The sequence below is a fragment of the Haematobia irritans genome, chromosome 5 (genome assembly GCF_050003625.1).
Source record: "Haematobia irritans isolate KBUSLIRL chromosome 5, ASM5000362v1, whole genome shotgun sequence".
Taxonomy (NCBI): domain Eukaryota; kingdom Metazoa; phylum Arthropoda; class Insecta; order Diptera; family Muscidae; genus Haematobia; species Haematobia irritans.
In genome coordinates, this window is record NC_134401.1 from 105,018,136 (window position 1) to 105,090,224 (window position 72,089).

General features: G+C 35.9%; 1 protein-coding gene across 1 annotated transcript; it reads right to left on the minus strand.

Moving 5' to 3' along the window:
• Positions 1-28,039: 28,039 nt before the first annotated feature.
• On the minus strand, positions 28,040-59,007 carry LOC142240014 (uncharacterized). Its single transcript, XM_075311733.1, has 7 exons — positions 58,672-59,007; positions 54,113-54,234; positions 50,621-50,950; positions 50,340-50,552; positions 37,403-37,927; positions 29,424-29,586; positions 28,040-29,298 (listed from the first exon to the last, which is right to left on the minus strand). The coding sequence occupies exons 1-7, from the start codon at positions 58,907-58,909 to the stop codon at positions 28,832-28,834; spliced, it is 2,058 nt and encodes a 685-aa protein (XP_075167848.1). The 5' UTR covers positions 58,910-59,007; the 3' UTR covers positions 28,040-28,831.
• Positions 59,008-72,089: the final 13,082 nt, after the last annotated feature.

Below are 72,089 nucleotides of genomic sequence, written 5' to 3' on the forward strand. Positions count from 1 at the left end.
GGATCGGGTGATACATATACACTGAAAAAACAGTGAACCCACCAGTAAGAAAACTTTCGGTTAATTTTAGAAATTTTTGAATATTTGTATAAAATTTTAACTAAACAGTATTACAAACGTTGGCATCACGCCGATGCCATAAGAATAAGTAAATATTTTTCGACAAATTTAAGAAAATTTATTAGACATAACTAAGTTTTTTCACTTGTTAAAGAAAATTTTGTAGTTTGAAAGGAAGATTTGGAGTTCAAAATTGCAAGAATGTCTTTAGTGACATACGAAGTTCATGATGGGCGCATTTTTGGTAAAATTTACAAATTTAAAGAAATTTTGAACTATTTTGTGGAAGACATGAATTTAGTTAATCTTTATGCTTCACTTGAGTATATTTTGTTCCTCGGTTTTAGTTAATTTAACTAACGTACACAAAAAATTATTACAGTAAAGGAAACATACTCCAAACATAATAATTCCGTGAACTAAAATAAAGTTAAATTGGCTTAAGTGAAATAAAGAGTTCACTTTTTTTGAGTGTATATGGGAGCTATATCTAAATCTGAACCGATTACGATGATGTTTTGCACATACAGTTAGTACTATAGAAAATTAGAGTAGGCCAACTTTAAGTACGATCGGTTGATAAATAAGGGTTTTTTGGCCAAATTTAGTAAAATCGGGCGATACATATATATGAGGCCTATATCTAAATCTGAACCGATTTTGATGAAATGTTTCAGACTTGAAGGGTGATAAAAAAAGATTACTTTCTGTAAAATTTAACGACCATCGGTTAGTAAAAGCAAGTATATACGGCCGTAAGTTCGGCCAGGCCGAATCTTATGTACCCTCCACCATGGATTGCATAGAAACTTGTACTAAAGACTGTCATCCAAAATCGAATTACTTGGGTTGTGGCATCTTAAAGGATGATACGGTCAAAATTTGGTCAATATAAACTTTCTTTCAATTTTGCATTGAAAAAACACCCCTCATTTTGAAGGTGTTTGTGTGTAGAATGTTGCTCCTATTTTAATTTTGGAATTCACTCTTCAGTTGTCAAAATGCCGTCCAAGCAAGAAGAGCAGCGTATCAAAATTTTGCTCGCGCATCGCGAAAATCCGAGCTACTCGCACGCAAAGCTGGCAAAATCGCTAAAAGTTGCCAAATCAACCATTACAAATGTAATTAAAGTCTTTGGGGAACGTTTGTCGACAGCCAGGAAGTCTGGATCGGGGGGAAATCGAAAACCGGAAGCCGCTGAGACGACAAAGAGAGTTGCCGGTAGTTTCAAGCGAAACCCTAACCTCTCTCTCCGAAATGCCGCACATAAGCTGAGTGTATCGTCTACAACCGTGCATCGAGCCAAAAACGAGCCGGACTATCGACTTACTAGAAGGTAGTGACTCCAAATCGCGATGATAAACAAAATACGACGGCCAAAGCGCGATCCCGGAGGCTGTACACGACGATGCTGACGAAGTTTGACTGCGTGGTAATGGACGACGAAACCTACGTCAAAGCCGACTACAAGCAGCTTCCGGGACAGGAGTTTTATACGGCAAAAGGAAGGGGAAAGGTAGCAGATATTTTCAAGCACATAAAACTGTCAAAGTTCACAAAGAAATATCTGGTTTGGCAAGCCATCTGTACCTGTGGCTTGAAAAGCAGCATTTTCATAGCTTCCGGGACTGTCAACCAAGAAATTTACGTAAAAGATGGCAGGTGTCAAGCGTGAGGCCCGGCAATTCGGATTTGGAAAATCGAAAGCCTAACTGAATATTTTTCCTGAATTTTATACTAATTGAACTTGAAAAAGAAATTTAGTTTGATTTTTTAAATAAACGATTTCACCGATTTACACGCGTTTTCCCTTGACCAAATTTTGACCGTATCATCCTTGAAAACTTCTTAACATCGTTTTCTAAATTGTGAGTTAGTCCATACGTGGTAGAGAGCCAGAATTGAAATACGGGGGTCGCTTATATGGGGGCTATATACAATTATGAACATGATATGGACCAATTTTTGTCTGATTGGGGATCGATTTATCTGAGAGCTATATATAAGTGTAGACCGATATGGACCACTTTTGGCATGACTGTTAAATATCATTTACTACCATCATGTACCAAATTTCAACCAGATCGGATGAATTTAGCTTCTCCAAAAGGCACCGGAGGTCAAATCTGGGGATCGGTTTATATGGGGGCTATATATAATTATGGACTGATATGAACCAATTCCTGCATGGTTGTTGGATACCATATACTAACATCACGTACCAAATTTCAACCGAATCGGATGAATTTTGCTCTTCCAAGGGGGTCCGGAGGTCAAATCTGGGAATCGGTTTATATGGGGGCTATATATAATTATGGACCGATTTCGACCAATTTTTGCCAAAATTTGAGCCCGATTAAACGACATTAACACGTGCCCGCAAACCTTTTGGTCACAACATTCGTTTTTTCAAATTTTGAGCGACGAGCGGCACGTGTTAATGTCGTTTAATCGGGCTTAAATTTTGGCTATCCCAATATCTGGAAAGGGGAAAGACTCAGGAGGTGATTCTGAGTTGATCGCCATATATTTTATGGGGTCATATATCATTATTTCTGGAGGGAATATTTTTTGACAGATCAAAGTTATTATACCCTGACCACTATGTTGTTTAGGGTATAGAAGTTCTAGTAGTCAAATCTAGGAATCGGTACATATGGCGGCTATATACAATTATGGATCGATATATTCCACTTTGTGTATATTTGTTAGAGAGCATATACAACCGGGTCGGATGAAAGTCAAATTTGAAGTCCGCTTATATGAGGGCTATATTTAAATATGGTCCGATAGGGTCTATTTGCAATATCTTTCGTTTCATAGCTTAAATCGTTCGGAAATGTGCGCCTGCCTAAATCCACTCAGAATTTCACCACGACCAAGAATAGATATATACTTAATGGAATCGGAGACCGATATTTACAATGTTAGTTTAAACCCCATAGTAAATAATGTCTACTAAATGCTCTAAATATCCCAGTATGAAATTGACGAACTTTAATCTTGGAATTATCTAACGAAGCTAGAAATAAATTATCCAGTTGCTTTCTCACTTTTGGACAATTCAGAGCATCCAACATCCAGACACCGAGACATGTTTACATTCGCTTATTTCTTATTGCTTGAATACCGGAAAGTGTCTGAAGTTTCAGCGACGTGGTGAAGGTGTATTGCCTACATAAGGATGATTTCCATAAAAGCCTTTTAAGTCCATACAGCTGAATGTACCCATAGACGATAGCATCTCACAAGCTGCATTAAAGAAATCTTTTAAATGGAACAACAATTGTAAGTATGGAATAATGAAGTTTACATTCATCCTTTTGGTACGAATGAACAGGATGCTTCGCCTGTTTCACAATGCTTTTGAATGTACAAACAATTGCCCCGGCAGCTAATAGCTAATACAGATGCATTAGACGTCATTTGATCTGAACCAAGATTATGAAGGTTAAATACAGTTATCATCGCGCGGTTGAAATGGAGAAGAGTTTTTTCTATTTCTCAGAATTTTTCTTTCTACATGGAGGAGGAAATTCTTGGGATTTATTTTGTTTTGGTTAGAATTTCTATTAAATCTAATGGTGGTTTGAGTGATCCATTGGCATAGAAAGTGTTTGTTTTAAATTATAAAAGAAATATTCCACAACATTTGAATCCTATAATATCCGTCCTCCCTCCCGTTTCATAGGACTTAAACCCATTTTTGATGGATCAACTTTTCTTGTGTGTGTGAACAACAACGAAAATAAACTAAGGAATTTCAAGTAATGTAAAAACAGAAAGTGAACTTTTTCCCATTTTAAAAGGACAACAACATAAAATCTATGTTATGAAGCTAACAGCTTAGAAACTTGGTGCGTTGGTTTTGATGAAGATTGCCTAACACCATTAACTAAAGATTGTTTTAAAACTTGTTGTCTATACAGCTGTTTATTACATGAGTCTCTATAAAGAAATAGTTTATCCTGTAGTAAATAGAATGAACTCAACACTTCATCAATGTTAAAGGAATGGCAAAGCATGCTGAATTTTGGAACCAAAGCATACTGAAAACATTGACATCCTAATCAGAGATGGTCTGTATCAAGCTAATTTAGGTTTGCCACTGTCGCAAAGTTGTAAACATCGTAAATGTAGAAAAAGTTGCAAACGTCGCAAACTCAAAATACTTCAGTCCCTTCAGCTAGGCAGCGAATGCTATCCAATATAATGATAAGTGCGAAGAAATTTCAATTCTCAGAAATGTTCATAAAGTTATTAACGGGTTTAAAAACGTTGCACCCAGAAAAAAGTGTCTTCGAAACTAAAGGACAAAATGTTCATAAATATAGTTTAGCCATTTTATTTCCATTAAGTTAACTTTTTATGTGAAATAATAAAAATTTCTTTTTTCAGTAAAAACAAGTATATACGGCCGTAAGTTCGGCCAGGCCGAATCTTATGTACCCTCCACCATGGATTGCGTAGGAACTTCTACTAAAGGCTGTCATCCACAATCGAATTACTTGGGTTGCGATAACACTTGCCGATGGCAAGGTATCTTAAAACCTCCTAACACCATCTTCTATATTGTATGTAAGTCCATACGTGGTATATACTAAATCAAAAAAGATCGATCCAATACGTATATAATTCAGTTTGACAAAGTAGACATAAAATTTTGACAAAATTTTCTACAGAAATAAAATTTTAACATAATTTTCTATAGAAATAATATTTTCACAAAATTTTCTATAGAAATAAAAATTTCGACAAAATTTTCAATAGAAATAAAATTTTGACAAAATTTTCTATAGAAATAAAATTTTGACAATGATGAAAATTTTATTATGAACCGAATAAAATTTTAACAAAATTTTCTCTAGAAATAAAATTTTGACAAAATTTTCTATAGAAATAAAATTTTGACAAAGTTTTGTATAGAAATAAAATGTTGACAAAATTTTCTACAGAAATAAATTTTTTACAAAATTTTCTATAGAAATAAAATTTTGACAAACATTTCTATAGAAATAAACTTTTGACAAAACTTTCTATAGAAATGAAATTTTAACAAATCTTTCTATAGTAATAAAATTTGACAAAATTTTCTATGGAAATAAAGTTTTGGTAGATTACAAACTTTTCTATAGAAATAAAATTTTGACAAAATTTTCTATGGAAATAAAATTTTGACAAACATTTGTATAGAAATAAACTTTTGACAAAACTTTCTATAGAAATGAAATTTTGACAAAACTTTCTAATTTGACAAAATTTTCTATGGAAATAAAGTTTTAGTAGATTATTTTTGGCGATATGGACCAATTTTTGTGTAATAAGTCATCGGCTATATATAACTAAAGACCGATATGGACCAATTTTTACATGGCTGTTAGAGGCCATATATTGACAAAATGTACCAAATTTCAACCGTATCGGATGACTTTTGCTCTTCCAAGAGGCTCCGGAGGTCAAATCTGGGGATCGGTTTATATGGGGGCTATATATAATTATGGACCGATATGGACCAATTTTTGCATGGTTATTAGAGACCGTAAACTAACATCAGGTACCAAATTTCAACCGGATCGGATGAATTTTGCCCCTCCAAGAGGCTCCGGAGGTCAAATCTGGGGATCGGTTTATATGGGGGCTATCTATAATTATGGACCGATATGGACCAATTTTTGCATGGTTGTTAAAAACCGTATACTAAGACCACGTACTAAATTTCAACCGGATCGGATGAATTTTGCTCCTCCAAGAGGCTCCGGTGGTCAAATCTGGGGATCGGTTTATATGGGAGCTATATATAATTATGGACCGATATGGACCAATTTTTGCATGGTTGTTAGAGGCCGTATACTAACATCAGGTACCAAATTTCAACCGGATCGGATGAATTTTGCCCCTCCAAAAGTCTCCGGAGGTCAAATCTGGGGATCGGTTTATATGGGGGCTATATATAATCATGGACCGATATGGACCAATTTTTGCATGGTTGTTAGAGACCATATACTAACATCAGGTACCAAATTTCAATCGGATCGGATGAATTTTGCCCCTCCAAGAGGCTCCGGAGGTCAAATCTGGGGATCGGTTTATATGGGGGCTATATATAATTATGGACCGATATGGACCAATTTGTGCATGGTTGTTAGAGACCGTATACTAAGACCACGTACCAAATTTCAACCGGATCGGATGAATTTTGCTGCTCCGGGAGGCTCCCCAAGCCAAATTTGGGGATCGGTTTATATGGGGGCTATACGTAAACGTGGTCCGATATGGCCCATTTTCAATACCATCCGACCTACATCAATAACAACTACTTGTGCCAAGTTTCAAGTCGATAGCTTGTTTCGTTCGGAAGTTAGCGTGATTTCCACAGACGGACGGACAGCCGGACAGACGGACAGACGGACGGACGGACAGACGGACAGACGGACGGACGGACGGACATGCTTAGATCGACTCAGAATTTCACCACGACCCAGAATATATATACTTTATGGGGTCTTAGAGCAATATTTCGATGTGTTACAAACGGAATGACAAAGTTAATATACCCCCATCCTATGGTGGAGGGTATAAAAACTCCTAAACTGAAAGCAGTTAGGAATAGTTCATTAACTAGAATAAGGCATGGAATTTTACTAATACTGTTTTCTTCGCTGGGTATAGGAATTTACTACTGAACAAGAAAATTTTATTCACTGATAACAAAGCATTCGTAAAAATAAACAAGTATATACGGCAGTAAGTTCGGCCAGGCCGAGCTTATGTACCCTCCACCATGTCATCCATCCATGTCATCCATCCATTTCTGTCATCCACAATCGAATTACTTGGGTTGCGGTAACACTTGCCGATGGCAAGGTATTTTAAAACTTCCTAACACCGTCTTCTAAATTACAAGGAAGTCCATACGTAGTATATATTAAACTAAAAAAGGCCGATTAAATACGTATATAATTAAGTTTAAAGTTTCTATAGAAACAAAATTTTGACAAAATAAAATTTTGACAAAATAAAATTTTGACAACATTTTCTATTGAAGTAAAATTTGGAAAAAAATTTCTATAGAAATAAAATTTGGAAAAAATTGTCTATAGAAATAAAATTTTGACAAAATTTTCTATAGAAATAACATTTTGACAATGTTTTCCATAAAAATAAAATTTTGACAAAATTTTCTATAGAAATAAAATTTTGACAAAATTTTCTATAGATATAACATTTTGACAATGTTTTCCATAAAAATAAAATTTTGGTAGATTATTTTTGGCTCGAGTGGCAACCATGAATATGAAGCGATATGGACCAATTTTTGTGTGATTGGGGATCGGCTATATATAACTATAGACCGATATGGACCAATTTTGGCATGGATATTAGCGGCCTTATACTAACACCACTTTGCAAATTTCAACCGGATCGGATGAAGTTTGCTCCTCCAAGAGGCTCCGGAGATCAAATCTGGGGAACGGTTTATATGAGGGCTATATATAATTATGGACCGATATGAACCAATTCTTGCGCGTTTGTTAGAGACTACATTCTAACACCATGTTCCAAATTTCAACCGGATCGGACGAATTTTGGTCCTCCAAGAGGATCCGGAGGACAAATCTTGGAATCGATTTATATGGGGGCTATATATAATTATGGACCGATATGGACCAATTTTTGCATGGTCATTAGAGAACATATACCAACACCATGTACCAAATTTCAGCCGGATCGGATGAAATTTTCGTTTCTTAGAGACTCCGCAAGCCAAATCGGGGGATCGGTTTATATGGGGGCTATATATAATTATGGACCGATATGGACCAATTCTTGCGTGTTTGTTAGAGACCACATTCTAACACCATGTTCCAAATTTCAACCGGATCGGATGAATTTTGCTCCTCCAACAGGCTCCGGAGGACAAATCTGGGAATCGATTTATATGGGGGCTATATAGAATTATGGACCGATATGGACCAATTTTTGCATGGTCATTAGAGAAAATATACCAACACCATGTACCAAATTTCAGCCGGATCGGATGAAATTTTCGTTTCTTAGAGACCTCGCAAGCCAAATCGGGGGATCGGTTTATATGGGGGCTATATATAATTATGGACCGATGTCGACCAATTTTTGCATGGTCATTAGAGAACATATACCAATACCATGTACCAAATTTCAGCCGGGTCGGATGAAATTTACTCTCTTAGAGGCTCCGCCAGCCAAATCGGGGGATCGGTTTATATGGGGGCTATATATAATTAAGGACCGATATGGACCAATTTTTGCATGGTTGTTAGAGACCACATACCAACATCATGTACCAAATTTCAGCCGGATCGGATGAAATTTTCTTCTCTTTGAGGCTCCGCAAGCTAAATCTGGGGATCGGTTTATATGGGGGCTATATATAATTATAGACCGATGTGGACCAATTTTTGCGTGGTTGTTAGAGACCATATACTAACACCATGTACCAAATTTCAGTCGGATCGGATGAAATTTGCTTCTCTTTTAGGCTCCGCAAGCCAAATCTGGGGATCGGTTTATATGGGGGCTATATATAATTATGGACCGATGTGGACCAATTTTTGCGTGGTTGTTAGAGACCATATACTAACACCATGTACCAAATTTCAGCCGGATCGGATGAAATATGCTTCTGTTAGAAGCTCCACAAGCCAAATCTGAGGGTCCCTATATATGGGGGCTATACGTAAAAGTGGACCGATATGGCCCATTTTCAATACCATGCGACCTACATCGATAACAACTACTTGTGCCAAGCTTCAAGTCGATAGCTTGTGTCGTTCGGAAGTTAGCGTGATTTCAACAGATGGACGGACATGCTCAGATCGACTCAGAATTTCACCACGACCCAGAATATATATACTTTATGGGGTCCTAGAGCAATATTTCGATGTGTTACAAACGGAATGACAAAGTTAATAGACCCCCATCCTAAGGTGGAGGGTATAACAAGAACCGTACTAAAACCAAATTTCCTCAAATTTAGTAAAATTTCTTATAAAATGATAATTCTGACTTCCTTTATTATAGAAAGCTTATCATACATACGAATAACACTTGGTACAGAAACATATTTTAGTTCATTCGTACTAAGAAGTATTCAATCCTTTCAAAACTTAAGGAAACATACTTGTTAGAAAATAGAAAATTTTCTTATATCTCTTTTGTCTACCTGTCATCGGTGTAATCGATATTTTTGCGCGTGGGTTGTTTTTTAGTTGGAATAGCGTTGTTATGGTATACGGAGAGATTGTTAAAAAAATAATATAATAAATAACAAATAAAATATATAAAATATTTGTTATTTTAAATAAGTGAGAACAATTTTCATTTTTTGAAAATTATTAAACGTAAATAACAAACAATAAGTCTATCAATGTTCGTGATGGTATACAAAGAAAGAAAACACCAATAGAATAACAACCCCTTCATTCATTCAGGAAGCTAACCTTTTGTGAAAAAATTGGTTTATGATTTTTTTATATTTATAGGCATTGAAATTGTAAAATGATGACAAAATCGTTAGGCAGCAACTTATTAAAAGTGAAAGGTACAAGAAGAAGAAAATTATTTTTTACAGTTGATAACATTACATTGAAATTGAAAATAGTGGAATAATAAACTAATATTTCGATGCTGTTGATTCTTAATAAATATATTTAATATTTATTAAACATGTCTTTTATTGAAGAACAAATTGCCTATATAAATAAATAAAGTTGTATTTAAAAACGAAGATAAGCAGTTCTAATTTTGAAGTAAAAGGTTTATAACAAATATGTAAGATTTGTCAAAATTAATGAAAAAGTTCAATAAATCATTCCATATATGAATTCAATTCAGTTAAATTTTTTCATTCTGTAGTATAGTGGTACATAAATATAGGAAAATGTTAACTAATATATGGAATGCATTCTACCTAATTTCTATGAAAATCTCAGCGTTCAAACAAATAAAAATGTCTTTGGCGCTATTTGAAGTTCAACTTTCTTCACAATGAGTTCATTTTAACTTAAAGAAGGGGTCACTTTTATCTGGGTGTGAGAATAGAATTATTTCAAAGCCAAAATTACTATGAACTACTTGATGGTGCAGCAAACGTGACGATCGGTATTCGCTCATCCTTTTTTTTCAAAATTTATACAGAAACTGGAAGGAAGGAAAACTACATAAGTCTTGCATAAGTGAGTTTTTGTTTAGAGAGTATTTTATAAAAATCACTCTTTTGCTTATTAGAGCCAATTTCCATACTACATAAATGTTTTCAAAATTGTTTCTATTCATTTGCTGATGCAACTAAGGCTTGGGTGGACATTATGAACCACGCAAACCAAGAATAGTTTGAAGTCGCGAATGAGAGATGTAAAACTAGTAGAGTTTTGAATAAATATAACATAAAGCATTTTTTCGTCCCTTTTATCGGGGAGCCTAACTAAATTAACTTAAATATTTTTCACATTTTTTTTTAATTAGGATTTTTACATTAGGTTTACGACTTTTGAGACATACGTCGTAAAAGTGCGTCGCAACAGTAACAGTTTACGACAGGTCAACCCTGATCCTAATCAGAGAATCGCAATAAAATGTTTCCCTAAAATAACAAAACCACTGTAAAACTTTATATCATCACCATTATGCACTTGTGAACAATTGTCGTGATGCCAAAGATTTCTTGTCCTTAAGATACGAAAGCGAATTTGACTTAGCATAGTCATTCCGTTTGTAACGCATCGAAATATTGATCTTACACCACATAAAGTAACAGGTTGGCTGATAAGTCCGCGGTCTAACAAAGAAAAACACATTGTTTTGTCACAATTCGTTTTTATTATTGAACATAGTTCCCTTCAAGAGCGATACAACGATTATAACGACCTTCCAATTTTTTGATACCATTTTGGTAGTACTCCTTCGGTTTTGCCTCAAAATAGGCTTCAGTTTCGGCGATCACCTCTTCATTGCAGCCAAATTTTTTCCCTGCGAGCATCCTTTTGAGGTCTGAGAACAAGAAAAAGTCGCTGGGGGCCAGATCTGGAGAATACGGTGGGTGGGGCAGCAATTCGAAGCCCAATTCAAGAATTTTTGCCATCGTTCTCAATGACTTGTGGCACGGTGCGTTGTCTTGGTGGAACAACACTTTTTTCTTCTTCATATGGGGCCGTTTTGCCGCGATTTCGACCTTCAAACACTCCAATAATGCCATATAATAGTCACTGTTGGTGGTTTTTCCCTTCTCAAGATAATTGATAAAAATTATTCCATGCGCACCCAAAAAAACAGAGGCCATTACTTTGCCAGCGGACTTTTGCGTCTTTCCACGCTTCGGAGACGGTTCACCGGTCGCTGTCCACTCAGCCGACTGTCGATTGGACTCAGGAGTGTAGTGATGGGGCCATGTTTCATCCATTGTCACATATCGACGGAAAAACTCGGGTGTATTACGAATTAACAGCTGCAAACACCGCTCAGAATCATCAACACGTTGGTGTTTTTGGTCAAATGTGAGCTCGCGCGGCACCCATTTTGCACAGAGCTGCCGCATATCCAAATATTGATGAATGATATGACCAATACGTTCCTTTGATATCTTTAAGGGCTCTGCTATCTCGATCAACTTCATTTTACGGTCATTCAAAATCATTTTGTGGATTTTTTTGATGTTTTCGTCGGTAACCACCTCTTTCGGGCATCCAATACGTTCACCGTCCTCCGTGCTCGTTTTACCACGCTTGAATTTTGCATACCAATCAATTATTGTTGATTTCCCTGGGGCAGAGTCCGGAAACTCATTATCAAGCCAAGTTTTTGCTTCCACCGTATTTTTTCCCTTCAGAAAACAGTATTTTATCAAAACACGAAATTCCTTTTTTTCCATTTTTTTTCACAATATCAAAAGTTGCTTCACAAAAGACGCTCTATCTCACAAATTAATTGACTTACAGACGTCAAATTTTGACACGAATCATTTGAAGGTTGGTACTATATAAAAATAATATGCATTTAATACTAGCGACGCTATGTGTCAGACCGGGGACTTATCAGCCAGCCTGTTATATGACCACTAAACTGTATGCAAAATTTTATTTCTATAAAAAATGTTGTTAAAAATTTTATTTCTATAGAAAATTTTGTTAAAATTTAAATTCTATAGAAAATATTGTCAACATTTTATTTCTATAGAAAATTTTGTCAAAATTTTATTTCTATAGAAAATTTTGTTAAAATTTTATTCCTATAGAAAATTTTGTTACAATGTTATTTCTATAGAAAATTTTGTTAAAATGTTATTTCTATAGAAAATTTTGTTAAACTGAATTATATACGTATTTAATCGGTCTTTTTTTATTTAATACATACCACGTATGGACTTACTTAAAATTTAGAAGACAGTGTTAGGAGGTTTTAAAATACCTTGCCATCGGCAAGCGTTACCGCAACCAATCACATGGGTTTACGATTGTGGATGGCAGTGTTTAGAAGAAATTTCTACGCAATCCATGGTGGAGGGTACATAAGCTTCGGCCTGGCCGTATATATTTATTATGTCTAATATATAGCCCGCATGGACTAACTTACAATTTAGAAGACGATGTTAAGAAGTTTTAAGATACCTTGCTATCGGCAAGTATTACCACAACCCAAGTAATTAGATTGTAGACGACAGTCTTTAGTAGAAGTGGTGGGTTCATAAAATTCGGCCTGACGGATCTTACGGCTGTATTATTTTGTTTTTTTCTAACATTGTGTCCATAGTAGTTTCTGATTTAAATATATGAATATGACAATAAAAACCATCTAACGTTAAGGTGTTAGAAGTATTTGAGATGGTGCCAACATTTTTTGTCTACTCAGTGGTGAAGGATATACTATAGTCGCCCTCGCCCGAATTTAAACTTTTCTTACTTGTTTAATAAATCGTTAAAAGACGGAAGAAAATTCGGTCAAAAATATCTGCATATATGAAATGCATTCAGTGCTTTGTTGTACAAAATACATTTCGCGTACTACACATAATAATATAATGAAGTTTTATGGAGTTATAGAAAAATAAATTATTGTTCAAAATGCAGGAGAAAACATTTCCTCATCCTCATCACTTCCCTTTATTGGATGACCTTCAATATATCCTATTTTCGTTTTCTTTATAAAACAAAATAGTAAAGTTACACCAAAATTTGTGAACAAATTAAATCAGGCTATTTCCTAATAAGAAAAGTCGATCCTTTGGCAAAATAACCTTCAACTACTAGGATTTACTACTAACACCAATTGCACTTGTGCAATTGAACTTATAATGAAAAAAATTCATAAACCATGGCAAAGAATAAATTGCAAAAGAAAGAATGAATGAAAGTAGACACAATAACAGAGCACAAATAATTTATATGAGCCTTATATTAAATGCCATCTACAAAACCTTAACTTATTTTTATTGAAAAAGTTCTTGTCATCTTAAGTAGGTTTCCGTTTGTATACCTAGGAAAATTTTTTGTCAAGGGGATATGGGGAAGATGCCTTAACGCTATTTATAAGCTTTCATGCTTTATAAAGTGACATATCTTTTATAGAATATAAAATAAGGGAAAATAAGATTCGCCCAGTCCGAATCTTATGTACGCTCCAAAAGGTTCTACTAAAGACTGTCATTCGAACTACTTGGGTTGTGTGTAATACTTGCCTATAACAAGGTATCTTCAAACATACTCCAGAACTCAAATTAGGGGGCGGTTTATATGGGGGCCATATATAATTATGGCCCGATATGTGTGGTTGTTAGAAGGCAATATAAACATCAAACAGGCTCCGGAGGTCAAATGTGGGGTTCGGTTTATATGGGGACTCTATATAATTATGGAACTATATAGATCAATTTTTTTAGAGCGCTTATACTAACATCACGTACCAAATTTCAACCACATCGGATGAAATTTACTCTTCCAAATGGCTACAGAGTTCAATTTTTGGAAATCGGTTTATATGGGGGCTATATAAAATTATGGACCTACACAGTCTCACATAAGTTTACATACCCTTGAGGTTTTTACCATATAACTAAACATGTTTCTTGTTGTTGTTTATAATCCAGACTAAAAAAATCTTCTTGAAAATTGACAGATACTTTGTTTTTCAAATTAATTTACAAAATCTAAAGCATATATATGCATATTTTATTATATTTTATTAATTAAAGAAAATACGATTTCTTAAAACGTATGTAAATTTGTGTAAGACTTTGTATATGGACAAATTTTTGGATAATTGTTAGAGGGCATATACTAACATCAGGTACCAAAATTTCAACCGAAACCGAGATGAAATATTCTCTTGCAAGATATTCCGGAGGTCAAATATGGGGATCGGTTTATATGGGGACTATATATAATTATCGGCCTATATGGACTTTTTAGAGGGCTTATACTAACATCATGTGCCAAATTTCAACCGTATCGGATGAGATTTGCTCTTCTAGGAAGCTCGGTAAGGCAAATGTGGTAATCGGTTTATATGGACTTATATGGACAAATGTATGCGTAATTGTTAGAGGGCATATACAAATATCACGTACCAAATTTCAAACAGATCGGATGAGATTTGCTGTACCAGGAGGCTCGGCAAGGCAAATCTTAGGATCGGTTCGTAAGGAGGCTATATATAATTATTGACCGATATAGACCAATTTTTGCATGGTTATTGGAGAGCATGTACTAACGTCGCGTACCAAATTGGAACAGGCTCGGATGAAATTTCCTCCTTCAGGGGGCTCCGCAAGCCAAATCCGGTGGAAGGTTTATATGGTGGCTATACCTAAACTTGGTCCGATATGGCGCATTTACAATACTATTCGACCTAGGTTAGGTTAGGTGGCAGCCCGATATATCAGGCTCACTTAGACTATTCAGTCCATTGTGATACCACATTGGTGAACTTCTCTCTTATCACTGAGTACTGCCCGATTCCATGTTAGGCTCAATGACAAGGGACCTCCTTTTTATACTCGAGTCCGAACGGCGTTCCACATTGCAGTGAAACCACTTAGAGAAGCTTTGAAACCCTCAGAAATGTAACCAGCATTACTGAGGTGGGATAATCCACTGCTGAAAAACTTTTTGGTGTTCGGTCGAAGCAGGAATCGAACCCACGACTTTGTGTATGCAAGGCGGGCATGCTAACCATTGCACCACCACGGTGGCTCCCTACATAAATAACAACTACTTGCGCGAAGTTTCAAGTGGATAGTTTGTTTCATTCGGAAGTCAAGAAACGGGCGGACAGCCGTCTGTTGAAATCACGTCCGTCCATACGAGCAGACATCGCTGTATCGACTCAAAATTTCACCACTATCCAGATTTGGATAGTGAGAGACTTATATCTCGACGAGAGGTTTTCAAGGTTAGGTTAGGTTGGAAAGAAGATTCAGGTTGCCCTGCCTCATCTAAGCCAATATTCGGCTTGTTGTGCCCTCTGACTTCTTCTTTTCACCGTACCATTCTTTTATTAAATACTTTCCTATATTGTTTTCAGTACTTGTATCAAATCTAAAACAGGTTCCGAATCACATCTTCACCGATATAGTTAACTCTTCACCTAGTAAAGGCAGAGTAGTGACACAGGTAGTGTTCCAACACCAATAGAAAAAAATACGTTCCAAAATAGTGAACGGACGGCAACAAAAGGAAGCGGAAATGTTTACGAAAATCAAAACGAAATGTTCACGGTTTCGTCTACGGCTTCGTTTTTATTTGGCCATGGAAAGTCTTAAGATATTCGTTAGACGTTCTTATGGCAACTCTGTCGGTGGTGCAATGTGCTAAGGCGACTGCTAACACGTGTGGAGCACAAAATTCAGGCTCAAGTCGCGGTAGTGGGTTACTTTTTATAAATTCGTAACCATTACATTTTCAGATCATGACTGCTGGTTGCTGTTTTGACAACGCATGGTGTCATTTTATCGTTGTCAGTTTGATACCATCTGTTCTCCGTTTGGAACCACATGTGTGTTGATTCACTTTCATGAACGGATTGTTTTAAAACGTACACACCGTTCATGATTTGTTCTATGGGAGAAGGTCTCATAATTGTCAAAACCCGCCGTACATGCATCATCCTCTGCTGCTCTTATTCGCCACAGATGTGTTCTCAATTTTGGGTACTCGGTCATTATTCCCACTGTTTCCCGACTATCGTCCCACTCTCCTTGAGTACGTCTCCACACTTTTTTGTGTCCGAGTGGCCCCATAGTATTTTCGTCGTCCTTACAACCGTCGCATTGATCCTCTTCGCTTTATGTGCCCATTCATCGAACTCGGCCCGCGCTGCCTCTTTGGATTATACGTTCTCTAAGTTCACTACCCTATATCCTAGCTTTTATCGCCAGTTCATTTGCCTTCAAGTTTCCTCTTATTCCGACATGACCCAGCAACCATAAGATAAAGATCCTCTCGTATTCCGAATTTTCGTTGATCATTCTTTTGCATTCTATTACGGTTCGCGATCGAGCTGTAATGTATGTTATAGCCTTCATTGCCCTCCAATAATCTGTAAAAACTAACGCATTCCGTTATGTCACACATTTCTGACTGCAGGATTATGCTGTGCTTCGGTAATCGGAAAGGGATCACGGTGTCTGGATGCTCCACATATACGCCCAGTCCCGTCGCCTCACTTATTTACGATCCATCGATCGATCAATCTCAACCGGTGTTTTCAAAATCGAAAAATCCCGACTTTAAAAACCCCAGTTTTTTAATCACTGTAGTGGAGGACTCGGACACTGAGATCCTATTCCAATTACCCCACCACAGCACAATCCTTCAAATAGGTTAAATGACTCTGAAACATTACGAGATTACAAATCGTGAATATGAAGGCAATAGCAGACATTACAGTTCGATGGCGAACCTGGGTCCTCGTAAACCTGGACACTCCTTTCAACCTAACCTAACTATGAGAAAGGGCAGCTAAAGGGTGATTTGTTAAGAGCTTGATAACTTTTTTAAAAAAAAAAACGCATACAATTTGCAAAATCTCATCGGTTCTTTATTTGAAACGTTAGATTGGTCCATGACATTTACTTTTTGAAGATAATTTCATTTAAATGTTGACCGCGGCTGCGTCTTAGGTGGTCCATTCGGAAAGTCCAATTTTGGGCAACTTTTTCGAGCATTTCGGCCGGAATAGCCCGAATTTCTTCGGAAATGCTGTCTTCCAAAGCTGGAATAGTTGCTGGCTTATTTCTGTAGACTTTAGACTTGACGTAGCCCCACAAAAAATAGTCTAAAGGCGTCAAATCGCATGATCTTGGTGGCCAACTTACCGGTCCATTTCTTGAGATGAATTGTTCTCCGAAGTTTTCCCTCAAAATGGCCATAGAATCGCGAGCTGTGTGGCATGTAGCGCCATCTTGTTGAAACCACATGTCAACCAAGTTCAGTTCTTCCATTTTTGGCAACAAAAAGTTTGTTAGCATCGAACGATAGCGATCGCCATTCACCGTAACGTTGCGTCCAACAGCATCTTTGAAAAAATACGGTCCAATGATTCCACCAGCGTACAAACCACACCAAACAGTGCATTTTTCGGGATGCATGGGCAGTTCTTGAACGGCTTCTGGTTGCTCTTCACTCCAAATGCGGCAATTTTGCTTATTTACGTAGCCATTCAACCAGAAATGAGCCTCATCGCTGAACAAAATTTGTCGATAAAAAAGCGGATTTTCTGCCAACTTTTCTAGGGCCCATTCACTGAAAATTCGACGTTGTGGCTCGTTAGTAAGTCTATTCATGATGAAATGTCAAAGCATACTGAGCATCTTTCTCTTTGACACCATGTCTGAAATCCCACGTGATCTGTCAAATACTAATGCATGAAAATCCTAACCTCAAAAGAATCACCCTTTATAAAGGCCCTGGGTAGTACGAACATAAGGTCGAAGGTAGTCAGCCGCTGTCGTAGAGAGCTTACGATTCTCACTGAACAGCATAATGTACCTCTGTTCTGGGTACCTGGACATTATGGCATAACTGGGAATGAAGAGGCAGATGTACTGGCTAAGGAAGGCGTAGGTGGCACGGATAACGTCATTTCGGACGTTTTTCCTCCGCTTTCTTTGTTTATTTACAGGATCAATAGCAAATATGAAGATTTATGGAAGAGACGATGGGCTTCTTCTATAGGCTGTGAACAAACGAAACTGATATGGGATATGGGAGCATAATATTAGGAACTCTGAAATCCTGATGTCATTGCAAAGAGAGGATGTGAGGGCGATAACAGGCATCATAACAGGACACGACACTCTGGGAAAACACATGGTAAGGATCGGTCTAGCGAATGATGATATGTGTAGGTGGTGTCTGGACCCCGAGGCTACGGAAGATTCATTTCACTTCCTGTGCCAGTGTCCAGCACTATATTTCAGAAGAAACAAGATACTGGCCTCTTATTTCTTTCAGACTCTGACCGACTTGCGAGAATGCAGCCTGAGGAGTATTCTCGTCTTCATCAAGGCATCGGGGTGAAGGACCTAGGCGTATCCGAAGGACACATTATCATACAATGGACTCATTCGGGCCGGAGCGAGACAGACACGAAGAGGAAGATGGAAAGAAGTTTGAGGAACCGCAATGGACCAACTATGGTCTAAGTGGACACAAATCCGCTAATTCGGATTCGTGTCATCCTCCATAACCTAACCTAACTATGAGAAAAAGCATTTCACATTCTCGTGCACTTGAAACATGGCTATGGTTTCTTCTTCATAAATAACATCCAGTGCCTCTTGGGTTTACATCCCCTCCATTAAAGGATTATCCATCTTAGAGCAAACTCCCACCACAATCTTGCCAGATGTCTTCAGACGTGGAGTAAAGAGAAACAACAAGTTAAACAAAAACTTGGTGGACCACCAACAACTACATCTGCAACAAAATGAAGAAATTGTCTGCACTTGTGGTTTGACTATAATACCGTTATTGCCACTCTACTTAAGACTTCTATTCATTTTGCTTCAAGTCCTTAATTTTTTCTATATTTTTGTTTTTCTTCTCCTAACTTTTTCTTACCTTTTTAACCTCAAGTTTCATTAGGTTTTTACTTCTTGATGTTGAAAATTGCTAGCACTCTTTCTCTTTTATTGTTTTGCAGAACACTGCGGTTCAATGTCGCCCCACTGCTATGGATGACATCAGGTGTTTGGAATTAAAGTTTTAGAAAATCGTATAGGAATAGGTTTCTATAGCTACTCATGATGGAAAGAGACAAGAGAGTTTTATGAATTGAAACCACTTAGAATTAGCGTTGAATTCAACTGGGCCAAATTGTGTATACACTCCACATTGGATTTGAATCATTCTGCTCTACTAATGAAGAAATTCTTTATTCATTTGGAGCTAGGGAGAAAAATGTAAGAAATTGTTAAAGTGGGCCAGAGGCAATTATATGATGCACCAAATCATACCTACTGAATTATCATCAAATTTAAGGGGTGTCGGTACCCGATGGTTATGCTATTCGTATATGAGAATATTGTGATTTTGCCTATACAAACACGCAAAAAAATAATTATTTCCTCCCAAACGAAATTTTAGACAAAAAAAGTTTGTTTTCTCATTTGCTTTTCGTTGAAAGGAAGTGTATTTGGAAGAAAAGTATATACTTTTTGTGATAAACGTTTATTCTTTTCCAGGATGTAAAAACAATTTCATAAAGACAAACTTAAAAAAAAAGAAAAAACATTGTTTTCTTGATAATTGCATTTTCCCTCACATCTTTCTCACATCCACGAGGTTTTTTATACCCACCACCATAGAATGGTGACGGGGGTATAACAAGTTTGTCATTCCGTTTGTAACACATCGAAATATCGATTTCCGACTATATAAAGTATATATATTCTTGATCAGGGAGAAATTCTAAGACGATATAACGATGTCCGTCTGTCCGTCTGTCTGTCTGTTGTAATCACGCTACAGTCTTCAATAATGAAGCAATCGTGCTGAAATTTTGCACAAACTCGTCTTTTGTCTGCAGGCAGGTCAAGTTCGAAGATGGGCTATATCGGTCCAGGTTTTGATATAGTCCCCATATAAACCGACCTCCCGATTTGGGGTCTTGGCCTTATAGAAATCGTAGTTTTTATCCAATTTGCCTGAAATTTTAAATCTAGAGGTATTTTATGACCATAAAGAGGTGTGCCAAAAATGGTGAGTATCGGTTCATGTTTTGGTATAGCCCCCATATAGACCGATCTCCCGATTTTACTTCTTGGGCTTATAGAGACCGCAGTTTTTACTCAATTTACCTGAAATTGGAAATCTAGAGGTATTGTAGGACCACAAATACGTGTGCCAAAAATTGTGAGTATCGGTCCATATTTTGGTATAGCCCCCATATAGACCGATCTCCCGATTTTACTTCTTGGGCTTATAGAAATCGTAGTTTTTATCCAATTTGCCTGAAATTTGAAATCTAGAGGTATTTTATGACCATAAAGAGGTGTGCCAAAAATGGTGAGTATCGGTCCATATTTTGGTATAGCCCCCATATAGACCGATCTCCCGATTTTACTTCTTGGGCTTATAGAAACCGCAGTTTTTATCCAATTTGCCTGAAATTTGAAATCTAGAGGTATTTTATGACCATAAAGAGGTGTGCCAAAAATGGTGAGTATCGGTCCATATTTTGGTATAGCCCCCATATAGACCGATCTCCCGATTTTACTTCTTGGGCTTATAGAAACCGCAGTTTTTATCCAATTTGCCTGAAATTTGAAATCTAGAGGTATTTTATGACCATAAAGAGGTGTGCCAAAAATGGTGAGTATCTGTCCATGTTTTGGTATAGCCCCCATATAGACCGATCTCCCGATTTTACTTCTTGGGCTTATAGAAACCGCAGTTTTTATCCAATTTGCCTGAAATTTGAAATCTAGAGGTATTTTATGACCATAAAGAGGTGTGCCAAAAATGGTGAGTATCTGTCCATGTTTTGGTATAGCCCCCATATAGACCGATCTCCCGATTTTACTTCTTGGGCTTATAGAAACCGCAGTTTTTATTCAATTTATCTGAAATTGGAAATCTAGAGGTATTGTAAGACCACAAATGCGTGTCCCAAAAATTGTGAGTATCGATCCATATTTTGGTATAGCCCCCATATAGACCGATCTCCCGATTTTCTTCTTGGGCTTATAGAAACCGCAGTTTTTATCCAATTTATCTGAATTTGGAAATCAAAAGGTACTTTAGAACCGTAAAGAGGTGTGCCAAAAATGGTGAGCATCGGTCCATGTTTTGGTATGGTGCCCATATAAACCGACCTCCCGATTTGGGGTCTTGGGCTTATAGAAACCGTAGTTTTTATCCAATTTGCCTGAAATTGGAAATCTAGAGGTGTTTTATGACCATAAAGAGGTGTGCCAAAAATGGTGAGTATCGGTCCATATTTTGGTATAGCCCCCATATAGACCGATCTCCCGATTTTACTTCTTGGACTTCTAGAATCCAAAGTTTTTATCCATTTTGCCTGAAATTGGAAATCTAGAGGTATTTTCGGGCCATAAAGAGGTGTGCCGAAAACGGTGAGTATCGGTCCATATTTTAGTATAGCCCCCATAAGAACGATTTCCAGATTTAACTCCTTGGGTAGAAGAAATTATAAGATTTTATAAATTTTAAATTTTTTTTACCTTTCGCCTGGACGGAGAATCGAACCGCGGACCATGCAATTTGTAAGCCAACACACTATCCACTGAGCCATGTAGCCGTTATTGTCACCAATAGACAATAAGTTATATTTATAGCTTGCGGCGCCCACGAGCCGATTAAACAAAGTTTATTTAACAGAAAAATACATTTAGTTGGGCACCTTGGAGCAGTGGTTGCTACGTCCAACTTGCATGCCAAGGGTCGTGGGTTCGATCCCTGCTTCGACCAAAGTTTTTTTTTTTTTTTTTTTTTTAACATATATTCCAGATATGGTCGTAAGATTCCGAAAAAATGTTCAACATTACATTCTACTATATAAAATTTTTGCTATGAACTGTAAAATGTGTCTTATTAAAGACCTAAATTTAGAAAAGAACAGTGTTTGATATAAACGAAATGGACTGTGTTGTTGGTTCAAAAATAACTCTTTTTACTGAAAAAATAAAAATTTTGTAACAAACGAATTTTTTTGGTGATAACAGTGTATACTTTTCGAAGCAATTCAAAAAACTCTAGCAAAAGAAAAACGTTTTCGGTACACGTTTTTTTTCTTTGCGTGAAGAGTGCAAATACTGTGGACAAGTGAGACCTTCAAGAATGGCGCATCGCCTTGAAATTTGGCACATATTCTTTTTTTGTCTGCAGACAGGTTAACTTTAAAGATGAACTATATTGGTCCAGGTTTTAATATACCTCCATATAAAACGATTTATGGTCTTGGACTTCTTGAAATCTGATGTATTTCTCATATGTAGACATTTTAAATGTAACTTTGCGAAGCGTACCATTTGAACTGATCTTCTTGAGGTAGAATGTTTCTTAAAATACCCCTACGGAGAGGGGGGTAGGTTTTATAGAAAACTATTTTATTTTGTTCATGATGGTGCACTAATAGAAAAAACAAATTACGTTCCAAAATCGTGAACGGACGGTAACAAAATGAAACGGAAACGTTAGGAAACGTTAACATCAAAATGGAATCTTCACGGTTTCGTCCAGGGGCGTTTATGATTTCATGAATGGCTTTAATTTTTCTTTAGCCATGAAAACTCTTAAAATATTCGTTAGACGTTCTTATGGTGAGTCCGTCGTTGGTACAGTGTGCTAAGGCGACTCTTAATGTGTATCGAGCAGACAGTCTAGGTTCGAGTCACAGTAGCGGAAATTTTGTTTGATAAATTCGTAACCATTATGTTTTCAGATCGTGAGAACAATGACCATGTTTTGACAACGAATGGTGTCATTTTATCATTGTCAGATTGGCACCGTCTGTTCTTCGTCCATTCATGGCGCATTGGTGGAAATATCACTCGTGTGTTGAACATATTGTGAGAACGGATGCAATTCAAGAACTCAGCGAAGCACAAAATAAATTTTGACTCAAAAGAGTCAAGGAATTGCCACGGAAGTAGCCAATTATCCAAATTGGTTTTGCGACGAGAAGCCATTCCAAAAAAATTAGCAGTTTGTGAAAAAACAAAATAATCGTGCTTACGGTGTGGGCTGTCCTAGCGGACGATGGCCATACCCCCTTCGTATTCGACCGTGGAGTCAAAATAAATGCCGAAAATTGTCGGGAAAATGTCCTAATGGCAGTATTGAAGCCCTGGGCAGATAAACATTTTTGCCGCAGACCATGAAATGAGCACGCATTACGCGCACTGGGCACTAAAATCTTCGGATATCAATCTGTTGGTATTTTGGAGAGTAAGGTTTATACAAAACTATATCAAAGTCTTGATCATCTCAAGGCGGCGCTTCGCCGGAAATGAACTTCCTTCATGCGGCGTGTTATGGTTTTGTCGGCAGTTTCAAAGATAAAATCCAAGACAAAGGTGGGCATGTCGAAGAAATCTAAATGATTCTAGAATTTAATTTCTGACGTTTTTATGCTTAAATAAAAACGAAAAACTAATTTTAGTTGATAAAAAAAATACGAAGATCCAAATATTTATCAATTTTATCGTACGACAAACTTTATTGAGAGGTTGACGTAAGATAAACGTAAAGAATTGTAGGTGTTGTATCGAAAATATTTTCTTATTTTAACAATTTGTCACTTATAAAACTGATAAAGTAATCCGCTATTCAACTCTTATGTCGTAGTAGATTTGTAAGTTTAATATCGATAAAAAAATTGACAAAAATATCGTAAGCGATTTATCAACATAAAGTTGATAAATTATTCCACTATTTGATACAAATATCGTAAGATATTTGTCAGTTTTCCCTGACCTTAAATCGATAAAAAATACTGCTTTTGATGAAAGCATCGTAAGCTTTTTCCATCTTTTCGTCATCAGTTTATCAATATCCTACATAAACAAGTGAATAAAGTAGAAAGTTGGGCGGGCCGACTTTCTACTTTACACTAAACCACCTCTACTGAATTAGTAAACATAAGCTCTTGTGGGGTAACATTGGTATAGGTATGAGAGATTAACCGCATTTCCATAATTAAGAACATTAGGGGTACATTTTTATGGGATATTTGTCACAATCTGAGCATAAATGTCTGATATTATGTATAGTTGTAGCTATAGTTAATTTTACACCTACAGAGTTAGTATACAACAAATATTGAGTCCATTATTAAAAAAGAGGAAATTGCTCAATTACTGTGGGTAACAAATCCAAATTCGTGAAAATGGTCTAGTCAAAACACGATCGGACAATACATACATATTTTAAACTTAAATAGCATTGGTTAATATATAAGAGTATTATAGCGATGTATTTATATATGGGAACTATATCTAAGTCTAAACCTATTTGAATAATATTTTCAGTTTTGGTTGAAACCACAGAAGGTTACCTTGTGCTAAATTTGAGTAAGATCGGTTACCTTGTGCAAAATTTGAGGCCACTAAGGTCAAAACAGTAAGGTTATTTGGACAATTTTTTTCAAAATCGGGTGCTACATATATATGGGAGCTATATCTATTTCTGAACCGATTTGGATGATATTTTGCAGTTTTAGTTGATACCAGAAAAGGTTACTGTGAGCTAAATTTGAGTAAGATCGGTTAATAAATAAGAGTCTTATGGCCAAATATGGGAATATCGGGCGATACATATATGGGAGCTATATCTAAATCTGAAGCGATTTCCATGATACTATAGAAAATTAGAGTACTTATATAGCCAGAAAGTACCATATAGCCAGAAAGTACACGTTACACCCTTTCTCCTACGCCAGTTTTCTTTATATTTTTTTGTTCTAGTTCGTAATTTCCCATTAACTTGGATAAAACACAATTTTCTGGATTGGTTTCGAATATAGAAACCATTTAATCATACAGTACACATCATGCCTTTTCTCCCGATACCAAAATATCCTGGGCAGGATTGTACAGTGGGGCAGTTTTTATACCCACCACCATAGAATGGTGACGGGCGTATAATAAGTTTGTCATTCCGTTTGTAACACATCGAAATATCGATTTCCGACTATATAAAGTATATATATTCTTGATCAGGGAGAAATTCTAAGACGATATAACGATGTCCGTCTGTCGGTTGTAATCCCGCTACAGTCTTCAATAATGAAGCAATCGTGCTGAAATTTTGCACAAACTCGTCTTTTGTCTGCAGGCAAGTCAAGTTCGAAGATGGGCTGTATCGGTCCAGGTTTTGATATAGTCCCCATATAAACTGACCTCCCGATTTGGGGTCTTGGGCTTATAGAAATCGTAGTTTTTATCCAATTTGCCTGAAATTTTAAATCAAGAGGTATTTTTTGACCATAAAGAGGTGTGCCAAAAATGGTGAGTATCGGTCCATGTTTTGGTATAGCCCCCCATATAGACCGATCTCTCGATTTTACTTCTTGGGCTTATAGAAACCGCAGTTTTTATTTAATTTACCTGAAATTGGAAATCTAGGGGTATTGTAGGACCACAAATACGTGTGCCAAAAATTGTGAGTATCGGTCCATGGTTTGGTATGGTTCCCATATAAAACGACATCCCGATTTGGGGTCTTGGGCTTCTAGAATCCGAAGTTTTTATCCTATTTGCCTGAAATTGGAAATCTAGAGGTATTTTCGGGTCATAAAGAGGTGTTCCGAAAACGGTGAGTATCGGTCCATATTTTAGTATAGCCCCCATAAGAACGATCTCCCGATTTAACTCCTTGGGTTTCTAGAAACCGTAGTTTTTATTTGATTTGCATGAAATTGTAAATATTCTGGTATTTTAGGCTCACAAAAACGCTCAGCAAAATAAATTGGAAGTTCTTCCAAAGGCACAACTTTAAAAGCACTTCCAGAAGATGTACTCCCAATTATCTTCTTTAATTTAACTACACGGGAAGTTCTTTTCATTCAATTTTTTATATATTGGTTATTTCATACTTTTAATGGGTAATTTTAACTTTTTTGTATCAAATAGGTTAAAAACAGAGTAAGAATTCATAAAATGGTACAAATCATTTAAATTTTGTCGAAAAAAAAATGCTAAATCCAATCTGAAAAAAATTGTGAATTTTTGAAAATATTTGAGGTCAAACGTTTCAGACAAGCGTTAGAATCCATTAAAAATTTTAAAAAATTATAAAATTTATTTAATTTACAAAATATCACAGATTTTTTTAATTTACATCCACAACATTGAATTCAGATCACACCTAAAGAAGTGATGCAAATTCAGTGCACCGGCTGTTGAAATGGAGGACTTCCGTCTTATGACAAGCCCGTGTTAAATTCATCGCTTCTGCGTCAATTTTGCACCACTTCCGGATCCAAAAAGAACATTTTCATTATTTTTTTGGCGACGCTTTTTTTGCTGGGCGTGTATCGGATTAAGTTTTTATCGGTCCATTTGGTAATGCCTCCATATAAACCGACTTCCCTTCATGAGGGTGTAGAAGGCGCACTGATCATGAAAATTGCTTGAAACTCAATGTAAAATTTCCAGATTTTACTTCTACAGATTTAAGATTTCAAATCAAGACGTTATTTTATAATTTTCTTTCACACTTACAAGATATGTTAATGATTCCTCTAAAACTCAAACAAAAATGGTTCTTATAAATCCAGAATCTAATATAGTCCTCATAGGTGAAATCTTTAAATTTATCTTCGGGAAGTGTCCTCAAGTCCTCAAGCCCTCCTGAAATTTCAAAGGAAACCCTAATATTTGGTTCATGGTGGTGGGTATTTAAGATTCGGCCCGGCCGAACTTAGTGCTGTATATACTTGTCTTTATATTAATTCATCTATGTTAGCATTTTTCCATTAAATTGGATAAAACACAATTTTCTGGATTCCCTTTCTCCTGATGCTAAAATATCTTGGGAGTGGCCCAATATTATAAAAATCAAGAATCGATTAGTGCGGTTGTATTTCTACAATATCTCAATCGTTATTGTGTTTTTGATCTATGTGACCTTATTTTCTGAAAGTGCGCCTTTATTGTAGCATCAAATTTGTCGCTTAGTTAATTTATTATTGGTCAAAAGTAGTCAAAATATATAACTAATTTTTGGTCGCCTTAGCATAACTCAATTAACCCATTCGGTGCGCGGCTAAATCTGTCTTAGTTTGTATCTTAGCTATTTACAATTTATCTTCACACACATAATCAAAGTATACGATAATGTCCTCTTTTGAACAATGAGTTCATGTGAAATGAAATTCGTGCCAGTAGTAGTATGTTCGAGTTTTTCACCAAAACACTAAATTAAAAGTGCAAAGATTAAATTTTTATCAAGTCTTGTCAAATTATGAGTGGAAAAAATCCAATGCATTGATTTCGAACCTTTTAATATTTCCACAAAAAGTAACCGTGAAAATAAGCTGATTTTCAGCTTGAAAACTTAACATAGTACTTACCTTAAAATAAAAAGCAATAAAAAAAGGTCCGTCGACAATATGAAAAGATCGCGTTTATCTGAAAAAAATTTGGATGCCTTGATAATGTTAAGAAGTGCCAAGTGTACAAAAATATACCTAATCTAATCAAAATTCTTAAAATGTTTTGAGGTGTAAGTTAAGTATGATAGCAATTTTAAATATCTTTTTAATTTACTCTTATTTTCCTTTGTTAATAAAATTGAATTGAACTAAATTGGTTTAATGTACAACATTTTTTGGCGCTGTAGATTATTATTACTTAAAAAAATTTTAAAAATCCCCAACATTTCGAGATCCCGAAAAAAAAATCCCGGGATTCATTATTTTAAAATCCCGAATCCTGAGATTTATAAAAATCGATCCTGAATGACAGCCCTAGTAAATAGTAAGCTTTATTTGTAAAATGAAACCCCTTTATTTATTCTTCTGAATCCATTTTATCGCCTTGCGTATACTTATTTTTGATAATTAGCCCATATCAATAACCAGCTGTACAGGTTCGGATGTTTACGTAAGACGTTATGGGGGGTGTTTCTTCTAGGGAATATCATAAATTCAATCCATGGTTGTGGGGTATTTAAAAATCGGCCCAGTCATATATAGGAGCATTAAAAAAGAAATCCATTATTTTTCCGATGACTGGGGTGCTTTATTTATATCTCGCGTTGTATAAGTTTGACATGTTCTTCTAGATGGCGTTAGAAATATGATGTTTTGTAAAAAAAAAGGACTTTCTACCATAAACGGATCGGAGTTTAAAATGTGATTTTGTGTGGCCACACTCTTGGCAGTTTGCATTTTGCGGTCGCATATTGGTTATATGGCGTTGTTGATCTACATATGTCTCGTGTTGTATAAGTTCGACCGCTAGTTGGCGTCAGAATGATGAAATATTGTTCTAGAACGAGGATTTTCACCCAGTTTCGAGATTATTTGCGTCAAAATGAAAATTAGCAAAGATAAAATAATCACATGGGGAAAGTCTGTCAATTTTTATGGGAACTTAGAAATGAGGCTTGCTTTGGCCACACTCTTGGAAGATTGCATTTTAGGGGCAGGCTTATGTTCTTGTGGTTCCTCTACGTCGATTTTCGAACAAATATAGCATATTGCAAATATCGTATTTATTCTTGTGGATTCATCTTCAGGCTCGAGTAGAATGTGAATCTTCTTTAAAATTCATTTACAATTTCAATGCTGTTATTAGTGAATTCATCGATGGACATTTGATATCATCCGGCATTTGAATCTCATAGAAATGTCGTTGAATAAAAGTCCAAACATATTCATTTGAAGCGGGATAGGGTAAATTCAATACACGAAAAATTTTCATGCACGTATCTATAGCTCGAATAAAATCAGGCATTTCATAAAGGGCCACATCAAAGTGAACATAGATCTCATGGACATTGACGTTATTATCGCCAACTAGCACAATTAGAGGGGTAAATTCATTGTTGATATCACCAAATTTAATGGCCAGTTCCTCACGTTTCTGATCCAGTTCCTCTAAATTATTAACACGCATTGCAAACAAATCACAAGCCTCAACAATTGAGACTTTACGTCGATTTCCTATAGCATCACGATATCGAGCCATAGGAATCATAATTGCATTGAGTAGAATTGTGATGATGTAGTCTTCGGTATCTAAAAGAAAAAAGATTTGGAAGAACAGAAAAAATTATTTAAAATCCACATCCAATAGGGTTCTATAATACATTGCTTGGTTAATAAAATTTGTTAGTTATATCCATGAAATTCTATTCATTTACCTTTTCCAGGATTTGATTTCCAGAGGGCAAATAGTCCCTTACACATTTCGTCTTTGATGTTCGATTGATAATAGTTTGAGATTTTCTGGACGAAAGATGGCCACTTTCTCTCCAAGATGTTCAGTTTGTTCCGTGAATATTTGAAGCCAAAATCAATATCAAACTGCAAGGATTAAATTAACATAAGGTAAGCAGATATGAGGAATCAATTTATATATACAAAGAAAATTCCATTAGGATTGATCCAACGAATCAACCAAATTTTTTCATAAATACTATGGAAATGTTCATTAATAGTATGAAACGTTTCATTTGCAAATCAAAAAATCATTACAATATCGAGAAATTCATTGCATTGGATCAATTTTAATCAAAAGTTTCATTAGTATTACAAAGATGTTTCCACCAGTGTGGCACTCACAAACATCACCAGCATTACTGAAAGGGGATAATCCACCGAAAAGTTTTTGGGGTTTGAGCGAAATTGGGTTTGAACCCACGACCCTGTGCATGACAGGCTGGCATGCTAACCATTGCACCAGGTGGGTCATTTCTCGTGTTTGTGGTCTCCAAGTTACCAATGTTAGATCTCGAACTCCTAGGCACTGGGAATTCGTTGGAGGTGATGGTGATGTTGAAATATCGGAACTAGCCGGAGTTGACTGGTTAATTTATCATTGAAATCACTCCTCGTATCCGCCGCAATGGTTCATTGCCTTTTGCGAATGAGCAGAATAACTTCTTAACTGAAGATAAGACTTATATAGTCAGATCCCCATCTCTCGCTAAAGGCTTAAGTCCCTTAGTCTTGATTTTGAAATATATCGGGGTATAATGGGAGATGAACAGGCTCCTTAATTTGTCACAGAAATCTCACACCACGCCCTATGTCAGGGAAATGGACAGACTTATTCTGCTCTTAACTCATATAATACGATCTCCGGTTCAGTGAGCTAACGCCGCACAGTGGTTCCTTTTTTGTAGGGTTTTACAAGTTCTTTCCAACAAAGAAAAAAATCATCGAAACCGGTTCATAATTGTGGATTTAGCAGCTAAAGCGAAATTTCATACACCCGAGGTGACCAATTTTCAACGTCTGCAGGTAGCCCGTCGACCCACTAGGGACCTATAAACTTACGAACTTAGAGGAAACAACTTAAGCTTTCACACAAAGATATCTTCATCCGTTCAAAAGTTGCAGAATTATTTACAAACAAGTATATACGGCCGTAAGTTCGGCCAGGCCGAAGCTTATGTACCCTCCACCATGTATTGCGTAGAAACTTCTACTGAAGACTGTCATCCACAATCGAATTACTTGGGTTGCGGTAACACTTGCCGATGGCAAGGTATCTTAAAACTTCCTAACACCGTAATATATACCACATAGTACATACGTGGTGTATATTAAACTAAACACGGCCGATTAAATACGTATATAATTAAGTTTAAAGTTTCTATAGAAATAAAATTTTGACAACATTTTCTATAGAAGAAAAGTTTAGAAAACATTTTCTATAGAAATAAAATTTTGACGAAATTTTCTATAGAAATAACATTTTGACAATGTTTTCTATAAAAATAAAATTTTGGTAGATTTTTTTTGGCTCGAGTGGCAACCATGATTATGAACCGATATATATATAACTATAGACCGATACGGACCAATTTTGACATGGTTATTAGCGGCCTTATAGTAACACCACGTTGCAAATTTCAATCGGATGAATTTTGCTCCTCCAAGAGGCTCCGGAGGTCAAATCTGGGGAACGGTTTATATGGGGGCTATATATAATTATGGACCGATATGGACCAATTCTTGCGTGTTTGTTAGAGAACACATTCTAACACCATGTTCCAAATTTCAACCGAAATAAAATTTGGAAAAAAATTTCTATAGAAATAAAATTTGGAAAAAATTTTCTCTAGAAATAAAATTTGGAAAAAATTTTCTATAGAAATAAAATTTGGAAAAAATTTTCTATAGAAATAAAATTTGGAAAAAATTTTCTATAGAAATAAAATTTTGACAATGTTTTCTATAAAAATAAAATTTTGGTAGATTATTTTTGGCTCGAGTGGCAACCATGATTATGAAGCGATATTTATATATAATTATAGACCGATACGGACTAATTTTGACATGGTTATTAGCGGCCTTAAACTAACACCACGTTGCAAATTTCAAACGGATGGGATGAATTTTGCTCCTCCAAGAGGCTCCGGAGGTCAAATCTGGGGAACGGTTTATATGGGGGCTATATACAATTATGGACCGATATGGACCAATTCTTGCGTGTTTGTTAGAGACCACATTATAACACCATGTTCCAAATTTCAACCGGATCGGATAAATTTTGCTCCTCCAAGAGGCTCCGGAGGACAAATCTGGGGATCGATTTATATTGGGGCTATATATAATTATGGACCGATATGGACCAATTCTTGCATGGTTGTTAGAGACCATATACTAACACCACGTTCCAAATTTCAACAGGATCGGATGAATTTTGCTTCTCCAAAAGGCACCAGAGGTCAAATCTGGGGATCGGCTTATATAGGGGCTATATATAATTATGGACCGATGTTGAACAATTTTGCATGGTCATTAGAGAACATATACCAAATTTCAGCCTGATCGGATGAAATTTGCTTCTCTTAGAGGCTCCGCAAGCCAAATCGGGGGATCGGTTTATATGGGGGCTATATATAATTATGGACCGATGTGGACCAATTTTTGCATGGTTGTTAGAGACCATATACTAACACCATGTACAAAATTTCAGCCGGATCGGATGAAATTTGGTTCTCTTAGAGGCTCCGCAAGCCAAACCGGGGGATCGGTTTATATGGGGGCTATATGTAATTATGGACCGATATGGACCAATTTCTGCATGGTTTTTTAGAGACCATATACTAACACCATGTACCAAATTTCAGCCGGATCGGATGAAATTTGCTTCTCTTAGAGCAATCGCAAGCCAAATTTGGGGGTCCGTTTATATGGAGGCTATACGTAAAAGTGGACCGATATGGCCCATTTGCAATACCATCCGACCTACATCAATAACAACTACTTGTGTCAAGTTTCAAGTCGATAGCTTGTTCGGAAGTTAGCGTGATTTCAACAGACGGACGGACGGACATGCTCAGATCGACTCAGAATTTCACCACGACCCAGAATATATATGTACTTTATGGGGTCTTAGAGCAATATTTCGATGTGTTACAAACGGAATGATAAAGTTAATATACCCCCATCCTATGGTGGAGGGTATAAAAAAAGATTTGGAACCACTGTGCGCCGCATTCCAATGTTACGCTCACCTACGCCCGAAATGTCCAGCAAACGGAGCGGGATTTGTAGACGAGCGTGATGACCTTCTACAAAAACCCCGTAATGCTACAATCAAGAAACTGAATCTAGACATCCGACAGAATGTGTGGCGAAAGGTTTTCAATAGACAAGGCATATAGGGAGTGACACCGAACGTTTTTTGGACAGCTTCACACAATTCGCCGATCGCCGCCTCTCTGAATTTCCATGCATTCTTATTTTCCTGTTGCCAAGAAAACGGAGCGGGATTTTTTGACGATCAGGCTCGTAATCCTACAAGCATGTAATTGAATCCAGACAATACTTAGTGAGAGATAGATTTTCAATTGACAGTTGGTAAAGCGTAAAGGGAATGATAAAGCGGCAAGGGGACTTATTAGTCGAATTGGGGGTCCTCTAATTTCACTAGCCAACAGTCGTTCTGTGATTTGTTTCTAGCATATTTTTTCTTATTGATTTTGACCTACGAAACACGAAAATGAGTTTTAAAAAATTTTCTGTCGATTGGTTTTAGAGATACAATCTTTTTAATTTTTTTTTTTTAATTTTTGGAGGTACACCTACAAATTTTCAAATCGGGTAAGAAGTTTGGATGTTGGCGGCTTAAAAAGGTTAAAAAACGGCGTTTTTTTAGTAAAAATGTGGCTGAAAAAACCATATAAAAATTCATATAAAATATAAAACACGATGCTAACAGCAATTTTGGTTTTTTACATATAGCTGAAATATTTACAAAGAAAATAAGCCCTTACTTAACAAAATCTTACAACAAATAGCGGACTTAAAACTCATTTTCGTGTTAAGTGGGTCAAAATCAATAAGAAAAAATATGCTAGAAACAAATCACAGAGAAAATTTTGTTATTTATTACCTAGTGTTTCCAAAGTCATTAAGACATAGAGGGGTTCCGATTAGTTATCAACTAAGCAGCCTTTCACTCCATGAAATCTGTTCGAATTTCATAAGTTAGTGTGAACTTCCCTGAAGAAGGAGCTAAACAAGCTAGAGAACATGATCTAACCGATCCGATCATCCTCAACTCAATGGCAGCGAAATGACTCCCCAACTGAGTCAGAAACAAAAAGTCCTATATTTTTCTGTCATCAATAGCTTAAAACCCCGAGTGGTTACTCTTCCCCCTTCGGAGAAATAGTAAACAAATCTCTACTGGTAGGGACGAAATTAATCAATCGTCGGTAGAATTTCCAAATCCAAATTTGAATACAATAATCAGTGATGAAAGAACAGGCTCCCACTAAAATTAGCTGCATTGGTGGCTGCGGAGTGAAGGCAACTTGAACTTAGGAATTACCTCATCAGCTTCTGCAAGTTGAAAACAGTCGTTTTCCAATGGTATTGTCTATCGGATCAATTCGCGACGGCTACAATTTGTTACGAAAAGATTGAACCAGTAATGGAGATGGGAGATTGTCTTTCATAATACATGGTTCGGAACAGTACAGACCTAATTCATCTATTCGAGACACTTGCGACACCTACACTAGTTAGTGAGGGTAGCATTTATGACTGACACTGACCAAATAGAGATCTGCAACGTGTACACTCATCTGGCTGGAGGCTGTACTCCAGGTTATTGTCTGTGGGACTTTAATGCCCAACAAGAACTTTGGTATTCTCTTTTAAGTATAGCCTTGGCAGATCAAATTGATGACTCAAGATTTTGCACGGTGAAGGAGAAAGTTCCGTCCAGAATTATGGACGGAACTGAATCGCCTTTACTCGATTCAGACCACCTCCCCGTAATTCTCTCCAATGACCAATATTCCGATTTTACAACCTCCGAAAGCAAAACGTTTTTCAAACAAAAAAAAGCCGATTTGGACGGCTTCAGATAAAACGCTTCCGTCTACTCTCATTTTATAGTTGCCCGACGGAAGTACTGAGCATCAACAATGCAGCAAATGCTCCATTTATATCCGCTGGTCGAACTGCCCTTGTGAGGTCTCTTGCCAGAAAAAGCAGCTAGATTCACATGCGAACCAGATGAGCTTTATCGTACTAACCCTGCTAAGCAAAAAAGGGCCATGTACAGATTAGTTGTTGACCACTGTAAGCGCACTCTTGAACCTCGAAAGAAGGGATAAAGCAATTGCAGTCACTTTTGGTGTATTTTAACCAACAATTTATTCATCATCATAATTGTAGAGCGGCAAGAAGAGTTGTTAATTGCATTTCTTGGTCTCCTAGCCAACCACATGCCGAAATTTCCGATGACATCTCAAAACTGGGATTTGGCTAAAACACCCAAGGCCTCGATGAAATCTTGATACTAATGGTAAAACATTTGGACGCATTGAACCAAACACAAAAAATTATCCTTGGAAGTCCCTCTTGAACCACGAAAAACCGGCAATTTATTCAGCATCCCAAGAGTGAGAGATACAGGGAGAGCAGTTTATTGCATTTGCGGTTCCTTAGCTACCGAAGAGCCATCGAATACTCCTAGGAAATCTAAAAGTTAAGATTTGGCTCTACAACGACAAAAGATCCAAAGCATCGATGAAATTTCGGTGCTGAAATATCTGGAAGTACTGAACATTGAACTCCTTAATTTATCCTTGAAAGTTGCCATTATACTCGATGGCCAAAACATAGGTAGGATGAGTCCAAAACTGAATGCAAGCCAAGACTCGAACAAGGGAGAATGGGATAGACCGATCCCCATTCTCTCATTAGTAGCAACCTTAAACCAATCGCTTCCCTAATTCCTGGTATATACATTCTAAAACAAACCCAGGACCTTTGTTTAGCTTTACTAATTCCGCTGTTAAATTCACAAGTTTTTTGGCCCACCGAATAGACTGCGCTTGGGGAGGAGTAATTATAAAATCTCAGAAAAGTTTTGGTTAGAGGTCCAATGACTTTCACAAATTCAACAGGTATGAGTTAATTACGTCAACCCAGTTCTAAAGTAGTCAGAGTCCTGAATTTGCCCTAAATTTTTCGCTTGGGGTTTCCTCACAGTTCTCCATTTTACATCAAGTTTCGCTTCCAAGTTTCCAATACTGAATTAAAGGGTGATACGGTCAAAATTTGGTCAAGGGAAAACGCGTGTAAATCGGTGAAATCGTTTATTTAAAAAATCAAATTAAATTTCTTTTTCAAGTTCAATTAGTATAAAATTCAGGAAAAATATTCAGTTAGGCTTTCGCTTTTCCAAATCCGAATTGCAGGGCCTCACGCTTGACACCTGCCATCAGATATTGTACAGCCACCTTGTCCATCTTCTTCGCCGCAGAAAGCCAGTTTGGCTTGAACTGCTGCTCGTCCTTAGCAGTTTTTTGGTCTTCTTTAGGTTCCGCTTGACAACAGCCCAGTATTTCTCAATTGGGCGGAGCTCTGGCGTGTTGGGAGGGTTCTTGTCCTTGGGAACCACCTGCACGTTGTTGGCGGCATACCACTCCATGGCCTTTTTACCGTAATGGCAAGATGCCAAATCCGGCCAAAACAGTACGGAACAACCGTGTTTCTTCAGGAAAGGCAGCAGACGTTTATTCAAACACTCTTTCACGTAAATTTCTTGGTTGACAGTCCCGGAAGCTATGAAAATGCTGCTTTTCAAGCCACAGGTACAGATGGCTTGCCAAACCAGATATTTCTTTGCGAACTTTGGCAGTTTTATGTTACCTTTCCCCTTCCTTTTGCCGTATAAAACTCCTGTCCCGGAAGCTGCTTGTAGTCGGCTTTGACGTAGGTTTCGTCGTCCATTACCACGCAGTCAAACTTCGTTAGCATCGTCGTGTACAGCCTCTGGGATCGCGCTTTGGCTGTCGTATTTTGTTTATCATCGCGATTTGGAGTCACTACCTTCTTGTAAGTCGATAGTCCGGCTCGTTTTTTGGCTCGATGCACGGTTGTAGACGATACACCCAGCTTATTTGCGGCATCTCGGAGAGAGGTTAGGGTTTCCCTTGAAACTACCGGCAACTCTCTTTGTCGTCTCAGCGGCTTCTGGTTTTCGATTTCCCCCCATCCAGACTTCCTGGCTGTCGACAAACGTTCCCCAAACACTTTAATTACATTTGTAACGGTTGATTTGGCAACTTTTAGCGATTTTGCCAGCTTTGCGTGCGAGTAGCTCGGATTTTCGCTATGCGCGAGCAAAATTTTGATACGCTGCTCTTCTTGCTTGGACCGCATTTTGACAACTGAAGAGTGAATTCCAAAATCAAAATAGGAGCAACATTCTACACCCACACACACCTTCAATATGAGGAGTGTTCAGGTTTTTTAAATGCAAAATTTAAAGAAATACGTCAAGTTTATTTTGACCGTATCACCCTTTAGTCCATTTACATATATACTATATATCGGACATTTTTCCCATATGAGCGATTTAAAAGTTAGAGTTCCTCTCATAAATTCGATTATATGAGATTACAACGAACATTTGCCAATTTGATGACTTTGTAACCTACGAACATTTTCATTTACTTGCAAATCTCTGATATGACAACTTCAATTTATGTGGACCAAGTATTTTGCAATTAATTCCAAAATGTCAGAATACAAAGTGCAAACCAGCATGTTTCATATAGAAATGACATTTGTTATTATACATCTGTATGTGTGGGTGTGTTTGGATGTGTGAGTATCTCAGTTGACAATCATCTTTACTTACCAATTCCATAGCTCTAGCATTTAGATATTTAGGCCATTGTTGTAGAACATCTTTAGTGGTCGAATGCTCAACGTCTTCTTGTCGTGATAAATAGGTTTTCGACCACATTGTCTTAACGTCGTCCCAGTTTAATCCCTGGCAACATAGGAAATTCTTTATGGCACTTATGGAAGTATCGTCCAACTGTATGAGCTCTTCGAACTCCTCTTCGATAAGCTCAATCTGTGTGTTGTTATTGGTAGTGTTGCTGGTGCAGCTGTTGCCGATATTATTGCCATCATTAGCATTTACAACATTTGTCGTAGCCATTGTCAGAGATGTTGGCACACTTAGATCTGTCGTTAGTATTGTATCATCATCATCATCATCGGCCAGTGTGTCAGATTGCTGCATATATGTGGAGGAGTCTTGAGTGAACTCCTGATGTATGTCTCTCACCCTAATGCGCTTCAATTTATTGTAATACTTTGTATACAATCGTCCCATGGGGTTACGTTTGCCTTTCCGATTGATAAAGTAATAATCCTGCAAAACAAGGATATTTAATGTTATAGTACACATACATACATACTAACACACACACACATGTCGAAAGCTACAACTTGTGTGCTTGTTACAATGTCGCATTGAGGACCACAATTCGTTGGAGGAAATGCAATTGAATATCCTTATATATACGACGGCATTAAGCACAAACATTTGTGGTTTGTGATTTGTGGAAAGTCAATGCAGATATAGCTTGGCATTCCCCAACCCAAGCCCTCCTTCTTTCACTGGTTGTATACAGCAGTTGTAAGTCCAGTAGCCACCTATGAATGCCACGTCTGGTGAACCATTACTAACCGTCAGAATCATATACAGAAAATCAACAGAATAAACAGGACGATTCCTATTAATATGACTGGTACAATGAGAACACCGAAGTTCTGGAGGTATTGATGGGAGTCTTCCCATGTGATCTGCATAGCAATTGGGGTGATACTCATGACACTGAAGACCCTGAACTCGCTTAGAAACGCGGATTACAAACACACAGAATTACTTGCTTCAGTTGAACAAGATATGAGGACAGACCATATGGCGACTCAGCATGTATATGCGATAAAGGATTTGGATCGAAAATGGTTGAAGGCACTGGCGGTGGAATTTACTGCGAAAAGTTGGAGATTATAAAGTAATATAAGATGGGTAGCGCACACAGCATTTTTCAGGCGAAAGTATTTGCCACTGCAAATCTGCAGAACTCCTGTTGATGAGGCCGATATTCCGAAGCGATATCAACTTCCTCATCGACAGCTAGGCAGCAATAAAGGCCTTGGGTAACTCGAACATAACGTCGAAGATAGTCAGGCGTAGTCGTAGAGAGCTTTCATTGAACTGCTGGCTAAAGAAGGCTCATCATTACGGATCTTTTTCCTCCGCTATCTTCATATATTTACAGAGTCAATGTCAAATACAATGATATATGGAGAGGACGTTGGGCTTCCTCTGAGGGCTGCGAGCAAACCAAATTGATATGGGACGACAAGAGTAAGAGTAAGAACTCTGAATTTCTAATGGTAACACATAGAGAGGATTTGAGACCATTATCGTTTAGAATAAACAATATACTGGACTTCTTTTTCCTTCAGGATATTACTTATCTACGGGACTGTATTATGAAGAATATAAAGGGTGATTCTTTTGAGGTTAGGATTTTCATGCATTAGTATTTGACAGATCACGTGGGATTTCAGACATGGTGTCAAAGAGAAAGATGCTCAGTATGCTTTGACATTTCATCATGAATAGACTTACTAACGAGCAACGCTTGCAAATCATTGAATTTTATTACCAAAATCAGTGGCAGAAAATCCGCTTTTTTATCGACAAATTTTGTTCAGCGATGAGGCTCATTTCTGGTTGAATGGCTACGTAAATAAGCAAAATTGCCACATTTGGAGTGAAGAGCAACCAGAAGCCGTTCAAGAACTGCCCATGCATCCCGAAAAATGCACTGTTTGGTGTGGTTTGTACGCTGGTGGAAGCATTGGACCGTATTTTTTCAAAGATGCTGTTGGACGCAACGTTACGGTGAATGGCGATCGCTATCGTTCGATGCTAACAAACTTTTTGTTGCCAAAAATGGAAGAACTGAACTTGGTTGACATGTGGTTTCAACAAGATGGCGCTACATGCCACACAGCTCGCGATTCTATGGCCATTTTGAGGGAAAACTTCGGAGAACAATTCATCTCAAGAAATGGACCGGTAAGTTGGCCACCAAGATCATGCGATTTGACGCCTTTAGACTATTTTTTGTGGGGCTACGTCAAGTCTAAAGTCTACAGAAATAAGCCAGCAACTATTCCAGCTTTGGAAGACAACATTTCCGAAGAAATTCGGGCTATTCCGGCCGAAATGCTCGAAAAAGTTGCCCAAAATTGGACTTTCCGAATGGACCACCTAAGACGCAGCCGCGGTCAACATTTAAATAAAATTATCTTCAAAAAGTAAATGTCATGGACCAATCTAACGTTTCAAATAAAGAACCGATGAGATTTTGCAAATTTTATGCGTTTTTTTAAAAAAAAAGTTATCAAGCTCTTAACAAATCACCCTTTACTTTTCTTTATCAAGGTTTCTGGATGGAAGTCCTGGAAAATTCGTTTGAAAAAGAAAATATTATGGGATCAATCCTTGGGAAGAAGATAGATGATGAAGAGGACTATATCAAACACTTACCTATACAAACCATATTTGACATAATTTGGGGTAATACCAAAAGCTGGACCGATACCGTATATGAGATATGTATATGCCTATATAGCAATAAATTTGGGTTATATGGTCAAATAAGTGAATATCGGGCAATGTTCCGATGTGCTCAATACCTTGTGGTACATGGTCTAAAAACCTCGAGAAGAGCATTGATACGTCAATGACATTTGGACTCACGCATTTGTATAAAACGCACGCGTACATAACAGGTTGGCTGATAAGTCCCCGGTCTGACACATAGATAGCGTCGCTTGTATTAAATGCATATTATTTTTATATAGTGCCAACCATCAAATGATTCGTGTCAAAATTTGACGTCTGTAAGTCAATTAGTTTGTGCGATAGAGCGTCTTTTGTGAAGCAACTTTTGTTATTGTGAAAAAATGGAAAAAAAGGAATTTCGTGTTTTGATAAAATACTGCTTTCTGAAGGGGAAAAATACGGTGGAAGTATAAACTTGGCTTGATAATGAGTTTCCGAACTCTGCCCCAGGGAAATCAACAATAATTGATTGGTATGCAAAATTCAAGCGTGGTGAAATGAGCACGGAGGACGGTGAACGCAGTGGACGCCCGAAAGAGGTGGTTACCGACGAAAACATAAAAAACAAGTATATACGGCCGTAAGTTCGGCCAGGCCGAATCTTATGTACCCTCCACCATGGATTGCATAGAAACATGTACTATAGACTGTCATCCACAATCGAATTACTTGGGTTGCGGTAACACTTGTCGATGGCAAGGTATCTTAAAACTTCTTAATACCGTCTTCTCAAGTGTAAGTTAGTCCATACGTGGCATATACTAAACAAAAATAAAAACAAGGCCGATTAAATATGTATAAAATTCAGTTTGACAAAATTTTCTATAGAAATAAAATTTTGACAAAAAATTTTCTAAAGAAATAAAATTTTGAAAAAATTTTCTATAGAAATAAAATTTTGACAAAACTTTCTATAGCACTAAATTTTGACAGAATTTTCTATAGATATAAAATCTTGACAAAATTTTGTATACACTGAAAAAACAGTGAACCCACCAGGAAGAAAACTTTTGATTAATTTTAGAAAATTTTGAATAGTTTTAGAAATTTTTAACTAAACAGTATTACAAGCGCTGGCATCACGCCGATATCACAAAAATAAGTAAATATTTTTCGACAAATTCAAGAAAATTTATTAGACATAAATAATTTTTTTCACTTTTTAAAGAAAATTTTGCAGTTTGAAGGAAAAAATTGGAGTTCAAAATTGCAAGAATGTCTTTAGTGACATACGAAGTTCATGATGGACGCTGTTGTAGTAAAATTTACAAATTTAAAGAAATAATGAACTATTTTGTGAGAAGTACGAATTTAGTAAAACTTTTTACTTCATTTGTGTATAATTTTTTCCCGTCTTTTAGTTCATTTAACTGACGTACGCAAAAAATTATTAGAGTAAATGAAACTTTCTCCAAATATAATAATTTCATGAACTAAAATATAGTTAAATTGGCTTTAGTGAAATAGTGAGTTCACTTTTTTTTGAGTGTAGTAATAAAATTTTGACAAAATTTTCTATAGTAATAAAATTTTGATAAAATTTTATATAGGAATAAAATTTTGGTAGATTATTTTTGGGGATTGGCTATATATAACTATAGACCGATATGGACTAATTTTGGCATGGTTGTTAGCGGCCATATGTCAGCGCAATTTCACCACGTACCAAATTTCAACCGGATCGGATGAATTTTGCTCCTCCAAGAGCTCCGGAGGTCAAATCTGGGGATCGGTTTAGATGGGGCCTATAAACCACGTACCAAATTTCAACCGGATCGGATGAATTTTGCTCCTCCAAGAGCTCCGGAGGTCAAATCTGGGGATCGGTTTATATGAGACCTATATATAATTATGGACCCATGTTAACCAATTTTTGCATGGTTGTTAAAGACTATATACTAACACCATGTACCAAATTTCAGCCGGATTATATGGGGGCTATATATAATTATGGACCGATGTGGACCACTTTTTGCATGGTTGTTAGAGACCATATACTAACACCATGTACCAAATTTTAGCCGGATCGGATAAAATTTGCTTCTCTTAGAGGCTCCGCAAGCCAAATCTGAGCATCGGTTTATATGGGGGCTATACGTAAAAGTGGTCCGATATGGCCCATTTGCAACCGACCTACATCAATAACAACTACTTTTGCCAAATTTCAAGTCGATTGCTTGTTTCGTACGGAAGTTAGCGTGATTTCAACAGATGGACGGATAAACGGAATGACAAAGTTAATATGGTGGAGGGTATAAAAATCCACAAAATGATTTTGAATGACCGTAAAATGAAGTTGATCGAGATAGCAGAGGCCTTAAAGATATCAAAGGAACGTGTTGATCGTATCACTCCTCAATATTTGGATATGCGGAAGCTCTGTGCAAAATGGGTGCCGCGCGAGTTACATATGCAAACCCCCAGACCTACATAAAAAATGAGTTACCTGATAAAATTGATGAATTGCTTAAAGAAATTCAAAAGCCAGACAGTAACCCAATACCGTATCCGGTATTGGGCAAACCATAATATTTCCATTTAATTCAAATAATAAGCAGAATTTATATTTAAGTCAAACGTTAGCATAGTAAGCAAAATTGTAAAATTAAGAAGTAAGCTCATTTAATGAAAACAAATAAAGAATGAGTCTGATCTGGGCATTTGATCGAAACACAACGTATACCTTTATTTAATTTTTTTAAAAAACCCCGGAACTCGGTAAAACACAAAATTGGCGCAGTCGGTAGGATCCTTAATAAAACGTATATAAGGATCCAGTGATACGAATCGGGTTAATAAAAAATAAATAAGTTGTGAAAAAAATATATAAAACTTTTTACAGTGAACTCTAAAAAATAATTAAAGTGGACACCACTCAAAAAGAAGTGCAGTGAACATTTATAATTAAGAGAACACTAAAAAGAAAATAAAGAAATAAAACTTTTTACAGTGAACTCTAAAAAATAATTAAAGTGGACACCACTCAAAAAGAAGTGCAGTGAACATTTATAATTAAGAGAACACTAAAAAGAAAATAAAGAAAGAAAGCTTTTTACAGTGAACTCTACTAAATAATTAAAGTGAACACCACTCGAAAAAGAAGTGCAGTGAACATTTATAATTAAAGAGAACGCTAAAAAGAAAATAAAATTGGTGAAGTGAAAACTTAAGAATATCAACTGAAGCCACAGAAGAAAAAGATCTCTGTGCAGTACCACCAAAGAAACTAAAGTCACAGAAAACAAATTTTCTGTGCAGTGAACACTACATTGTTAGAAAACAAACAAAATTTTCACAAAAAATAAAAGGCAACGAGCTTTCGATCAAAACAGGATGACCGAAGGACAGACTCAATTACCACCAGTAGAGCTAGTGGAGGAGCTAGCCAGGAAGGATCAACAACTGGAGCAAATGCGACAGGCATATCTAGAACTTCGTAACAACGTAGATGGAGGCCAAAGGGAAAGCATCCTAAAAATGATAAATAGCCTTCCCACATTTACCGGAGTTGGAGAAATCACCATAAATTCATTCTTTAGCAACATAGAGTACTTGCTGTCAACAATCACCAACCATGAAACTAGAAAAGAGGCAGTCAGGACTATATTCTACAGAGTTATTCAAGGACCAGCAAAAAATGTAATAATCAACATCCCCGAACCGGATAACTGGTTGCTGATCAAGGAAACCCTGAAGCTGAGGTACCGACCAGATGTAGAGCCCCATCAACTTTACAAAAAAGTAGCAAATCTTAAAGTAAATACGGTGAGTGAACTCATGATTGAAATTCAAGACATTAAATATAAGGCGGACGAACTGACTGTATACTATGCGGACGACCACTATCTTGACCTATCAAATATGGACAGTATATTAGTAAACACAATAAAAGAAATGACGCAGGGAATATTGTTGGATAAAATTTACAATGAAGTTAATTTGAATAATATATTGAAAATCATGACAAGTAGGCGATTTGAAGACAGTTGTATTAGGACAGAATATAGGAAATTTAAAACAAAAGAAAATAGATTAGAATTTGCAGGGAATAGAAAAAATCAATTTCATGAAGATTATAGAAACAGAAACCAGTATCAACGGTATAACAATGAATCAGGACAATATAGGCAAAATAATTATCGCGAATATAATAATAATAACCATGGCCAAAATTACTACAAAGGAAATAATAATAATAATTGGTATAACAACTATAGGGATAATAATAATTATAAAGGAAATTTATACAATCATAGGCCCAATAATTCTGGAAAATTCCATAGACCAATGACAGGAAACCCTGGGCAGAATTCTGGCCAATATCGCCAGAATGCGTTCAGGCAAGGTCAGGTTGAACCAATGGAAGTTGATAATATTCAGAGTAGTAGAAGTAATTTCCAACAGGCAGGACACCCTGACCCGCAGACTGGCCAAAATCGCTTAGTCTCAGTCAGGCAAAGCCAGGAAAGAACTTTTCAAAATAATGAAGGAAGGGAAATAAATAATTGCGTTTTTTTTACGAAACCACATCGGAGTGGTTGCCTAAAATAATTATGATAATTGACGGTAAAAAATATAATGCTCTTATAGATACCGGAGCAAGCTTTAGTTTAATAAATAATGAAGTTAATAATTTTCCTAAAACAAAACTAAGAAATCCAATAATATTTAGTACAATTACAAATGAAGATTCAATAAAATACGAAGTCATTACAAAAGCACCACAAGAATTTAATTTGCCAAACAATGCCAGAGTGAGATGGAAATCAGCTCCACTCATTGGACGAAATTATGATTTCATCATCGGAATGGATATATTAAAATTTTTGAACGCGAAAATAAATATTGAAGAAAGAAAAATTATTTTAAATGACAATGAAATTCAATTTATAAATAAACCTTTTAATTTTGAGCAAATTTATACGCTAGAGGGATCAGATTTAGAAAGATTAAAGCTAGATCATCTAAACGAGGAAGAATACAAGGAAATCTCACTTTTAATAAAACAATTCAAAAATCTACTCTATAAAGAAGGTGACCAATTAACAAATACTACTGAAATTCAACATGAAATTAAAACAACAACACAACAACAAATTAATTCAAAATTATACAGATATCCGCCTCAACATGAAATGGAAGTAAGAAAACAAATACAAGAAATGGAAGAACAAGGGATTATTCAAAAAAGCTATTCTAGATACTCAAGCCCATTAATTGTAGTGCCGAAGAAAATAGATAATTCTGGACAAAAGAAATTCCGATTGGTAGTAGACTATAGAAAATTAAACGAAGTTACAATCGATGACAAATATCCTCTCCCGAATATTGATTCAATCCTGGATAAATTAGGACGAGCTCAGTATTTTACAACATTAGATTTAGCAAAAGGTTATCACCAAATTTTAGTAAAACAGGAAGATAGAGAAAAAACTGCGTTTGTAACACCTCACGGTTTATATGAATTCGTAAGAATGCCGTTTGGATTAAAGAATGCGCCCGCAACATTTCAACGGCTCATGAACGAAATTTTGAGGGATTTTATAAATAAAACATGCGTAGTTTATTTAGACGATATTCTTATTTTTAGCACCACATTGCAAGAACATGTAAAAGCTATTAGAAATATATTCAAGGTTTTAGAAAGTAAAAATTTAAAAATCCAAATTGACAAATGTAATTTTATGCGGAAAGAAACGGAATTTTTAGGACACATTTTAACGAAAGACGGAATGAAACCAAATCCCAACAAAATTAAAGTTATTCAAAATTTAGAGTTACCAAAAACAGAGAAACAGATAAAAAGCTTCTTAGGACTAACAGGTTATTATCGTAAATTTGTAAAAAATTATGCTAAAGTAGCACAACCAATCACTAAATATTTGAAAAAAGGTGTTAAAATTAATCTAAAAGACCCCACTTATATAGAAGCGTTTGAAAAATTAAAAATATTAATAAGCTCACATCCAATTTTACGTTATCCGAATTATGATAAACAATTTACAGTCACAACGGACGCATCAAATTACGCTATAGGTGCCGTATTATCTCAGGAAGGACATCCTGTATGTTTTGCTTCGAGAACGTTAAATAATCACGAAAGAAATTATTCGGCAACGGATAAAGAATTTTTGGCAATTTTATGGAGTGTAAATTATTTCAGACCTTATGTTTATGGAAGAAAATTCAAAATTCTAACAGACCACCAGCCAATTAAATTTTTGCATTCGAAATATAAAGGAAAAGATATGTCACCTAGACATCAAAGATGGTTACTAAAATTAGGGGAATATCAATTTGACATAGAATATTTGAAAGGCAAAGAAAATAGGGTAGCAGATTTTCTAAGCAGGATACAAAACAACGACGATAACAATGTGGAAGAAATAGACAGTGACAATAGCGATATATTAAATCTTGCAGTTAATAACATAGAAGACAATGAATCCTTACAAACAGTACACTCAGCGGAAGAAAATTTAAATGATCATTTTCCAATTAAAGAAGAAATAGTTAATAAATATAAAACACAAATAATTTTAACAAATAATAAAGTCGAAGAATTTAAAACAGTACATGGAAAAAGAATAATATTTATAGCCGAATGTGATTTCCAAGAAATGGGAGACATATTCAGAAGGTATATTATAAAAGGAAAAATTGGCATTTATTCGGAAATTTCGGAACACAGTTATAACATAGTCCAAGAAAAACTTATTGCAATGTTTTCAAATGATACGCAAATTGAATTTATAAAGTGTACAATGAGGGCACAGGACATTGAAACAGAAGTCGAAGCCGTTAAACAAATTTCGTTGTATCACGTAAGAGAAAGCATGCATTCAGGTATATTAGAAACGTATAATCAAATAAAAAATAAAATATATTATCCAAAATTACTGGAATTGATTCAAATCGTAATTAATCAATGTGAAATCTGTCAAGAATCTAAATATGATAGAAGGCCTATTAAACCAAAATTTAATTTTACAGAAACTCCCTCTAGGAAAAATGAAATTATACATATAGACACATATGTCACGAAAGGACACCATTTCTTAACAATTATTGACAAATTCTCGAAATTTGGTGCAGCTTATCCGTTAAATGACAGAAATCATGTCACAATTATAGAACAGTTAGAAGATCATTTTACTAAATTAGGAATACCAAATAAAATAGTAGCAGATAATGAATTTAAAGCTGCAAGGATAAAAGAATTTTTGGATACTCAAAACATTGAATTACATTTGACTAAACCAAATAGCCATACAGGTAACGGAGACATTGAAAGATTCCATAATACAATTGCAGAAAAATTTAGGATTTTATATAAAACTGAAAAAGGTTTACCAATCAGACAATTAATCCAGAAAGCTATTAGAAATTACAATGAAAGATTTCACTCCACAATCAAATATACTCCAAATGAAGTGCATAACAATAAAGTGGACCCGGCAATAGTAAAAAATAATATAGAGGCAACAAAATATAAAATCATAAGCAAATTAAATAAAAACAGAGAGGATTATGAAGAAACCAGATCTGAAGGTTTTATTAAAAATTACAAAGCAGTTAGGCATAAAGAACAGCCAAAATTTAGAAAAGGGAAATTACAAAATATTCACCCTATTAATATTAAAAAACCTTTAAAATTTTCAGATATTAATAATGATACTAATGATGATAATGACTCGACATACTGAAACAGCAATGACATTGACAGAATTAGTGGACCAAACAGGATTTATTGACTTGGAATTGAAAAATCAGGATATAGTTTTGGACAGTGACATAGTACTACACATAATTGACGTTAAAGAAATAGAAAATATCATTAATGAAATGACAGACGATATTATATTAATGAAGGCTAGTAACAAAGACATATTACAATCAGAATTATTAGAAGCTCGTAATAAACTAATGACGCTTATACCTAGACAAATTAGACAAAAACGAGGACTAATAAATGCTATAGGAACATTATCAAAATGGACATTTGGTACAATGGACGATTACGACAGACAGACTATACAAAAACATTTTCTACAGACGGACGACACAGTAAATAAACAAATATCTATAAATAATCATTTTAATATAGCTATAGAACAAATTAAAAATATTGTAAAAAATGATCGAATGGAAATTGAAAAAAGTTTTAATGCAATAAATAAATTTGAAAATCAAGAATATCAAGAGCATATGTATTTACAACAAATTACAAAAATTCAATTGATAAAAAGTAAAATAGAACAAATACAAGATAATGTAGTTTCTGCTAAGTACGGATTAATACACCCAAATATTTTAACAAATAATGAAATAACCAAATACAATATTGATTTTAATAAATTAAAATATTTACAACTTGGTATAGCAACTTTTAATAATACTTATTTAATTTTGGGTATAAAAATTCCAAAAATATTTATACAAGCAAAAATAAGAAAAATTATACCATTACCAAATAAAGAACAAAAAGAAATAGATGCTCAAATAGAAGAAGTTTTTACATATAAAAATAAAACTATGAGATTTGAAGAAAATAAACATTTTAGACAATTAAAACCGAGCACTCATTGTATAATAACACAAAATTGTAAACTTGTTACAAATAAAGACTTGGAAATTATACCTTTAGATGAAAAAACAATAATGGTTAAAAATTCAGTAAATTTATTTGTAAACAATACATGTAATAAAAATAATACTATTCTAAGTGGAAATTATATCATTCAATTTAATAATTGTTCAATAAAAATAAATGATTATTATTATTCAAACTTAATTGAAAATGTACAAGGAAATATTATGAGTTTGCGATACGATGATATACAAAATTTTACAGAAAAATTAACATTTGAACAAATAAACGAAGAAAATAAAATTAATTTTCAAAATATTTCAAACCTAAAAATTCATAATAAAATCATATACACATGTAATATTTTTCTCATAGTTATAATTGTCTTAATAATCATTTTGTGGAAAACAAAATTTAATAAAATTAAAATTAACTTGAATAATAGAATTCAGGAGAATTCTGGTCTAAAGGGGAGGGTAGTTACATATGCAAACCCCCAGACCTACATAAAAAATGAGTTACCTGATAAAATTGATGAATTGCTTAAAGAAATTCAAAAGCCAGACAGTAACCCAATACCGTATCCGGTATTGGGCAAACCATAATATTTCCATTTAATTCAAATAATAAGCAGAATTTATATTTAAGTCAAACGTTAGCATAGTAAGCAAAATTGTAAAATTAAGAAGTAAGCTCATTTAATGAAAACAAATAAAGAATGAGTCTGATCTGGGCATTTGATCGAAACACAACGTATACCTTTATTTAATTTTTTTAAAAAACCCCGGAACTCGGTAAAACACAAAATTCGCGAGCTCACATTTGACCAAAACCAACAACGTATTGATGATTCTGAGCGGTGTTTGCAGCTGTTAACTCGTAATACACCCGAGTTTTCCGTCGATATGAGACAATGGATGAAATATGGCTCCATCACTACACTCCTGAGTCCAATCGACAGTCGGCTGAGTGGACAGCGACCGGTGAACCGTCTCCGAAGCGTGGAAAGACTCAAAAGTCCGCTGGCAATATAATGGTCTCTGTTTTTTGGGATGCGCATGGAATAATTTTTATCGATTATCTTGAGAAGGGAAAAACCATCAACAGTGACAATTATGTGGCGTTACTGCAGCGTTTGATGGTCGAAATCGCGGCAAAACGGCCCCATATGAAGAAAGAAAAAAGTGTTGTTCCACCAAGACAACGCACCGTGCCACAAAGTCATTGAGAACGATGACAAAAATTCATGAATTGGGCTTCGAATTGCTTCCCCACCCACCGTATTCTCCAGATCTGGCCCCCAGCGACTTTTCTTGTTCTCAGACCTCAGAAGGATGCTCGCAGGGAAAAAATTTGGCTGCAGTGAAGAGGTGATCGCGTGATGGACGTACGGACTGCGCCGTGAATGCATCTAAAAATTCATCGAAATTCTCCAAGTCGAGCGGTGGAGGTGTTCAATTCGACCACCCTATATCTCGTATACTGGCCACCCACGTTACTCATATAGTGGTCTATGCTATTAATTCCAAAATTCAACGTACTTACTCTCGAATCATCCTCTGTGGGAAATATATTCACAATCATGTCCACAATTTTTGAAAAATCCGAACAATGCAATTTAATTTCTTTGCCTATGACAAAATCCACAATGGCCTGTATCAATTCATCGCGATGTTTACGTTCAAGATAACCATTTTTATTGTAGAAAGCTTTGGTGATGGGTCCAAATACCGATTCATTTATAAGTTCTTCCAAATTCTGCAAAACAAAAAATAATTTCGATATTATTTATAATTCCAAAAATTCTGGGTTAATCCATTACTCACCAATAAGGAATTCAAACGAGTCTCTCTAAGACCAACTACAGCTTTCAATTTTGGTCTCTTTGCTTCTACGCCATCCATATCCATTTTGATTGGCAGCTCTTCCACCATATCGGACTCAAAATTTGTATTTTCACTTTCTAATGGTAGAATAAATTCTGCAAGTGTTGTAAAAGATCCTATTGGAGTTGATTGAGTATTGTCTATTTCTTGAATTTCCTTGTGATTATTAGAGACTTCTTCAGAATTACATTTTCTATGACATTCAACATTTGTGTTAGTTGTAAACGAAGATGATTTTTCATGCTCAATTATGGTATCATTCGTACGGTACTGCAAGTGAAAAATATTTACGAATATTTAATTAACAACCAATTAAATATGTTTCAATAAAGTTAACGCCAGATTCATATTTCCATCGGGAAATCATCTATTCCCGATCATAGACATCAATCGTTAGACTTTGGTGTAGAATATTTGTCATCTACTGCTGAAGAAGAAACACTTCGACTTCTTATTAATCATAAGGCCGAAGCATGTCCTTCACTTATATATACTCCACCATGAATTGCGAAGAAAGTTCTACAAAAGGCTGCCAGATCGGATGAAATTTGTTGCCCCAAGAGGCTCCAGAAGTCAAATTTGGGGGTCGCTTTATATGTAAGCCATATACAGTTATGAAACGACATGGCCCAAATTTTGTACGGTTAGTAGAAAGCGTATACTAAATTTCAACCGGATCGGATTAATATCTCCTTGCTTCTCTAAGAGGCTGCGCAAGTCAATTCTGAAGGTCGGATTATATGGGCGCTATAAGTAAACGTGGTCCCATACGACCCATTTGCAATACCATTCGACCTACATCAATAGCAACTACTTGTGCCAAGTAAGCAATCCCACGGCGGCGGGTTCTCTGTACCGGATTGACCCGATGGGTCCAACTCATGGGCCAGCGGCTGTCACAACAGTGTACATGTTGTGTCGTCCGTCTTGCTTTTGGTCCGAGCCGGGATAGAGCAGAACCCCGGACCATGGTACTGTTCGGTCTGCCGAAACCAAATTCACCATCGGTCGGTTTCAGTGAGGTGTAACCGGTGCTTGGAATGGGTGCACTTCCGGAATTGTTCCGGCTTAACATCGCTACGGCAGTATAGTCATACTGACAACGTGGCAGGATACTGTGCCAGTTATAGCAGCAGTGGGTCATCAGACTATGCGACCCCCCGACATCTCCCGCACAACAATATTCCCCGCCGCAGCATCTAACACCGAATATTGTTGTACCAGTTCCGGAAAGTGAATCATTTTTGCAATTTAATTGCAATGGGGTCCGAGGTAAGATTAGCGAAATAGTAGATTTTATGAATCGGAAGAGGATCAGGGTCGCGGCGATCCAAGAGACAAAGCTAAATGTGACCTGAAGCTTGCGCCATTGTGATGAGTACAATGTGCTGCGTAAGGATCGCACTAGGAATGGAGGTTGTGGCCTGGCTTTCATATTACACCGTTCCGTGCAGTATAGGCCTATCCCTCTTGTGCCAGACACTAGTGATACCTACATGCAATGTATGGGGGTAGGAGTCAAGTCTGGGTCTGCCGAGATAGAGCTATACAATGTGTATATACCGCCGGTTGGTAGCTGTGCTACAGGTTACAGCCCAAACATTGAGTGGCTGTTGTGCGGACATAACCGATTGGTTCTAGGAGACTTTAATGCCCACCACGAACTTTGGCATTCTCTCCTGGGTAATGACCAGAGAGGCATATCTTTGGCAAGTAGATAGATGACTCCACATTTTGCACGGTGAACGAAGAGGCCCCCACGAGAATTATGGCTGATTGCAGCAGTTCGCCAGATTTATCCTTAGCATCGCCTGGTCTGATTAATGACGTTCCCTGGCCACCTCCCCATAATTCTCACCATTAACCGACCCTCCGATTTCATAACCTCTGAACGCCGGACGTTCATAAACAACAAAAAAAAAAAAGCCAATTGGGAAGGCTTCAGAGAATATATAGATCGCCGCTTCAGTGAGCTCCCGTCCCCCTCTTATGTTCATGTTGCCCAGAGGGTGTTCCGGGACATCATCAGCCGCTCGCTAGCTGAAGCTGCGGGACTCGCAGTCGAGCGTGAAGAACGCCGTCGTGCTAACCCTAAAATCAGGGAACTGAATCTAAAGATTAATAACATAGTCGACGAGCACAAGCGGAACACATGGTTAGAGCACCTGAAGTAATGTAACCTAGGCACAGGAACAGGTAAATTGTGGTCAACAGTGAGAGCCCTCTCGAACCCCGCTACAAGGGATGATAGGATTTCAGTCACCTTTGGCGACGTGACTGTGAGTGATCCGAAGAGATGCGCCAACTACTTCAACCGACAGTTTGTCGAGCATCCCGAGAGTGATAGAGCGAAAAGGAGAGCCACTCGTCACATACGTGGTCTCCGAGCCAATGACACATCACAATTTACCGCAGCCGAAGTTACCAATGTCATCAACAGCGCGAAACTATCCAAGGCGCTGGGCCTCGACGAAATTTCAAGGTTTGAACAGGAATCTTGAGGATACTGTAGCTGAAGCGGTGAGCAGCTACAAGGTTAATCCAGTTCTCGGAGTCCGTCCACCGCCCATAGCACCGGGGGAAAGAGACCTCCCACGGCAGACGAGGGTAGTTTTAGCCCAATTAAGATCAGGCAAGTGCAGCCGCCTCAATTCCTACTTATCAGTGATTGATAGCAGCGTAGCTGACGTATGTCCAATTTGCAAACAAGGGCCACACGACATGCGTCATCTTTTCTCTTGCCCTGCTAAACCAACCCGACTTACCACCAGATCACTCTGAACGCTCCCCACCTTAGTCGCAGAGTTTCTCGATCTGGCCACAAGCTGAAGTACCAGAGCGTAGCTTGTTGCGTTCTGCGTTGCATTCGCGTGGTTGCAACAGACGGACGGATGTCGCTAGATTGATCCATGAGGGACTAAAAGAAAATACAGTAACCGTTTACCCAGAACATGTAGAGAATTGCACAACACTTGCATCAGCTGTTTAAATATGAAGACGGAAAATAAGTGATGTTCTGAATAGTACTAAAAAAACAGGCCTAATATTTGAATCAAATTAAAAATTAACATAAATTAAATTTGCTAACGTCGCCATTTAAAGACTTCGAAATGCTTAAGTAAAAATTAATGTGTGCTTCGGCTTTCAAACCAAAATGGGCTTTCATATGTTTTCACCTCATTTCTGATCAAAAGTTGAACATTGACTTAAGAAACATTTCCCTTACTCCAAAGAGATACAACTTCAATTTACACGATTCGTATCGTAAATCTAATGAAAACAAATTTAAAGAGAAGTTTTTGAAGTTTATTTTACTTCAAATTCCTTTATAAAAACAAAATGTCTTTAATAACGTGAACATTTCGTGTCTTAGTTTGCATATTCGTTCGTATTGGGCAATATTATTTGCAGCGTACTTAAATATCTTCTTACCCTTTTCCGGCGCCATGTAAAAAGTTTCTCTCGAAATTCAGCTCTATGGCCTACGCTTCGTATAGCCGTATTTATGTCGTCTACAGACAAATATCGTAGACTTCGGTAAGTTATGTCATAAGCTGAAAAACCAAATTTAATTGCATTAATGTTTTCCTCATAAATGTCATATAATTGAAATATTTCCACTAAATAATGTATAATTGAAAACATTTCGCACATTCCTATCAAATATGAAAGCTATATTTAAATCTGAACCGAATTGGATACAATTTTGGACATGTGCCAAAAATGTTAATTTTACAATATTTGCAAATTTTATTTACATCAGAGTAGATTTTCTATTCATGAGAATTTGGCGGGGGTAGAAATTATAGACATTCGAATACAAAGTCCAGGTGCTGCCAGTTATAATGGACACACCCAGAGAAGGAATATGATCATCTCAAATATGTTTCAAGAGCAAAGTATTATGTTGGAGCGGGGAACTTATAACATGTTTGTTGGCAACATTGATCGATACATATCATCTTCTGCACACTTATGTGTGGACCTAAAATTCCTCTAGATTTCCAATTTGATAAAAATCGGATAAAAATTGCGGTGTCCAGAATCCCAAGAAATAAAATCAGGGATGTGGGCTATACCAAACACATGTATAGCTGAATTCTGAACAAGCATATACGGCCGTAAGTTCGGCCAGGCCGAATCTTATGTACCCACCATGGATTGCATAGAAACTTGTACTAAAGACTGTCATCCACAATCGAATTACTTGTGTTGCGGTAACACTTGGCGATGGCAAGGTATCTTAAAACTTCTTAACACCGTCTTGTCAATTGTAAGTTAGTCCATACGGGGTATATATCAAACAAAAATAAAACCAGGCCGATTAAATACGTATATAATTCAGTTTGAACAAATTTTCTATAGAAATAAAATATTGACAAAATTTTCTATAGAAATAAAATATTGACAAAATTTTCCATAGAAATAAAATGTTTACAAAATTTTCTATAGAAATAAAATTTTGACAAAACTTTCTATACATTTTGACAAAATTTTCTTTAGTAATAAACTTTTGATAAAATTTTCTATAGACCAATATGGACCAATTTTGGCATGGTTGTTAGCGGTCATATACTAGCGCAATGTACCAAATTTCACCACGTACCAAATTTCAACCGGATCGGATGAATTTTGCTCCTCCAAGAGCTCCGGAGCTCAAATCTGGGGATCGGTTTATATGGGGCTTATATATGGTTAGGTTAGGTTAGGTTATGTGGCAGCCCGATGTATCAGGCTCACTTAGACTATTCAGTCCATTGTGATACAACAGTGGTGAACTTCTATCTTATCACTGACTGCTGCCCGATTCCATGTTAAGCTCAATGACAAGGGACCTCCTTTTTATAGCTGAGTCCGAACGGCGTTCCACATTCCAGTGAAACCACTTAGAGAAGCTTTGAAACCCTCAGAAATGTCACCAGCATTACTGGGGTGGGATAATCCACCTCTGAAAAACTTTTTAGTGTTCGGTCGTAGCAGGAATCGAATCCACGACCTTGTGTATGCAAGGAGGGCATGCTAACCATTGCACCACGGTGGCTCACGGGGGACATATATATAATTATGGACCGATGTTAACCAATTTTCGCATGGTTGTTAGAGACCATATACTAACACCATGTACCAAATTTCAGCCGGATCGGATGAAATTTGCTTCTCTTAGAGGCTCCGCAAGCCAAATCGGGGGATCGGTTTATATGGGGGCTATATATAATTATGGACCGATGTGGACCAATTTTTGCATGGTTGTTAGAGACCATATACTAACACCATGTACCAAATTTCAGCCGGATCGGATGAATTTTGCTCCTCCAAGAGGTTCCGCAATCCAAATCTTAGCGTCGGTATATATGGGGGCTATACGTAAAAGTGGTCCGATATGGTCCATTTGCAATACCATCCGACCTACATCAATAACAACTACCTGTGCCATATTTCAAGTCTATAGCTTGTTTCGTGCGGAAGTTAGCGTGATTTCAACAGACGGACGGACATGCTTAACAGGTTGGCTGATAAGTCGCCGGTCTAACAAAGAAAAACACATTTTTTGTCAAAATTCGATTTTATTATTCAACATAGTTCCCTTCAAGAGCGATACAACGATTATAACGACCTTCCAATTTTTTGATACCATTTTGGTAGTACTCCTTCGGTTTTGCCTCAAAATACGCCTCAGTTTCGGCGATCACCTCTTCATTGCCGCCAATTTTTTTCCCTGCGAGCATGCTTTTGAGGTCTGAGAACAATAAAAAGTCGCTGGGGGCCAGATCTGGAGAATACTGTGGGTGGGGAAGCAATTCGAAGCCCAATTCATGAATTTTTGCCATCGTTCTCAATGACTTTGTGGCACGGTGCGTTGTCTTGGTGGAACAACACTTTTTTCTTCTTCATATGGGGCCGTTTTGCCGCACTTTCGACCTTCAAACGCTCCAATAACGCCATATAATAGTCACTGTTGATGGTTTTTCCCTTCTCAAGATAATCGATAAAAATTATTCCATGCGCATCCCAAAAAACAGAGGCCATTACTTTGTCAGCGGACTTTCCCCGCTTCGGAGACGGTTCACGGGTCGCTGTCCACTCAGCCGACTGTCGATAGGACTCAGGAGTGTAGTGATGGAGCCATGTTTCATCCATTGTCATGTATCGACGGAAAACTCGGGTGTATTGCGAGTTAACAGCTGCAAACACCGCTCAGAATCTTCAACACGTTGTTGTTTTTGGTCAAATGTGAGCTCGCGCGGCACCCATTTTGCACAGAGCTTCCGCATATCCAAATATTGATGAGTGATACGACCAACACGTTCCTTTGATATCTTTAAGGCCTCTGCTATCTCGATCAACTTCATTTTACGGTCATTCAAAATCATGTTGTGGATTTTTTTGATGTTTTCGTCGGTAACCACCTCTTTCGGGCGTCCACTGCGTTCACCGTCCTCCGTGCTCATTTCACCACGCCAATCAATTATTGTTGATTTCCCTGGAGCAGAGTCCGGAAACTCATTATCAAGTCAAGTTTTTGCTTACACCGTATTTTTCCCCTTCAGAAAACAGTATTTTATCAAAACACGAAATTCCTTTTTTACCATTTTTTTCACAATAACAAAAGTTGCTTCACAAAAGACGCTCTATCTCACAAACTAAATGACTTACAGACGTCAAATTTTGACACGAATCATTTGAAGGTTGGTACTATATAAAAATAATATACATTTAATACGAGCGACGCCATCTATGTGTCAGACGGGGGACTTATCAGCCAACCTGTTAGATCGACTGAAAATTTCACCGCAACCCAGAATATATACTTTATGGGGTCTTAGAGCAATATTTCGATGTGTTACAAACGGAATGACAAAGTTAATATACGCCCATCCTATGGTGGAGGGTATAATAACAGCTCCCAGGGAATTTTGCCCTATTCCAAACAAGCTTTCCCTTGTTCTAAAACAACTTCGAAAATGGGAAACTCATGCCTGGGAGAAAAATTGGTATTACGAATGCCAATAAAAGGAGAAAACGATGAATTGGGAATAATTCCCATGGAAAACTCCCTGGGAATATTTTCCCTATTCTCTGTTCCTATTCCAAACAATGGGGAATGGGGAATTTTTGTCTTTTCCCTTATTCTAAACTTTGAAAACTTTTCCCTAGGAGAAAACTTGGTATGACGAATAAATAAATGGGGAAAAATTACACATTTTGGTAATATTGCCCTTAACAAATTCAAGGAAGTTGTTCTTTAAGAACTTTACTCAGGCTACACTGACCTACAACCTTTCTACAACCATTTTAATAGCCATAGTACGCCTAAAATTCCAGCACGATAGCATCATTATTGAAGACTAAAGCGTGGTTACAACGGACCGACATCCTGACAGATGGACATCGTAATATCGTCTAAAAATGTCTCCCTGATCAATAGTATAACTTCATGTACTCGGACATCGATATTTCAATGTGTTATAAATGGAATAACCAACTTATTATACCCCTATCACATTCAATATTTTTAACAAGTTCTAAGTTTTAATCACACTATTTAATTTAATGAATGAATATAGTAGTCCCTTCAGGGACACAATTGTAACGGAATATTTGTATTCAACTTGTGGTCAACAAGTCAGTGTTGAGAAGATGTTGAATTCATGGATTTTTCTAACGTATGTTCTACACAGTAGTTGCCCAATACATGTGTACTAAATATCTACTTCAGCACCATCTTTTTTATAAAACTGACATAACCAACAATGTGGCGTATATAACTTTCAGATACAGATGTCGCATAACTGTTTCGCCGAATCACCATGTTGGTTATGTTAATTTACCATGCTAAAAATAGATGGCCGCAATTGAATGTATTTTTAACAAACAGCTGATTTCATATACATAACGAATGGAAGGGGTTGAGTGTTTAAGAATGTGCTTGGCTACTGCAAATGTTTCCATACATCCATTTCAATGCAAATTATACAAACTTTTTTGCTTACCTTTAAAAAATGGATACAAAAACGACATTTGAAATTTCTTCAACAATTTCTTTAACATAATATCATCTGAATGAGCATCGTAATCTTGCGGTTGTACCGGAAAAAATTCTTTCGATTTATTTTGGGATTCTGTCAATCTTTGGTGTGTCTGGGATGGTTGAGTATTTTGTGAATAGTTCTCAGACCGAAATTGATTGTAGTTTACGCATTCATCATTTTCTAAATATTCTTCTTTCATTGTGTATTTTGTTCACTTTGTTTTTTTTTTCTTTCAAATATTTGAATTCAAATTAAAGATTTCTTTTAGAAAGTTTTCACTTTACCACGATATGTGCCTTTTACTTTTACTATTCTTCATTGACTATTATGGTACATTTCTTTGCATGTTGTCTATCAGCTGTTTCTGGTACATATGACAGGGTGATTCCAATTACAAATTATTTAATATAAAGATAGTGTTGGAAAGAATTATTGGTTATATGTGTACGTTAAACAAAATATTCAAATTAGATTTTGTTTTGCCAAACAAAGTGACCAACTTGTTTTGTTGAATTTGTGGATGATTTGTAATGCAAAAAAGTAAAGCGCAATATTTTCATACCCTTCACCACTACTGTGGTACAGGGTATAATAAGTTTGGGCATTTGTTTGTAACGCCAAAAAGGAAAAGTCAGAGACCCATCGTTTAGTATACCGATCGTCCCAGAATTGAATTCTGAGTCGATTTAGCTATGTCCGTCTGTCCGTCCGACTGTCCGTCTTTCTGCCTGTCTGCACCCAGAAAAAAGTGACCCCTTCTTTAAGTTAAAATGAACTTACTGTGAAGAAAGTTGAACTTCGTATAGCGCCAAAGACATTTTTATTTGTTTGAACGATGTGATTTTCGTAGAAATTAGGTATAATGCATTCCATATATTAGTTAACATTTTCCTATATTTATTTACCACTATGCTACAGAATGAAAAAATTTAACTGATTTGAATTCATATATGGAATGAGTTTATTGAAATTTTTTCATTCATTTGGACAAATCTTACATATTTGTGGTAAAACTTTTACTTCATAATTAGAACTGCTTACCTTCATTTTTAAATACAATTTTATTTATTTATATAAGCAATTTTATCTTCAATAAAAGACATGTTTTATTAATATATTGAATATATTTATTAAGAATCAACAGCATCGACTGGCCTTGAAATATTAGTTTATTATTCCACTATTTCCAATTTCCGTGTGATATTATCAACTGTAAAACGCACTTTTTCTTCTTCTTGTACTTTTCACTTTTAATAAGTTGCTGCCTAACGATTTTGTCCTCCTTTTACAATTTCAATACCTACAAATATAAAAAAATAATAAAACATTTTTGTTCCAAAAGGTTAGCGTCACTGAATATTACCTGATAATTGAATATTCCAAAATGAAGACAAATGAAAGGGTTGTTATTCTGCTGGTGTTTTCTTCCTTTATACACTATCACGAACATTGATAGATTTATTTTTAAAAACGAAAATTTTTCTCACTAATTTAAAATAACAAATATTTTATTTGTTATTTATTATATTATTTTACCATATTATTTTTTAACAATCTCTCCGTATACCAAAACAACGCGATTCCAACTAGAAACAAGTATATACGGCCGTAAGTTCGGCCAGGCCGAAGCTTATGTACCCTCCATCATGGATTGCGTAGAAACTTCTTCTAAACACTGCCATCCAAAATCGAATTACTTAAGTTGCGGTAACGCTTGCCGATGACAAGGTATCTTAAAACCTCCTAACACTATCTTCTAAATTGTATGTAAGTCCATACGTGGTATATATTAAATCAAAAAAGATCGATCCAATACGTATATAATTCAGTTTGACAAAGTAGACATAACATTTTGACAAAATTTTCTACAGAAATAAAATTTTAACAAAATTTTCTATAGAAATAAAATTTTCACAAAATTTTCTAAAGAAATAAAAATTTTGACAAAATTTTTTATAGAAATAAACTTTTGACAAAATATTGTATAGAAATAAAATCTTGGTAGATTATTTTTGGCTCGAGTGGCAACCATGATTATGAACCGAAAAAAATTTGAACAAAATTTTCTATAGAAATAAAATTTTGACAAAATTTTCTATATAAATAAAATTTTGTTAGATTATTTTTGGCTCTAGTGGCAACCATGATTATGAACCGATATGGACCAATTTTTGTGTGATTGGACCAATTTTGGTATGGTTGTTAGCGACCATATACTAACACCACGTTCCTAATTTGAACCGGATCGGATGAATTTTGCTCCTCCAAGAGGCTCCTGAGGTCAAATCTGGAGAACGTTTTATATGGGGGCTATATATAATTATTGTTAAAGATCATATACTAACACCATGTTCAAAATTACAACCGGATTGGATGAAATTTGCTTCTCTTGGAGACTTCGCAAGCCAAATCTGGGGATCGGCTTATATGGGGGCTATATATAATTATGAACCGATGTGGACCAATTTTTGCATGGTTGTTAGAGACCATATAACAATATCATGTACCAAATTTCAGGCGGATCGGATGACATTTGCTTCTCTTTGAGGCTCCGCAACCCAAATCTGGGGATCGGTTTATATGGGCGCTATATATAATTATGGACAGATGTGGACCAATTTTTGCACGGTTGTTAGAGACCATATACCAATACCATGTACCAAATTTCAGCCGGATCGGATGCAATTTGCTTCTCTTTGAGGCTCCACAAGCCAAATCTGGGGATCGGTTTCTATGGGGGCTATATATAATTAAGGACCGATATGGACCAATTTTTGCATGGTTGTTAGAGACCATATACCAACATCATGTACCAAATTTCAGCCGGATCGGATGAAATTTTCTTCTCTTTGAGGCTCCACAAACCAAATCTGGAGATCGGTTTATATGGGGTCTATATATAATTATGGACCGATGTGGACCAATTTTTGCATGGTTGTTAGAGACCATATGCCAACATCATGTACCAAATTTCAGCCGGATCGGATGAAATTTGCTTCTCTTTTTGGCTCCGCAAGCAAAATATGGGGATCGGTTTATATGGGGCTTTATATATAATTATGGACCGATGTGGACCAATTTTTGAATGATTTTTAGAGATCATGTACCAACACCATGTACCAAATTTCAGCCGGATCGGATGAAATATGCTTCTCTTAGAGGCTCCACAAGCCAAATCTGGGGATCGGTTTATATGGGGGCTATATATAATTATGGACCGATGTGGACCAATTTTTGCACGACTGTTATAGACCATATACCAACACCATATACCAAATTTCAGCCGGATCGGATCAAATATGCTTCTGTTAGAGGCTCCACAAGCCAAATCTGAGGGTCCCTTTATATGGGGGCTATACGTAAAAGTGGACCGATATGGCCCATTTTCAATACCATCTGACCTACATCGATAACAACTACTTGTGCCAAGTTTCAAGTCGATAGCTTGTTTCGTTCGGAAGTTAGCGTGATTTCAACAGACGGACGGACGGACGGACGGACGGACGGACATGCTTAGATCGACTCAGAATTTCACCACGACCCAGAATATATATACTTTATGGGGTCTTAGAGCAATATTTCGATGTGTTACAAACGGAATGACAAAGTTAATATACCCCCATCCTATGATGGAGGGTATAAAAACAACCGACGCGCAAACATATCGATTACACCCACGCGCAAACACATCGATTACGATGACAGGTATCGATTACAGGTAGACAATAGAAATTTAGGAAAATTTCCTATATTCTAACAAGCGTGATTCCTTAAGTTTTGAAAGGATTGCATACTTCTTAGTACGAATGAACTAAAATATTTTTCTATGCCAAGGGTTGTTCGTATGTATGAAAAACTTTCTATTATAAAGGAAGTCGCAATTATCATTTTATAAGAAATTTTACTAATTTTGAGGAAACTTGGTTTTAGTTCGGATTTTGTTTATTTTTACGAATGCTTTGTTATCGGTGAATAAAATTTTCTTGTTCAGTAGTAAATTCTTATACCCAGCGAAGAAAACAGTATTAGCAAAATTCCATGCCTTATTATAGTTAATGAACTATTCCTAACTGCTTACAGTTTAGGATTTTTTTACTGAAACGAGTAAATTTTATTATTTCTCACAAAAATTTACCTTAATGGAAATAAAATGGATAAACTATATTGATGAAGAATTTTTCCTTTAGTTACGAAGGCACTTTTTTCTGGGTGTGTTCATGTATTTTTGTGTGAAAAGTACAGGTCGCAGTTTATGTCCGATCGTCGTTAAATTTGGCATAGGGTCTTTTTTGGGACATAGACAATCGCTATTGGTTTTTGAATAAATCGGTTCAGATTTAGATATAGATGTAATATATATATTTATCACCGATCTGGTTATAATTGGCGTGTTTATCAACCGATCGTCTTCAAATTCCGTACATCCGAATATTATACGAGTCTCGAAAAACTTGCAAAATATCAGCCAAATCGGTTCAGATTTAGATATAGTTCCCATATATATTGTTCACCCGGTATGTACTTATATGGTCCCAGAAGCCAGAGTTTTGTCCTGATTTGCTCACAATTTTGTACAAGGAGTTGAATTTATATTGTCGTCAATTGGTTGAAATCGGTTCAGATTTAGATATATGTTATCTTTCGCTCGATTTGGATTCATATGACTACAGAGGCCAAAGTTTAATACCGATTTACGTGAAATTTTGCACAAGGAATAGAATTGACATTCTAATAATGCATGTTAAATTTGGAATTTGCCACCGTGGTGCAATGGTTAGCATGCCCGCTTTGCATACACTAGGTCGTGGGTTCGATTCCTGCTTCGACCGAACACCAAAAAGTTTTCCAGCGGTGGATTATCCCACCTCAGTAATGCTGGTGACATTTCCGAGGGTTTCAAAGCTTCTCTAAGTGGTTTCACTGCAATGTGGAACGCCGTTCGGACTCGGCTATAAAAAGGAGGTATAGAGGAGTGGGAAGACAGGAGGATACCCTTCGGAACCCTGAATATGTATTCGGACGGGTCGAAGATGGAGGAAAGAACGGGCAGCGGAACCTATTGCAGTGAACTAGAAATAAGGGAGTCTTACACGCTGGATAGTGGTTACAGTATTTTTCAGGCTGAGATTTCTGCGATCACAAAGGTTCCTGAGTCGCTATTGATGAGGCCGTTATTCAGAAGCGATATCAGCTCCTTCATCGACAGTCAAGCAGCTATAAAGGCATTTTGCAGTGCTGACATAAGGTCTAAGGTAGTCAGCCGCTGTTATAGAGAACTCAAGGTTCTCACTGAACAGCATAATATAACTCTGTGCTAGGTACCTGGGCACTATGGGATAATAGGAATAAGGAAGCGGATGTGCTGGCTAAGGAGGGCGCTCGTGGAACGAATAATGTCCTAGTGGACGTTTTTCCTCCACTGTCTTCTTATCATTACAGGATAGAGGTAAAATATGACGTACTATGGCGAAGACGCTGGGTTTCTTCGGTTGGTTGCGAGCAAACCAAGTTGATATGGGACGAAAAGGAACGAAGGAACTGCGAAATTTTGATGTCGATGAACAGAGAAGAATTGCAGCCACTATTTGTTATCATAACAGAATTTAATTCTTAACCGATCGGTTAAGAATTAAATTCTGAGTCGAGTTAGCTATGTCCGTCTGCCATAATTTTACATTTATATGCTTCAAATTTTGCACAAGGATTACAACTGTTAGTATCGTCAAGTATGCCAAATTTGGAACAAAAATGGTTTCAGATTTAGATATAGCTCCCATATATATCATTCGCCCGATTTACATTCGTATGACCACAGAGACCAAAGCTTTACACCGATTAACTTGAAATTTTGCAGAAACAGTAGAATTAACAATCTAACTATGCATGTCAAATTTGGTCAAAATCGGTTCAGATTTTGATATATCTCCCATACATTTCTTTTACTCGATATACACACTCTTAGAAAAATATGTTTTCCATATGTTCCGATATAAACAAAATGTGTTTCGTGCACAATTTTAAAACACAATATATTTAAGTGCAAACATGTAATGTTCCTAAACTAACACTAAATGTTTGGGACATCTATGTTAATATGTTAGAATATATTATGTTTGGGGCATGAATGTTTCATAAAAATCATATGTGTGAATGCAAACATATATAAGTTTACAAATTTCGAGTAAACATATATATGTTGTGATATTTTATTTAGAGAGCAACAAAGAGAGAGGGAGAGAGAGAGAGTATAGAGAAAGAAATAGAGATGGAAACCGGGAGGGTTGACGAAAGATATCAACATAACACAGCGAGAGAATCAAAAGAGAGCAATTTCTGTGAAACCGCTTGTATGTTGTTTCGGAAAACTGCTTTATGATAAGGCCAAAAATTTGATATGCTTAAGTCTAAATATTATTTAATCTGAATAAAGAGAATGGGCATTCGGAAAAACAAACAGCATATGTTTTCGCCTTAAGAGCAGCATTTTATGTATGTGTGGACATGTGTTTTGTTTATCATTTTGGCATTATGGGCACAATTTTTTTCTTGGTTCGTTAAAATAAATCAGGGGTTTTCATAAAAATAACGAAAGGGGCACTATACTCTTTTTAGAGTTGGGACAGTAAAATTAAATAAGGAGGAAATAGTGAAAAATTACACAGTAAAATGTATAAAAACAAAGTTTAGTTCCTCTTTATTAATAAGTAGTCCACGAGGAGTTGACGAACACCTTCAAATATAAAAGCGGGCATTAAGTTCGAGTTTTGCAGCTAAAACAATTAAAAAAGTTTATTTTCTTTAAAATGAATTATTAAAGAAAAATAAAAGGCATTTTAGAGCGATGGTATTAAATGCTAGTAAAAAACTGTTCACGCCTAAATAAATTTATGTTTATATTATTAAATTATTTATGTATGTTTATACTCGACTCCACGTTATTCTTTTGTTAGAGTTTTTGAATTCCTTCCAAATTTTAAAGTTTTGTACCAAAAACAGTTTTCTGTTACAAAATTGTTATTTTTGCAAAAAAAAAAAAAAATAATAATAATATTTTATCCAAAAATCAGTCAATTTCGTTTATATCAAGCACTGTTACTGACTATAAATCTTTAATAACCCACATTTCGAAGTTTCATTATAAAAATTTAATATAGTATAAATAAAAATATGTAAATTAAAAAAAAAAGTGTTCGGTCGGAGCAGGGATTGAACCCTCGACCCTTTGCATGCAAGGCAGACATGATAATCACTGCTCCACGTGGCAAACAAATGTATGTTTCTGTTAAATAATGTTATGTTTGCATGGGCTCGTGGGCGCTGCAAACTATGCTATATAAATGTAACTTATAACGATAATTAACTGCTGGTGACTATAACAGCTACGTAGCCCATTGGATAGTGTGTTGGCTTACAAACTGTATGGTCCTCGGTTCGATTCTCCGTCCAGGCGAAAGGTAAAATTTAAAAAAAAAATTATAAAAGTGAATAATTTCTTCAACATTATTTGTATTACAGAAAAAGGTGCCAAGAACTAATAAATTTCGTGGAAGTGAAAATTACGAGTAGTTAGGGAATGAGCACAATTGTCTTTGGGAAAAATTCTTCTAAGCATATAATATTTTTGGGCTCAAAATGCTTCCAAACATATAATATGTTCACATAAAACAAACATATTAATGTTTCGGCAGTATCCAATAATATATGTGCTTCCTGCAAAATATGTTTGGAACATATGTTAAAGAAGCGATTTTTTTGAGGGTGCACACGTATCGCTCCAGAGGCCAAAGTTTCACCTTAATTTGCTTAAAATTTTGCACATAGAGAACATTAAGTATGACAATTATGACAGAAATCGGTTCAGATTTAGATATAGCTCCCATATATCTTACGCCCGATATAAATTCATACGACCAACGGAGACCAAAGTTTCATTAAGATTTACATGAAATTTTGCAGTGGAGTTACCATTCTAGCAATATATGCTAAATTTGGTTAAAATCGATTAATACTTAGATATAGTTCTCATATATATGTACGCCTTATTTGGGGAAATATGGAAGACTATTTCATATTTTATATTCATTTTCAACGGGATTTTACTCTATTTGACTTACCATTTTAGAGAAAAAATTTAATATTATATTTAAGTGTCTCGAATTTGATCCAATTCGGTTCAGATTTAGATAAAGCCGCCATATATAATTCTTTCCAGTTTAGGCAAATATGGTTAAAATATCTACATTTTATGGTTTCCCCATGGTAGTCAAATCCTAAACACTGTTATGCCAGACTTTCCACAGAACGGTTGAAATTTAGATAAGGCTCCGACTTGCGTAAATGTCACACGATTTGGCCAAATTATATTGCACAACCCACAATTTACCACCTACCTTCGGAGAGATCAAGCCAATATCCTTGTAAAATCGCCACTGTTAAATAGGAAAACTTCTAAAATATCTATATATCTATTCTATATCAATCACCCAATAAATCTTAAATGCCCTTTTGTCAAATTGTAGAATTTGTAGAAGTGTAAAAAATGTATCCAAATCGCATCAGATTTAAATACATGTATATTCCATTTTACAACTTTAATCAGCTTCCAATAAATTTGAGATGGTACCAAAAAGTTTGGTCTACACTGTGGTGAAGGGTATAATATAGTCGGGCTAGTGGCGTGTCGCCAAATTAAAATCTATTCTAATTCTTTGGCGGGAAATGGCATAGAGTTGCCATCGCTTATCATATTTTTTAATTCACCCCTAGGCATTGCTGTTGCCTGGCCACGTGGACATTCTTTTATCTTTAAATAAATCAAAAAAAAAAAAAACAAGATATTACATGTGTTTATTCAATTCCTTTATTCAAAATGGAAAAATCATCAAACCATCAAAAACACTCGGAAAAAATAAAAGAGGAAATTTTTGCCGACAAGCTTATTTGTATTTGTTGTAACGGCAAAAATGTTTCGCCTACCGCCTACCGCCTATCGCTATGGTTATATTTACACACTAATTCCGTCTATTCATTTTGTTTTAGTGTTTTAATAAAGGCTGTGGAGTCGAGCCAATTTTGCTCGACTCCGACTCCAGCATTTTTCATCAGCTCGACTCGGACTCCGACTCCGGAGTCGACTCCGGGTATTATAGCTAAATCTCATTTTAATACCACTAATTTGTAGTTCTATTGTGGGGGAATCGATATAAAGTATCGTATTTATTTATGTGTGCAAAAAAATGGTCTTAATTTCATATTAAACTCTATATTTCAAATTTAGGGCAATGTTTACTAAATAAAATAATGTTATAAATACCCATCTTAATATATTTGTAACACATCGAAATATTGCTCTAAGACCCCATAAAGTATATATATTCTGGGTCGTGGTGAAATTCCGAGTCGATTTGAGCATGTGCGTCCGTCCGTCCGTCTGTTGAAATCACGCTAACTTCTGAACGAAACAAGCTATCGACTTGAAACTTGGCACAAGTAGTTGTTATTGATGTAGGTCAGATGGTATTGTAAATGGGCCATATCGGCCCACTTTTACGTATAGCCCCCATATAAACGGACCCTCAAATTTGGTTTGCGGGGACTCTAAGAGAAGGAAATTTCATCCTATCCGGCTGATATTTGGTACATGGTATCAGCATATGACCTCTAACAACCATGCAAAAATTGGTCCACATCGGTCCATAATTACATATAGTTCCCATATAAACCCATCCTCAGATTTGGCTTGCGGAGCCTCTAAGAGAAGCAAATTTCATCCGATTCGGCTGAAATTTGGTACATGGTGTTAGTGTATGGTCTCTAATAACCATGTAAAAATTGGTAGAAATCGGCCCATATAAACCGATCTCCCGATTTGGCTTGCGGAGCCTCTAAGAGAAGCAAATTTCATCCGATCCGGCTGAAATTTGGTACATGGTGTTAGTATATGGCCTCTAATAACCATGCAAAAATTGGTCGAAATCGGTCCATGATTATATATAGCCCCCATATAAACCGGTTACCAGATTTGACCTCCGGAGCCTCTTGGAAGACCAAAATTCATCCAATTCGGTTGAAATTTGGTACGTGATGTTAGTATATGTTATCCAACAACCATGCAGGAATTGGTTCATATCAGTCCATAATTAGATATAGTCCCCATATAAACCGATCCCCAGATTTGAACTCCGGTGCCTTTTGGAGAAACAAAATTGAAACTGGTTGAAATTTGGTACGTGGTGGTAGTATATGATATTTAACAGTCATGCCAAAAGTGGTCCATATCAGTCCATAATCATATATAGCCTCGATCCCGAGATTTGGTTTTGGGGCCTCATGGAGGAGCAAATTGCATCCGAGTCAGATGAAATGTGGTACATTGTGCTAGTATACGGCCGTTAACAATCATGCCTAACTAGGTCCATATCGGTCTATAGTTATATATAGCCCTCAGATAAATCGATCCCCAATCACAAAAAATTGGTCCATATCAAGTTCATAATTGTATATAGCCCCCATATAAGCGACCCCCATATTTCAATTCTGGCTCTCTACCACGTATGGACTAATTCACAATTTAGAAAACGATGTTAAGAAGTTTTAAGATACTATAACCCAAATAATTCGATTGGGGATGACAGTCTTTCGTAGAAGTTTCTACGCAATCCATGGTGGAGGGTACATAAGATTCGGCTTGGCCGTATATACTTGTTTATTTCTACAATATTCGTTTCTATTCAAGTAATGTTCATATTACAGCATTACTCGCCATATTTTGGTCCATTGTAATCGGCTAGAGAAGTCAATATTTTCGAGATTTGGTTGTCTGAGACAATAAGTGGTTATTTTGCAAACTTTGGTATATCTACGAATAAGTGATTACATATTAGGTGATTATATGCTTTAAAAGCACTAATTATTTCATGGTCAAAGGTATGCCTGGGGAGAAGTACTTTCTTCCTAGGACATGCGTATGTAAATGTAATCCGGAGCGATGACAATTAATAAGTGGTTATTAATTTTTAAACAGGCTTACCTACAAGATTACCGGGTAATGAGAGTTTTTGCTGGGCATTGATACTATCTCAAATCCTTTAAATTCGTTGCGAGCTATATAAAGGTTTATATGGGACGTAACACAATTTTAACAAAAAATAAAAATGCAAGGAAAGTCTAAAGTCGGGCGGGCCGATTATAATATTTATACTCTGCACAACTTTGTATTTCGATCTACATTTTGATAAAATCTCACATCAGACTTCTACAAAATCTCGGGCAATATTTGGGAAATATTTATAATTGTTTAGACAATTTCGCAAAAATGCATTTATGATTCATTCATTGAAAAATTTGAAAATTTGAATCATTTCTACAAGTTTTCGACTTAGCAGTGAGTATCAGTGAGCATACAATTTTGGCAAATTTTTTGTCTAGTAAATAAAATTTTGCAAAATTTTCTACAGAAACAAAATTTTGACTAAATGTTCTATAGAAATAAAATTTTGGCAAAATTTTTTATAGAAATCAAATTTTGACCAAATATATAGAAATAAAAGTTTGAAAAAATTATCAAGAGAGATACAATTAAAAAAAATTGTGTAGCAAACAAAATTTTCTATAGAAATAAAATATTGCAAAATAACATATTCTATAGAAACAAAATTTTGACTAAATTTTCTATAGAAATAAAATTTTGACTAAATTTTATATAGAAAAAATATTTCTATAGTAATTAAATGTCGAATACATTTTTGATAGCAGTGAGCATCAGTAAGAAAAAAAATTTTGAGAAAATTTGCTATAGAAATAAAATTTGACAATTTTTTCTTATAGAAATAAAATTTTGAAAAAATTATCAATAAAAATACAATTTTAGAAAAATTTTTGTGTAGTAAATAAAATTCTGCAAAATATTCTAGAGAAACTAAATTTTGACAAAATTTTCTATAGAAATAAAATTTTGACAAAATTTTCTAATAAAAAAAATTATTACTATAAAATTTTGGCAAAATTTTCTATAGAAATAAAATTTTGACCAAATTTTCTAATAAAAAATCTATTACTATAAAATTTTGGCAAAATTTTCTATAGAAATAAAATTTTGACTTAAATTTTTATAGAAATAAAATTATCAACAGAAATAAAATTTTAAAAAAATTTTGTGTAACAAACAAACTTTTGCAAAATTTTCTATAGAAATAAGATTTTGCAAAATATTCTATAGAAACAAAATTTTGACTCAATTTTCTATAGAAATAAAATTTTGACTAAATTTTCTATAGAAAAAAATATTTCTATAGTAATAAAATTTTGAATACATTTTTTATAGAAATAAAATTTTGACAAAATTTGCTATAGAAATAAAATTTTGACAAAACTTTTTATAGAAATAACATTTTGACAAAATTTTCTATAAAAAACAACTTTGAAAAAATTTTCTTTCAATATTCCACATATGTATATGACCTTAAAATAAAATTAAAAAATAATAATAATTTCGGGCATTAAAATGGATCGATCCAGCCCATGTGATAGTCTAACATTCTAGGAAACATCGAAAGATTGCCGTAATTGGAAGTTGATTTTCATTTACAATCATGCTGTGCATTGATCGAATGAATAACGCAATGGAAACTAATTTGCGTAAAAACTTGCTTAGTTACAAAAATGTGAAGTGTTTTAAATAATTTGGTTTAGCCGGAGTCGGAGTCGAGCAAAATTTTTACGACTCCGACTCCAAGACTCCGACTCCGGCTCCACAGCCCTGGTTTTAATACAAAATTATTTGAATATAAAATTATATCCACTTCCATTGGTGCTCTCCCGCTATTTATGGTAAATGCACATAAAACTTGATGTCCTTTGTTGTCAGTATTCTTTTGCAGTTGTTTGAACATCAAAGTTTGTGTATTATTATTATTTTTTTTAATGGTTTCATGTAAATTGATTATTGATTCGGTGCCAGCAGAGTTATTGTAGTTATGTTGAATTCAGTTTTCGATTTTATGTGGTCAGATTGGGTTTCACGCTCTATGACAAGGGGTTAAACTTTAGGATTTGGGGTCATTGGATTGCAGATTTTGTAGCTGTTAATGCAAATTCTAAATCACAATAAAGCTCACATCAACCTAAAAACCTTATTGTGGCAAATTTGTTGAAATATAGATTGTTCTGAAACATTTTCGACCAAGGGATAGAAGCTAAAGTATATTTGTAATTCAATATGTAATGTAATATAAATGAATGACCGCGTCTATCAGCGAAAATATGTTGGGTATAAAATAATACGAAAATAAAATGCTTCATGATATTGAAAAAATTTTGAAAATTTTGTAAAAAATTTATTTACATACACGCAAAAAAATAATTCTTTCCTCCCAAACGAA

What these genes read in the sequence shown, in the direction of transcription:
- LOC142240014 (XM_075311733.1), bottom strand. Translation starts at nt 58,909, where the DNA reads ATGAAAGAAGAATATTTAGAAAATGATGAATGCGTAAACTACAATCAA. An exon ending in TTACATGGCGCCGGAAAAGG is followed by an intron (nt 50,951 to 54,112) that starts GTAAGAAGATAT and finishes TTTCACTTGCAG; the next exon opens with TACCGTACGAATGATACCAT. An exon ending in ATGCTAGAGCTATGGAATTG is followed by an intron (nt 29,587 to 37,402) that starts GTAAGTAAAGAT and finishes TAATCCTTGCAG; the next exon opens with TTTGATATTGATTTTGGCTT.